Below are 56,454 nucleotides of genomic sequence, written 5' to 3'. Positions count from 1 at the left end.
TATTTTTGAGTGAAGACATTACTCTATAGTCCAGCCCAGCCCACACCCTACCCTGCGCCCGCTCTGCCATACCTGGGTTTTTTGTTGTTGTTTGAATCAGGGTCTTATATAGCCTAGGCCAGTTTTGAACTCCTTACCTTCATGCTCTGTCTCCATTTCCCAAAATCTGGAGTTACAGGCCAGTGACTCCATCCCTACCTATGTTAGTTTTTTTTTCTTCTTCTTCTTCTTCTTCTTCTTCTTCTTCTTCTTCTTCTTCTTCTTCTTCTTCTTCTTCTTCTTCTTCTTCTTCTTCTTCTTCTTCTTCTTCTCTTTTTCTCTTCTCTTCTCTTCTCTTCTCTTCTCTTCTCTTCTCTCTTTCTCTCTTCTTTTCTTTCTTCCTTCCTTTCTTTCTTTTTAAAGATTGGGTCTCACTATGTAACCTTGGCTGTCCTGGAACTTGATATATAGTCCAGACTAGTCTCCAACTCAGTAGAGCCTCCTGCCTCTGCCTCAGGACTGCTGGAGTTAAGTGTCACCACAGCCAGACCTCTGGCTCTGGGTTTTTGTTTGTTTGTTTTGTTTTGTTTTTTGATGTATTCCTCTCTGTTGTCCAGTCTAGCAAAAAACTAAGTAGCCCAAGTTGCCTCAGACTTGTGATCCTTCTGCCTCAGCCTTCCAAGTACTGGGAAAACATTAGCTTCACTCCTAGTCTACCTATGGTTTGTTTTGATATAGGTCTCATGTACCTGAGGCTGGCCTCCAACTCATTACATAGCTAAGAGAATGGTGTCTGATGAGTTTCTAATATTCCTGCTCCAAACCCTCTGGTACTGGGATTAATAGGCATATACCACAAGGCCCAATTTCAGAAAATATGCTTGTTCCTGATTTGTTCTTGTTCTTTTGTTTTTTAAAAGATTTATTTATGTTATATGAGTACACAGTAGCTGTCTTCAGACATACCAATAGTCCAGAGGTCCTGAGTTCAATTCCCAGCAACCACATGGTGGCTCACAACCATCTGTAATGGGATTGGATGCCCTCTTCTGGTGTGTCTGAAGATAGCAACAGTATACTTACATACATTAAACAAACAAATATTTTTAAAAAGGAAAAAAAGAAGAAAAAAGGGAAGAAGTATTTATACCCAAAGCTGAATGGTTTCTGGGCAAAAAAAAATATATATATAAAAATATAAAAATAATAAAAAATAAAAATAAAAGGTCCCAAGATAGAGTTTGGCTTAGTCCTTAGCAAGGAGAAGGCTAGTATGGATGGAGCCCAGGAAGGAGGAGAGAGAGACATACCAGGACCTACAGAAATGGCTCAGTGGCTAAGAGCACTTGCTGCTCTTCCAGAGGACCCGAGTTTAACTCCCAGCATCCATATTAGGTACCTAACTCCATAAAGATCCCACACCTTTGGACTTTTGGGTCTCATGCACACACATTGCACATACGTGATTACACTTAAAAATAAGCCAAACAGTGGCGGCTCACGCCTTTAATCCCAGCACTTTGGAGACAGAGGCAGGCAGATCTCTGACCTCGAGGCCAGCCTAGTCCACAGAGTGAGTTCCAGGACAGCCATACACAGAGAAACCCTGTCTCGAAAAACCAATAATTAAATACCTAATCAGCTAAATATAAATTTAATAAAAACTTTAAAAACAATTATAGCAAAACATAATGGAATGTGACTGTCGTGTGCTAAGGAATACGGTTCCAATCCTGGCCTCCTTGTTGTGGGGGAAGCTAGAAAGTCGAGGGCATAGAGAATGGAGCAAGGCACATAATTGAGGCTGGTGGGTTATGGCAGAGAGAGGGAGATGACATACATAGATGTCACACTCAGTCCTCGACCTGAAACGGCTAACCCAGCGCAGGACCGGACTCAAATAGGACCCACGGGAGCCACAAGCTATGTGACTTTGGCTTTTCTCAGGACAAATGGCTTGAGGTGGGCACCCACTTCCCAGAAGAGGAGAGCAGTTTGGATGGGCGTTTGGGTGTGAAGTGTTCCCTGTTCTGGCTCTGGGTACAGCTAATGGAGTTTGTTCTCTTCTGAGTGCTTTCGCAGGAAGATGTCAAGGACCTTGAAGACAGGCATGGGAGGGGTCGCTGAGCTGGAGGAGGGAGTAGGGTAGATAGAATTCCCCCCCCCCTTTCTTTTCTCCCTTCTCCAGGTGAGCAAGCCTTTTCCACAGTCTGGAAATCACATTTTGAAACTCGCCATAAAGGGTGCTTTGAACATGAGCTATGTTTCCTGGGGCAAGTTGAGGGAATTCTCTGGGCCTCAACTTCATCTAGAATATGGGGGTTATATATCTTCACTACAAATCCTCCTGCCTGAACTTCCCTGAGGCTCGATCTGGGCTACACCCTCAGCCCAGCCTTTCACGTTCCTTGCTTAGTAAGGACCACCCAAACCAATCTACAACCACCAGGGGGCAGTCGGGGACCCCCGTAGTTGCACTCGGCCGCTGGCGTGGGGTGAAGGGAAGTTTGCAGAGGATTTGGAGGTGGAGGAAGGCTGGCGCTGTCTGCAGAGCCTCAGCCGAGAGTCGCTCTTCTGCCCTCCATCCTGGCCTCTAGAGCCCCCACCCCACCCAGTGCGACATTATGTCAACACAACCCTACGGTTGCTTCTGGCCTGAACAATATTTGCCTTGGGGATCTGGATCGGTCGCTATGGATACCGGCACCCCCCCAGGACCGGAAGAGGCTAAAGAGAGCCAACTGCATCTGCCTGATCTCCCTCGGATTTTGTCTTGGAGGCAGTTTGATACAGTCTTTTCATTCTGGACTCTGTCTCTCTCTGTCTTCCTCTCTGGGAAGAGTCATTAAGTTAGGTATCCTATCGCTCATCTCTTTCTCTGTTCTTCACTCACTGTGCGTGCTGTCTTTCTCTGTTTCTGTCTTGCCTGATCCCCATTTCCCTGGGTTTCCTGTCTCATTGAAACTCACTCAAACCTTCAATTTTTTTTCCATGAGGCTGGGTCTCAACTAGGCCAGGCTGTCTTCAAACTCTCTGTGTAGCCAAAGGTGACCTTGAACTTCCCACCCTCTTGTCTCCACCCTCCTGGTGTTGGGACTACAGGCATGTATACCACATCTGGTTTATGGGGAGGCAGAGGACCGGCCCCAGAGCTTCGTCCATGCTAGGCAAGTTCCCGCTCTTCACTGAACCACATCCCGCAGCTCTCTATATTGTTTGTGTTTGTCTTGCCAGGCCTCTTCCTTCTGACTTCCACCTTTTCCTTGTTGTGGATTCCTCCCGTGGATCCCATGTGTGCTGCTGTGTGTGCAGGCTGCCTCCTGTTTCTTTGACTCCCAGAATCTCTGTTTCTGTGAGCCTGCTTTTCTGGCTCTGACTTCCTCTCTTGGAGGCATTGCCTCTCGGGTCTCCTCAGGTTAGGGGGTCATGCTTCCCTGAGGCCCTCTCTGTGCACCTATTACTAACGAGCTCTGTTTGCCACTAGGTCTCTGTCCTTCAAGCCTCTTATCTTTGTAGCTTGACACTTAAGGGCCGTCTCTCCCTCCCATCTCTGGCCTCAGGCCCCGTGGGGCGTCTCCTTCCCCATCTCTCTCTGCCTCATTTCTTCTGTACCATCTGCTAGCGCCCCAGGCTTCTGCCCGCTCCCCTCCAGCCTTGCTTGGCTGGGCAGCCCCGTGGGAGGAGACGCAGATTTTCCAGCTCTCCTTTTCTGTGACTTCTAAAGTTGGGGCATTGTCTGACTCTGCCCTGGGCCAGAGGGTAGGAGATAAGAGCTAGGAAAAGCCAGGACCAGGAACAATGGAGAGAAGCCGACAGCCAGCCAGAGACAAGCAAGGAAAGGAGGGAGAGAAAGAAGGAAGTTAGAAGATGGGAATAGGACTGGGGTAGAGCTCAGTAGTAGAGAGCTTGCCTAGCATGTGTGGGACCCTGGGCTCCATTCCCAGGATGCAAAATTAAATAAAGCAAATTTAAAAACAGACAAATGAGTTGTGCTCATGCCAGTAATCAATCTTGTACTAGGAGAGGGGGCTGAGGAATGAGGTGATTTTGAAGTCAGTTTGGGCTAGATGTGTGTGAGGGGAGAAGGTAAGAGTTGTAGCTTATCTGAACAGTCCTTACCTAGAGTCCCCCAGTGAGGGACTGGGGGCGTGGCTCAGTGGTAGAGCCCCTGCCTAGAATCCCTCAGTGAGGGGCTGGGGGCGTGGCTCAGTGGTAGAGCCCCTGCCTAGAATCCCCCAGTGAGGGGCTGGGGGCGTGGCTCAGGGGTAGAGCCCCTGCCTAGAATCCCCCAGTGAGGGGCTGGGGGCGTGGCTCAGTGGTAGAGCCCCTGCCTAGAATCCCTCAGGGAGGGGCTGGGGGCGTGGCTCAGGGGTAGAACCCCTGCCTAGAATCCCTCAGTGAGGGGCTGGGGGCATGGCTCAGGGGTAGAGCCCCTGCCTAGAATCCCCCAGTGAGGGGCTGGGGGCGTGGCTCAGTGGTAGAATCCCTGCCTAGAATCCCCCAGTGAGGGGCTGGGGGCGTGGCTCAGGGGTAGAGCCCCTGCCTAGAATCCCTCAGTGAGGGGCTGGGGGCGTGGCTCAGTGGTAGAGCCCCTGCCTAGAATCCCCCAGTGAGGGGCTGGAAATTTAAATCAGTGGTAGAGCCCCTGCCTAGAATCCCCCAGTGAGGGGCTGGGGCGTGGCTCAGTGGTAGAGCCCTGTCTAGAACCCCCCAGTGAGGGGCTGGGGGCTTGGTCACTGTTAAGAGTGCTTGCCTACCGTGCACAAGAACCAGGGTTCCCATTCCAGCACCAAAATATTAACAAGAGCAACAATAATAGTAGTAATAAATACAATAAGAAGACAAGCAAAAAGAGACTGGCTCAAAAGAAGAGGAAGTCAGATAGGAAAGACCTGAGAAGCTGAATGAGACAGAGGAAAAGAAAAGGACCGAAGACAGAAAGACAGAAACACTGAGTGTAGGGTTAGAGAAAAGGAGTAAAGGAGAGATTTGATGGTTTTGTTGGCTTGGTCCTCCTGACAGGATCTCACTATGTCTCCCTGGCCGACCTGGAACCTGCTACGCAATCCAGGCTGGCCTTGAACTCACGGGGCTCCACTAGTCTCTGCCTCCAAGTGCTGGGATTAACACTCTGTCATGTTCTGCTAGACGGGAGAGCTTTGGAGGAGAGGGGGAAAAGAAGAGAGAGGGAGGGGAGAGAGCACGTACAAGGAGTGGGGAGACTCCACAGAGAGAAGATAGGCTGGCGGCCGGGAGAGACACGCTATATTTAGAGACCGGATGAGCCAAGTATGCTGGAAAAGCAGCCAGAGTGCTGTCAGGAGCTGAGTCTCCTGGGGTGGGTGAGGGGTGGGCTGCAGCATGGTGCAGCCTGGGAGTAGCTCAGTAGCCAGGGAGGCTCCAGTCTGCTGCTTCAGTGCCTGTCTCCAGAGACTACCAAGGACCCTAGACAGAGGGCGGGAGCCAGTCAGAGACCTAGACCGTGACCTCTCTTCTTCTGTCTTCATGTCTGTCCTACACTCCTGCCCTGTGTTCACCTAGAGTGGACTACGGCAGGGAAGGGACAAGGGTGCCTCTCTGTCTTCAGGAGCATCTTTTAAACTTTAATATACATTATATATCTATGTATTTATTGGTCCGTGTGTGCCTGTGTGCCGCTGCTGTGTACGAGTGGCGATCAGAGAGCTTCGCTGGCAAGCACCTTCACCAACTGAGCCACCTTGCAGGCCTCCTTTGAAGATTTTAATTAGCATATATGAATTATACACACCGTGTTTCACCGAGACATTTTCACATATAAATGCGTACATATATGCATGTATGCATTCTGTGTCTGGATTGTATCCACGCCCTCTTGCTCTCCGCCATCCTGTTCTTTCTCAATGCATCCTCCCTCTGCTTGCGTGTTCCTGTGGGTTTCTTTCTTGTGATTCAGTGCGTTTCCTTTGTGTTGCTCAGAGGATCATGGGTAAGGGCTGACTGGAAGGAGCATGGTTTTCACCACGGAGGAAAAGGGCTCTGCTGCCCCCAGAAACCTTTAGCTAGCCTATAGATTCCAAGGACAGGGCGGAGCCTTGTCTCCCCTTCCCCTCAAGATCATCCTTCAGGCTCACCCTCTCTCACCGTCCCCTCTCTCTCCCATCCTCTTTCCCTTCCTTCCCCTCCCCCTTCTCCATCCTTTCTCTCTTCCCCTCTCTCTGAAATTGTGTTTCACCATGGAGTGGAGGCTGCCCTCAAGCTCAGTATCTTCCTGCCTTAACCTTCCCCAACATTGGGATGACAGGCCTGAGTCTGTTCTAACTCTTCCCTTTCTGTCCCCCATCTATTCCTCTTCCTCCTCCCCCTCCCCTTCCTCTCCCTCCTCCTTCTCATCTTCTTTGTGTGTGTGTGATTTATTTTGTTTTTCTTTTTTTTTTTTAAGTTTTATTTACTTAATTTATGAGTACACGGTTGTTGTCTTCAGAATGTCTCCAAAGAGGGCATCAGATCCCATTACAGATGGTTGTGAGCCACCATGTGGTTGTTGGGAATTGAACTCAGGACCTCTGGAAGAGCAGCCAGTGCTCTTAACTGCTGAGCCATCTCTCCAGCTCCCTTATTTTGTTTTTCGAAACAGAGTTTCTGTGTAGTTCTGGCTGTTCTGGAATTCTCTCTGAAGACCAGGCTGGCCTCGAACTCACAGAGATCCATCTGCCTCTGCCTCTGCCTCTTTAGTGCTGGGATCAAAGGCACTACCATCGCCTGACCTCTCTCTGCTTCTTATCTTTCTGGGTCTCAAGTTCTTTTCCTACCCTCTTACCACCCCAGTCCCATCCCCTTCCTCCCTCTCCAGTCCAGTGACCTTCATGCCCTCTTGAAGCCCGGCAGGATCCAGCCCCAGCTGTCCACGAGGTGCTCTTCAATTTCAGACCCTCTTCAAGCTCCACTTCAGGGACAGATACTTTCCCAGGATCCACAGGACGCCAGGAATGTGGAGCAGAGAGCAGAGAGGTCCCCAGGGGCCAGGCGGTAAGGACCCTCACCCCGCCCCCCCCATTCTCTCTGCTCCCTGCTTCTGATGTGGACCTCAGGCCATTCCCTGCCCTTCCTGGGGCCTCTGGGCCTCAGCTTGTCCTCTGCAAAATGGGCAGGCTTGCCTCTGGCCCACTTATCACACAGGTCCCATGGGAGCAAGCAAGCAGCTTGAACTGGCTATGTGTATTGAGCAGGAGACACTGCTGGGCTCCAAATTTCCCCATCCTACATTCCACGGGCAGATGTTCCCTATATCTGGGGTGATGGAAGATCCTGAAAGTAGAGGTTGTAAAGATGTGGGTGATATATAGGTTCCTGTAACTATGGGACCATTTCAAGACTGGATGTTAATGTGTGACAGTAGGGTTCACAATGTGTGGACATGTGACCGTGTGACTGGCTGTGGGGCCGGGAAGGGTCATACTTAAGATGAGAGTGGTGGCCCCCAAATGTAAGTTAAACTTCTGGGAAGTGAGGCAAGAGACTCCCCCAAGTGAGCTGCTGCTGGGGGTGTGGCTCAGTGGTAGAGCCCCTGCCTAGAATCCCCCAGTGAGGGGCTGGGAGCACAGTGAACCGTTAGAGTGCTTGCCTACCATGCACAAGAACCAGGGTTTCATTCCAGCATCAAAACAGGATGATGAGTTCAAAGCTAGCTTGGGACAAATGGAGACATTAGCCGACAAGGTAGTTCAGTGGTTAAAGGTGACCGCCATCAAGTCTGAAGACCTAAATTCCATCCCTGGAATCCCTCTAGAAAGTCTGTGGCTTGTGAGTGTAGATGGAACAATGGTATGGTTGTCTGCTCATACAAAACTGGGTGTGACAATGAGAGAATGGGCATCTTGGTGTTCCCTGAGGAGTTTATGCTGTTACACACAGTATAGTCTCTGGGGGATTGTGATGTATGTCACAAGGGACAGTGTTTTCAGATGTGGCCACTCAGCACAGTGTGTGTGTGTGCGTGTGTGTTTCAGCTTGGGTTGTGAGAGGATTGAATGGGTGTGTGCATCACCACACAGCCAGGCACATTTATGTCCTGGACACTCATTGCTTGAGGCTCTGCTCTGGATGTCCAGTCCTCCTGAGGGACACAGACCAGTTGCGGCTATCGAGTGATTGATAGTGCTGCTGCCAAATGTGGAGCCAGATGTGGTCATTGCATGAGCCTGTGCCATTGAAATCTGAATCTCAGTACTTGAAAAGCTGAGGCAGGAGATCCAAGGTTGGAGATCACCTCGGTTATAGAATGAGACTCTGTTTTCTTAAAACACACACACACACACACACACACACACACCAAAACCACAAACGAAACAGGACTGGAGAAATGGCAGTTAAGAACACTTCAGGAGGATCCAGAATTCAGTTCTCAGCACCCATGGGGAGACTCACAACCATGGGTAACTCCAGTTCTAGGGGATCCAGTGCCCTCTACTGGCCTCCTCAGGCACTGCATGAATATGGTACACATGCCTCCATGCATGCACATAAAATTAAAACAAAGAAAGACAAATCAGGGATTGGAGCAATGGTTCACTTGGTAAAGTCCTTGTTATGCATGCAGCAAGATAAATTAAGCTGGGTAGTGTATGCTTGTAATCCCAGTACCAGGGAGTCGGAGGCAGGCAGATCTCTGCATTCAAGGGCAGCCAGGTTTATGTAATGAGTTCAAGGACAGCCAGGGCTACACAGAGAAATCTTGTCTTGAAAGACCAAATCAAAGGAAGTAGACAACACTTAAGAATCACATCAGAGGGGCTGGAGAGATGGCTCAGTGGGTAAGAGCATCCGACTGCCCTTTCGAAGGTCCGAAGTTCAAATCCCAGCAACCACATGGTGGCTCACAACCATCCGTAACAAGATCTGACTCCCTCTTCTGGAGTGTCTGAAGACAGCTACAGTGTACTTACATATAATAATAAAAAAAATTTTAAAAAAAGAATCACATCAGAGGTTGTCCTCTGGTCCTTCACGCATACACATGTACACGTACACACATATACAATGACATACATATACACCAAACAATGACAACAGAAAGGCAGTGGTAATTAAGATTATAGGCTGTGTTTACACATATGTGAAGTGTCCACGTCCCAGGGCACACAGCCGCTTGTCCCTGCAAGTGATTGGGAAGCTGTGGGTGAAAGACTGGCTCTCTCAGCATAGTCCTAGTTGTAGAGCTATGAATGAACTTGTTACTCACGGAGTCTCACTCTGTGAGTCTCTGTCGCTCTCCTGCTCAGCATTTGGGATCCTGTGTGAGGCAGCGTGAGAGGCTGTGTAAGTGGCTGGCTGGCATAGTGTGTTCTGTGGCCTGGGGGAGGGGGGAACCATAACTGTGTGACTGTTCCCTCTACGTGACACAATGGCTGTGATAAACGTGCCTGCTCCACGGTTCCCACTCTTCCCCAGAGCTCCCCCTCCTGTTCTCTGGTCCGCCCTGGCCCCGCCCCCTCCCAACACCCCAGGCTGCCAGCGCCTGTCACCTCTTCCAGAGCTCTCTGGCAGGCGAGGCAGGGCAGCTGTGTCAGTGGAGATTGCGAACAGGACTCCGTGCAGGTAAGGGGTCTCCATCAAGCCCTTGCCCTGGGCCCATCTCTCCCTTGACTGTCCCCCTATCTCAATCTTTGTCTCTTTCTGCCTCTCTGACCTGTCATCTCTTCACCTCTTTTAATCTCTAAATGGGCTTTTTCTACTCTTTCCCCTTCTCTGTCTCTTCCCTAGTCACTTCCTCTGTCTCTGAGCCACAGTTTTGTCTTTATCTCCTTTTTTGCCCTTTAGGCTCTGATCTCTCGCTTGTGTCTCATTGTCCCCAAGTCTTTCTGTTCTTATACCTTATAACTGAGTCCGTGATTTTTTGTTTGTTTGTTTTGGTTTTTTGGTTTTTGGTGTTTTTGTTTGTTTGTTTGTCTTATATTTTTTCTTTTCTGTAGCTCTGAGATTCCCTTTTGAAACTCTGCATTCACATTGTCTGGGCGGGGGTGATAGTTGGGTTAGAAGGATTTTCAGAGCATCTAACGTCCAAAAGTCAGAAACCCAGGGTCTAATATCTCTCTGTTCCCTAAATATTTAGATGCTGGGAGAGCGCTGTCCCTCTGACTTCTTGAAGCCAGGGAAGTTTTAGAAGATTGGGCTTTTATCTTCTATATAAATTGATGCGAACTCAAATGATCGGTTCAAATTCCCTTCAGGGCTTGACTGACAGTTTCTAGTCTCTCCTCTCTAAGGAGGTCTCAGGTTCCCAAGAGTCCCTCCGGTCTAGCCTCTCGGTGACACTGACGCTTCTGCCTGTCACAGCTCTAGGGCAACAGGCCCCTCAGCAAACACCCCTCCCTTCCACCTTGGCTGCCTCAGCAACACTTAGGAGGACCTGGGAATCGCTTAGCTGATCCCAGCCTCACTTATCTACTGGAGGCCGCGCCTAGTCCTGCTCCGCCCCAAATCCTCACGTGCGGAAATGGGGGGCGTGGCCTCAGACGCCATGTGCTTCTGGCAGGTGAGCACTGACTTGGACTGAAGCCCAAGAGTTGGTTCTGCCTTGGGACCCTCCAGCCCAACTGCCTCCGAGTGGCCAGAGTTTCCATCACCTTTCAAGGATGCCCCTGCGGTTGCTGCTTCTGCTGCTGTGGTTGTGGGGACTCCAGTGGGCGGAGGTGAGGACCTCGAGAGATAATAGGCGCTCTGGGGTGGTTTTAAGCCTTTCCCTACATTAGGGAGAGTTTTAAGGCTGCTCGCCCCCCTCCCTGTATAAACTGGTAGTTTCTCTTCACACAGTTTCCCTCACAAGTCCTCCAGGTGGGGACAAGCTACCCCTTCCTTTGGGCGATTTTCTAGGCACCCCAATTCCATCTAAGAGGTTTCTGAGCCACCCAGAACTCCTGCGTAAAAAAATGGACAGCTCCTCCATATCTCTAAGGGTTCTTCTGGCCTTTCCCAGCTGAGCTTGCTGCCTGGGAGGAGGTTACCCTGCGGGGCTCCTCCCTTCTTTCTTCTCTTAGACAGACTCTGAGGGGCAGACCACCACGGGGGAGCTGTACCAGCGCTGGGAGCACTACGGCCAGGAGTGCCAAAAGATGTTGGAGACCACAGAACCTCCCTCAGGTGTGATTGGAGGGCTTGGGAGATGTGGGTGGGGCTTGGTTCGGGTAGGCTGTGAGGACCAGGGTTGGAGTCTGAAGACAGAAGAATCCTGGAAGGTAGCAGAGGAGGTGGGAGGAGTTCTGGGCGGGACCTGACCTGCAGTGGGCGGGTTTGGGGAGGTGGAGCTTGATAATTGAACTTTCTAGAGAGTAATAAGGATTTGGGATTTACTTGGTGGGAGGGACCTGCAGTGGGGCTAGGACGATGAATGGGTGGGATCTTGAGGTTTGATGGGAGAAGCTTGTGGCCAATAAGGAGCTAGTGCAACTTGGAGGTGTGAAAGAATGAAAAGCCAGACCGCCCCTCTCCTTCAGCTCTGTTTCCCTCTCCCTTAGGCCTGGCCTGTAACGGTTCCTTCGATATGTATGCCTGCTGGAACTACACGGCCGCCAACACCACTGCTCGGGTGTCTTGCCCCTGGTATCTGCCCTGGTTCCGTCAGGGTGAGGTGCTCCCCGCACCCCTCATCCGGGACTCCATCCTCACTTAGCCCCTCCTGCTCAGCTGACCCTGTCTGTCAAGCTAGGTGTCTCCCAATGCCTGTGTCCCCTGGGCTCTGTCACATGATTTACTTATTCTTGTCTTTATTTATTGCGTGTATGTGTGGATGAATGAGCTATGGCAGGGGTGTGGCGATCAGAGGTCAACTTACAGGAATCCTTTCACCATGTGGGTCTCGGGGGATCTCTTTGGCTTGGCTGCCAGCGTCTCTGCCTGTTGAGCCACATGGGGGCCCAGACTGGCCTTGAGCTCATGGCAATCCTTTTGCCTCGGCCCCCCAAATGTGTACAACAGTTTACAGTGGTGAACTGCTACACCTCTGACACCCTCTCCCCCACCCCCACCCCATCCCTTATGCTCTCATAGTGTCTGCAGGCTTTGTCTTCCGCCAGTGTGGCAGTGATGGCCAGTGGGGATCTTGGAGAGACCACACTCAGTGTGAGAATCCAGAGAAGAATGGGGCTTTTCAGGTGAGGGGGGGGTGAAGGATTCAGGCTAGGGTATCTGGGGAGAGTTTCAAAAAAAGACCTCACGAGTTTCAGGCCCAACTGACACCCATTGTACAGGGAGTAGAACTCTGGGTTGTAGGTAATTAAAATCCAACTCAGGCAACGTGATGGTGGCTGCAGTGGTGGCACACGTCTTAATCCCAGCACTTGGGAGGCAGAGGCAGGCAGATCTCTTGAGTTTGAGGTCAGCCTGGTCTCCAGAATGAGTTCCAGGAGAGCCAGGACTGTACAATGAAATCCTGTCTTGAAAAAACAAAGCATATATATATTCATATGAATATATGAATGTGCCCACACAGCTTGGAGGTGAAGGGCACTTAAAGAAGTACAAGTGGAGCTTCAAGGAGAAAACAGGCAATTTTTAGCGCCTGTTTGGAGAGAAGGAACATTTTTCCCAGAAGAGACCGGGGTGTGAGGGGAGGGGTGGTGGACAGCCCCGCCCCTCCTCCGGACCAGCTAAAAGAGTCATGTCTTCTCTTGCTTTCCTTGTCTCCACCAGGACCAGACGCTGATCCTGGAGCGCCTGCAGATCATGTATACCGTGGGCTACTCCCTGTCCCTGACGACTCTGCTGCTAGCCCTACTCATCTTAAGTTTGTTCAGGTGCGACCCACCAGTTCTGTGTGGTGTGGTGGAGACTGGGCCTGGGTTTATACACTAAGATGGGAGATGGTGTGGCTCTAGGGGAAAGGATGGGGGGCTGTTTCAAGGGACGTTGGATGCCTGAGGACAGCTTTTCAGTGGTTCCCAGCCCTTTTCGTCTCTCAAATCCCCCAGGCGGCTGCACTGCACTCGTAATTACATTCACATGAACCTGTTCACGTCTTTCATGCTGCGGGCAGCAGCCATCCTCACCCGAGATCAGCTGCTGCCTCCACTGGGTCCCTACACTGGAGACCAGGCCCCTACCCCGTGGAACCAGGTACTCCACCGCCTCCTTCCCGGTGGGACCAAGACGTTTCCCATCTATTTCCGTACCTTTCCTCATCACTGACAGTGAAAGCGTGGGGACAGGATGGGAGGAAGAAACCAATAGGGATTTGGAAGGAACCAGTTCGTTCCTTGAGGCAGGGAGATGAAACTCAGGACTGTGAACAGAGGACTTTATATAATAATTGTGTGTGTGAGGTGATGGTCTTGGGGTGAAGTTCACTAATAGAGTACCTGATTCAGTACTGGGGAAATGAAAAGAAAGATTAAGAAGCCACCCAGGCTGAAGAGATGGCTCAGTGGTTAAGAGCACTGGCTGCTCTTGCAGAGGACCCTGGATTGATTCCCAGCATGCACACAGCAGCTCACAGCCATCTGTGACTCCAGTTCTGGGGGTCTGGTGCTCTCCTCTGACCTGCATGCGATGCACAGACATGCAGGCAGGCAAAATGTCTCTACACAAAATAGAGGGGGAAAAGATGGCTCAGTACTTAGAGGCATTGGTTTACAATCCTGATGATTTGCATTCAACCCCAGAACCCGCATGGTGGCACACTCCTGAAAGGTCTCTGACCTTCACACTGCTGGGCGCGTAGCTTGGCATTTACTTTTTATAAATTTGTATTTCATGTGTGAGTATTTGCCTGTATGTATGTATGTATGTATGTATGTATGTATGTATGATGTATTCCATGTCCATGCCTGGTGCCCTCAGAGGTCAGAAGAGGGTATCAGATCCCCTGGAGCCAGAGTTACAATTGTGAGCTGCAATATGCATGCTGGGAATTGAACTCAGGACCTCTGGAAGAGCAGCCAGTGCTCTTAACCTCTGAGCCATCTCTCCGGCCCAGTACATGCATTTAATCCTAGCACTCAAGAGGCAGAGGCAGGCTGGGCATGGTGGCGCATGCCTTTAATCCCAGCACTTGGGAGGCAGAGGCAGGCAGATTTCTGAGTTCTAGGCCAGCCTGGTCTACAGAGTGAGTTCCAGGACAGCCAGGGATACACAGCAAAGCAAAACAAAACAAGAACAACCCCTACAAAATATAAGATTTAAAAAAAAAAAGAGGGGCTGGTGAGATGGCTCAGTGGGTAAGAGCACCCGACTGCTCTTCCGAAGGTCAGGAGTTCAAATCCCAGCAACCACATGGTGGCTCACAACCATCCGATCACGAGATCTGACTCCCTCTTCTGGAGTGTCTGAGGACAGCTACAGTGTACTTACATATAATAAATAAATAAATAAATCTAAAAAAAAAAAAAAAAAAAAGAGCTAGTGTGGCAAAGGCTACATAGTGGGATTCTAAGGGTACTTCACTGTGGTAACAGAATAGAAAATGCCAAGGTTGTTAAGGGTGTCAATGTGGAAGAGTCCTCAAGTGAAGGTGGGTAAGTTGAGATAAGATAAGCCATTTACTGGAAACCCAGAGTAAAACAGGGCAAGAGATGGAGATGAGCCCTGTTTGGCCAGGAAGTCCCATAGTCCCAGTTAGGTGGTAAGTTGAGCACAACTGATATATTAAAACCGGCTTGGGCTGCAGAGCAAGTTCAAGGACAGCCTGTACAATTTATTGAGACCCTGACTCAAAGAGAAGAGAAATGGAATGTAACTCAATGGTAGAGCCCCTGCCTAGACTCCCCAGTGAGGGGCTGGGGGCGTGGCTCAGTGGTAGAGCACCTGCCTCACAAGCAGGAAGTCCTGGGTTCAAGACTTACTACCACATACACAAAGGAATACATACAAATAATAAAACAAAGAGACTACCCTTGTCTGATGGCTTCATAGGCCCTAGCTGCCTGCCGCACGGCCCAGATCATGACCCAATATTGTGTGGGAGCCAATTACACCTGGCTACTGGTGGAGGGTGTTTATCTGCACCATCTGCTGGTGATCGTGGGACGCTCAGAAAAGGGCCACTTCCGCTGCTACCTGCTTCTTGGCTGGGGTGAGCCCTGACTCTGTGACCCCCACTCCCCACCCCTCCGCCCAGCCCAGCGCATCTTGGCTCCCACCACCACCCAGCCGATCCGCCTTTCCTCCCCTCCCACTCCCTTGCTGAAGAATTCCGCGGGTCTTGGGCCTGGAAGGGGCTCGTGTGCACACTGACAGCTGCGGCGTGGTGGGGGGCGGGGATCGGGGTCTGCACAGGGGCCCCCGCGCTTTTCGTCATTCCCTGGGTGATCGTCAGGTACCTGCGCGAGAACACACAGTGAGTTGCAGGGTCTGGGGGGCGGGGCCGGGCTGGGGGCGGGGCTACATGGCACAGGAGGCGGGGAAGGGTGGAAAAGAGGTGGTGCGCAGAGGGTGGGCGGGGTATAAAGGAATTATGGGCTGGGAAAGGTGGAGGAGTAGGAGACTTTCTGAAAAGCAGGATGGGATGGGTCTTAAATGAATGTAGGTGGGCTTTAAAGAGGGTGGGCAGGCCCTGGTGAGAGAACGTGCCTGATTAGGGGGTAACTGGAGGTTTGCCGGGGCATTTCGCGTCTCAGTTCTACTTTGCCTCCTCTAGGTGCTGGGAGCGCAACGAAGTCAAAGCCATTTGGTGGATCATTCGCACTCCCATCCTAATAACCATCTTGGTAGGGCCAGTCTCGCCTCCTCCAGGCTGTACTCAGGGATTTCTCATTCTGGGGAAGAGGAGCGCCAACCCCCTGTCCCACCCCAGAAACCGAATGGCTTCTGGCTCAGTCTCTCTCTCCTCACAGATCAATTTCCTCATCTTCATCCGCATCCTTGGCATCCTTGTTTCAAAGCTGAGGACACGGCAGATGCGCTGCCCCGACTACCGACTAAGGTGAGGGCAGGCTCAGGACCCAATGTGGGAAGCAGATGGAGCCGGAATCAGGGGCGAGGACATGCGGGCCACTGACATCCGTCTCTTCCCAGGCTGGCTCGCTCCACGCTGACACTGGTGCCCCTGCTGGGTGTCCACGAGGTGGTGTTTGCGCCTGTGACGGAGGAACAGGTTGAAGGCTCCCTGCGCTTCGCCAAACTGGCCTTTGAAATCTTCCTAAGTTCCTTCCAGGTGCTCAGACTGGGTGCAGGGGCTCCGCCCTCCTACCTTAGACCTTTCTCTCCATTGGTACACAGCGATATCGTCATTCCCCAGAGTAGCCACTATTGACTGGAGTGTACCCAGGGATTTCATTCATTCGTTCATCATGCATGCACAAGGAAAATACCTAACTGAGGCTATCCTGAGCTGTGGGCGTGGGGGTGGGGATAGATGTAGAGGACCACACAGTCTTTCCTAGCATTGCCCCCGGACGAGGAGGAAGGGCTGTGGGGTGGACTGAGTTAGGGCTTAGTTTCTGGTTTCCTTTACCCTCAAGGTACAGATTTTTTCTTTTAAATATTTATTTATTTATTTATTGTATATGAGTACACTGTAGCTATCTTCACACACACCAGAAGAGGATCCCATTACAGATGGTTGTGAGCCACTATATGGTTGCTGGGAATTGAACTCAGGACCTCTGGAAGAGCAGTCTGAGCTCTTAAGCGCTGAGCCATCTCTCTAGCCCAAGGTGCAGAATTGAAGGACGTAGAAAGTTCCAAAACGTGAGGCCAACGCTGATGTGCTTGCCTTCCCTAGTCCCTACCCTGCTGGACCCAACTGAGCCTCAGTCTTCTCCCTAAAGTGGGGATAGCACCAGTCTCCCCGGTGAGACTGTGCATTCGTTAAAGGAAGCAAGAACAGATGGAGCACATATGCACCTAGCAACAGCCAGGAGCCAAATGGTCGGCCCCCTATTCTGTGAGAGACGGAGGGAACACTCTATGTAAACAGCCAGTCACACAACTAGGGGAACGTCCCAGAATGAAGATCCCTGAGGCAAGAGGGTAGCTAGTGTGCTGGAGGGTGGTGAGGGTGCCTGCAACTCCAGAGCAATTGGGGCGAGCGAGAGGCAAGAGCTAAACAACAGGGGCAGAAAAGCGAGAGAGGGGCCAGGACTCCAAGCGCAACTTCAATTTTGTCTTTTTTCCTCTTCTGGAAAGGGAGATGTGTGATCTGAATTCGATATTAATGGGATTGTAGAAGATCCTAGGAATATCTTGATAATAGCCCATGTTCATATCTGACTTCATGAATCAATTTAAGCCAGGTATTGGGGCTCACACCTGTATTCTGTCTCTAGCTCGCTAAGCATGTGCTCCAATACTGAGAAGACCTCAAGCTCCATAATTAATTAATAATTATTATTTTAAAAGATTTATTTATTTAATATAAGTACACTGTCATTGTCTTCAGACACACCAGCAGAGGGCATCAGATCCCATTACAGATGGTTGTGAGCCACCATGTGGTTGCTGAGAATTGAACTCAAGACCTCTGGAAGAGCAGCCAGTGCTCTTAACTCCTGAGGTACCTCTCCAGCCCTAATTATTATTTTTGAGGTTGAGTCTCACCATGCAGTTCTGGTTGGACATAGAAGTCTGTGTGGACAAGGATATACTCCAACTCATAGAGAACTGTCTCCCTCTGCCACCAGAGTGCTGGAATTAAAGGCATGTGCCACCACACACAGCTAAGTACTACGTCGTTTTACACATTAATTCTGCACCTCTTCCAACCACCGCCTTCATTTTTCCAGGCGAGGAAAGGGAGGCACAGAGTGGTTTGACTGCTTGCCTCAAATGTGGAAAGCAGGGAATAGCGTTCTACACTCAGGACGTTCAACTTCCAACACTTGTTCTCGGCCTTTGGGGGTCCGAGGAGCATTACAGAGAGTTGGTAGCCAGTGAGCAGGTGCCCTCAGTACCTAGGACTAGGCCTGTAACAGCCACAGTACTTTGAGGCTGGAAACAATGAGTCCACAGCAGCGATCTGATCTCGCTCCTCCTCTGACAGGGTTTCCTGGTGAGCGTGCTCTACTGCTTCATCAACAAAGAGGTAGGAGAGGCTGGCCCGCCCGTGCCCCCTGGCGGCCACCCTGGGAACAGCGTCACCCTGAGCGCCCGGCGTTGCAGGTGCAGTCGGAGATCCGCCAGGGTTGGCGCCACCGCCGCCTGCGTCTCAGTCTTCAAGAGCAGCGTCCACGTCCGCACCAGGAACTCGCCCCCCGGGCTGTGCCTTTGAGCTCTGCGTGCCGAGAAGCTGCCGTTGGCAACGCCTTGCCCTCTGGGATGCTGCATGTGCCTGGGGATGAGGTCTTGGAAAGTTACTGCTAGGTAAAGGGACCCCCGTGTCTGTACAGTTAGCATGTATTCAGAGCCTACTGTGTACCAGCCCCAAGTGGAGCAATGCTGGGGAAATGGAGGCGAAGGAACCGGAAAACAAGGTCCCCACGTGTATATATTTGTGGAGGAATCGTTTATGAAAAGAATTGAGGTGTCTAGGACAATCAACTGGAAGGCAATTGGGATAGACATGATGCTTAGGTCATGGGTCATGTTTGAAAGAAGTGACTGGAGACCTCTTGAAGAGTTGGAGGACAAGATTGCTGGCAGATGGAACAGCATTCAAAAAGGTCTTGGGAACAGGAAGAATGGAGAAAGGCTTCCGTGGCTCCACTGGAAAAAGCGAGGGCCTCCAGATGGGAAGAAGTGGGCAGGGGGTGCAGAAACTGGAATTTCATCCCAGGCTCACTGAAGATTTGATTATTTTTACTTTACGTGTACGATTGTTTTGTCTGTGTGTACGGATGTACACCGCAGGCATGCAGCCCCTGCATATGCTTGAAGGGCAGAAGACCCCTGGGACTGGATGGTTGTCAGCCTCCATGTAGGTTAACAGAACTCCATCTCTCCAGCCCTCCACCCCCAAGATTCTTAGCAGCAGTGTCTCCTGGGCTGTTTTCCATGGTTCTCTGTTCGTTATTAGGGGCAGTGAGTTGGGAGCCCAGTGAGAGGAATGTAGGTGGCTGGACCAGAACGGAGGCCACAGAGAGGTGGGAAGGATTTGTTGAGGGATCCCAGGATCAAAGGAGACTGCCATGACCAAAGGAGAGAGGTTCAAAGGCTCTGGGGTGGGAGGCTCTTTGCCTGTGTTAGGCTGTGGGAGAAGCCGAGCAGCAGGACACAGAGCTATATGAGTGAGAGCTGGCAGCCAAGCAAGAGGGCCTGGGGTCAGTGAGGTAGACAGATCCTTCCGCCTCCCAGACACACCCACCCCCACCCCACAGCCATTCACACCACACCCCTCCTTTATTAGTAGCGGCTGCTGGATTTTTCCCCAAGGTTCCCAGAAAGATGTGTCTCATAGCTGACTCACACTCCACGATTTAAGACTTTGGCTTCTGGTGGAGTGGAGACTGTAGTAAATCAAGCTTCTTTACGGAGTGGGAGGAGGCCAGGCTAGAAAGGGAGATGACTAGGGTGTGTGTGAGGTCGTCTGCTGTAGATGAGTGAGGCTCAACTGGAGCAATGTGTTGGCGCAAAAACCCCACGAACACCACACTGCTACTGTACCCTGCCCTGAGCTAATCTCTATTGAAATCTAAGACATATGTACAATTAAAGTCGTGCATGTGAGCATGCTGCTTGTTTGGAAGGCAACACAGAAATATCAGACCCAGACAAGGGGTGGCGCTGTAACCCCAGCATCTGGGAGGCTTAGCTGAAAGAACACAGGTTGGCTATCTGAACCTCGGAGATCGTCTCAAACAGCAAAAGCAGCGGGAACCAGCCTTGCTCAGTTCTTAATTGGGCTACTGCATTAGCTGTCACTAAACTCCGTCTGAGGACCTCCACTTTGGCTTTTATCTCTGGAAAGGATTATCTGAAGGCAATCAAAGGCGGAGGCTGAACTGTTGCATGTTCAAAACCAGCCTTATTTACTTGCCTAGTCTCAGACCAGTTAGAGCTAGCCTTTTCCCCAATCCCATCATCCAAGAAGCTGAGGCAGAAGTGTTGCTCCAATCTGAGGCCAGCCTAGGCTATATAACAAGACCCTGTCAAAACAGAAAGGGCCAGGGGAGATGGCTCACTCAGTGGGCAAAGTGCTGGCCACAACAGTCTTGGGACCAGAACTCTGGCCCATAGTGCCCACATACGGGGAAGAGTGAAGATTTCCCATGTGACCCCAGGTCTCCATAACATACAAATGTGTGCACATGTACCCATTTACATGTGAACACACATATGCACACATACAAACTACCCCTGTCACATGCAATTAAGAAAAAAAAAAAAGGTAGATAAAAGCACCGTTTGGACAGCCAGGTATCCTGGACTGTAACCCTGACATTCAGAGAGGCAAGCGAAGTTTCCATGTCTGGTGAGGAGTGTTCAGGGTGACAGACAGGGCAGGAACTACAGCTTTGAGCCTGTGACCTGAAGACTCAGTCCAGTCCTGCTCCTGGGTGAAATAAGTGGGCTTCACTGGACTGACATTGCCCACCAGCTTGGCTGCAAAGCTTACAATTTTACTTTTATTATTTACTTGGGCTTTTTGAGACAGGGTGTCTCAGTGTAGTCCTGGCCATCCAGAATACATAGCTCTAAAGGCCCAGCAGCCACACTGGCACTCTGTAGGTCACCACACGGAGTGGCCGGCTGTCTTCCTCCATGGCAGTCGCCAACTTCCCTGGCAAGAGACCAACTCCCTTTCTTTTCCTTCCCAGAATGCAGAGGGAGGTTGCAGGTTTTGTGAGCCAGGAGGCTCCGATCCTAGGTTCTCAGTGCAAACTGACGAAGCCCAGTGGGGAGCAGAGGCCTCCCTGCCTGGCCCTGCTTCTCCTCAGCACTCGAGAGCCTCAGGAGCAGGGGAGGGCAGGTGCCCAACTTTACCGGCTTGGCATCGTGGGAGACCATTAAGTGGGAGGAGATGGAGGGGGCGCCCAGACCCCAGCCTGTACTTTTCCAAATGTATTTTCAATGGAGTCTTTTCTTTTTGAAAGGAACTCACTATGCCTGGCTCACCAGGAATTTACCATGTAGACCCAGGCTAGCCTTGAACTTGCAGCCAATTCTGCCTCAGCCTCTTAAGCTGTAGGGATGGATCACGGGTACACTCATGTTTGCTTTCATTTTACTTGTTTTTTTTGTTTTGTTTTTGTTTTTGGAGTCAGGGTTTCTCTGTGTAGCCCTGGCTGTCCTGGAACTCACTCTGTAGACCAGCCTGGCCTCGAACTCAGAAATCCACCTGCCTCTGCCTCCTGAGTGCTGGGATTTTACTTGTTTTTGAGGCGGGGTTTCTCTGTGTGGCTCTGGCTGTACTGGAACTTGCTCTGTAGATCAGACTGGCCTCACAAAGATTTCCCTGCCTCTGACCAGGCTATCCTGGAACTCAGAAATCTGCCTATCTGCCTGCTTCTGCCTCCTAAGTGCTAGGATTAAAGGCATATGCCACCACTGTCTGGCCTGTTTTTGTATCTAATTTTAATCCATGTGTATTTGTGTGCAGGTGCCCAAGGAAGGTAGAATGTTGGATCCCTCAGGTTCTGTTACAGGTGGTTTGGAGTTGCCACATATGGGTGCTAGGCATTAAACTTGGTAGCCACTGAGCCATTTCACCAGCCCTGGCTGCCTATCAGGATGTAGCTTCATTATCTCTTACATGGGTGACTTTGGGACATGTCAATGCTTTTCCTGAATCTCAGTGGTTTCAACTGAATGAGCTTAGGATAGCTGTGGTGACGTAGGTCTGTTATCCTAGTTGCTTGGAAGATTATGGCTGGGGGATTACAAGCTCAAGGCCAGCCTGGGAAACTTCCTAAGAAGTTTCCTGTCTTAATGGAAGGACTGGGGAGATGGTTCAGTGGTTAGAAGCATTTGCGATATAAGCATGAGACCCTCAATTAGAATCTGTAGCATGGGGTGGAGACAGAATTGCTGGAGTTTGCTGGGCATCAGCCTGGTTCTGTTCAATGAGAGACTCTGTCTCAAGGGAATTAAGGGCAGTGTTAGAGGACACCTAATATTGTACTTGGGCACATATATATATATGTAAGTGAATGGAGGGCTGGGGATTTAGCTCATGGGGGAGAGCTTGCTAAGCATATGAGACCCTAGGTCCAATTCTCAGGACCACAAAAGAACAAAAGAGAGAGCTCTAAAGTACACAACAAAGCTGTTCTTTCTGGCAGCAGCTCAGGGAACACATGCAAGTTTTCTTGGCTGCAGGCTTCGAAGTTCTGTACAGGGACGCACAGGATAACGTTAGCTGTGACTTCCACAGTTCAGGAGGACAGCTAGGCTGAATGGTGGTAGCTCATACCTTTAATCCCAGGACTCATGAGGCAGAAGCAGGGGGAATCTGAGTTTGAGGACAGCCTGGTCTACAAAGTGAGTTCCAAGACTGCCAGGACTATAGAGAGAAATTCTGTCTTGAAAAGAAAAAAGAAAGAGGACAGCTAAAGGGCCAGAGAGATGGCTTAACAGTTAAGAGCACTTGTTGCTCTTGTAGAAGACCCAGGTTTTTTTCCCAGCACCCACATGGCTGCCTCACCACCACATGTAACTACCTCTAGGGGCATCCAACTCTCCTTTTCTGGCTCCTATGGGTACCAAGAACAGACACATCCAGGCAAAACACCCATACATGTTTTATATACATGTAAAGAGGGCAGAGACTCCTGACCTCCAGCCCATGATCGCCTGGGAGGACACAGACAGAGATACCAGATAGACAGAGTTGTGGGTAGAGCAGAAGGCCCTGGGTCCTCCACGAGCCTCTTAAATAGGCTTCCCTTTCCCACTTGCACATTGTCAGAGAATCCCTCTGTCCACAATACACAAAAGTCCAATTAAACTGTCTCCTTTGCAGACAGGGCTGTTATATACCGCAGCACCCACAGGCCCTGTCCTAGTGCTCAGCCCAACACACTCTTTTAAGACCCAAGAGCAGAGAAGACCACTGGAAAACATAAAAACCAAAAAGCACAGGGTTTTATTTCTCGCCCACTGGGCAGGGTTCTGCAGGCCTTCGCAGGGCAGGGAGCAGGCTCTACTTGCCAGCGATGAGTGGGTTCCGCAGCACCACGATGACCGAGTCCCCGCGCAGGAACATCTTGGAGATGTAGCGGTCCTTGTTGACAGGCTTGGATTTCTTCTTGCCCTTGCCGCTCTTGGGAACCTCAGTCCACATCTCCTTCACATTTTCCAGCACCATGTTGCAGTGCCTGATGGGGTAGGGGTGGGGGGGGAAGCTGGAGTAAGGGGGGGCATTCCGAGTGCCCACCTTTGCCTGGCACTGTGTGAACTCTCCAGCAGCAGGCATAAGGAAAGCCCAGGCTCCACAGTGGGGATGGGCAGGCTGCAAAGTGATTTCACTTTATAGTGTCCCTTCTGTGCCTCAGTTTCCCCCTTCATGAAATGGAGACAGTCTATTTCATAGGGCTGGTGTGAAGATTGGATGAATAAAGAACTCAGGACCCAGCAGAGTAAAGCCCACCAAAATGGCCCTGGCTCTGGCGTTAACTCTAACTCTGAGAGAAACAGCAGGAGAGAAGCACTTGCTCCCTCCAGAGGGTCTTAGGGTGCTGGGGTTAGACACGGCTCCCAACACGCGCACTCCAGTGCTGCACAGTCCTGTCCTCATGGGGCCGGGTGGCCATTGTTCACACTTGGATCAGTTCTTTCCACAAATGCTTGCTTGAGGACAGTGAATAAGAGCAAAGTACAGTGCCAGATGTGTATGGCTAAGTCACAAGGCAAGTCCCATGCTAACTAAAACAATAAAGCAGGACGGCATGCTTCATGCAATCCTGTAATCCCAGCGCTCGGGAGATGGGAGCAGGAGGATTAGAAGTGTAAGGTTAGCCTCTGCCACATCTGTAGCCAGTTCGAGCTACATAGTAAAGACCCTGTCTCAAAACAAACTACAAAGCAATACAAGATATTTGACACTGATGTCTGGTCTACAGATAAACAAATCAAATATCGAAATTCCAGTCCAATTTCCTGCCAGGGGATTCTGATAACTACTAGACATGTCCATAGCATACAGACTCATATGCAGACAAAACACCTAAACACGTAAGATATGTATTATAAAAAGGTTAAGCATCGCCACTTTCTACATTTTTGAGCTAGGTCGTGCCATGAGACACTGGCTGGCCTCCAACTCATAGTGATTCCCCGAGTGCTGAGATTAAAGGTGCTTTGTCACCGTGTGTGCCCACCTTATTATCCTTCTGGAATGACCTTTCCTTCAGGCCCCTCGGACCCAGACCCAGCCCTCCCCAAGACAGCACTCACCTGTCAAAGGCCTTCACCCGGCCCAGCAGCTTCTTGTTGTTGCGACAGTTAATGAGCACTTGCGTGTTGTTCTTGACCGACTGCGTGAGCACTGAGAGGGGACCTGTGTTGAATTCCTCCTCCTCCCGCTTCTGCAGCTCCTCTGGGGTCATCTCACTCTTGGGTTTATTGAGGAGACTCCTGGATAGAGAACCCAGGGGTGAGATGGGTTCAAGTTGGAAATGTACGTGATCAAAGCCACACTGTCCAGTGTCTCCCCAGCCCCCTTTCTGGTGCAGTCTTTTCTGGAGGCAGGAGAGACATTTCCATGGTAGCCTGCCCCGGCTCATCTACCTAACCTCTTCCACCCACCGCTGACCTTGAATTCTCAATTCTCCTGACTCCACTGCCTAAGGTCTGAGATGACAGAGGCTCACCATCATGCCTGGCAGTTGATTCTTCTTTCAAACCTTACTCTATCCTTATATCTTGTCATCTGCCACCATGGTACATCCAAACCTTGGCCCTTTCTATCCGCAACCTAAACTTCAATCATCTCTCTCCATGAACCTCCGCCCCACCCCACAACATCTCACTGTAGAAGCCTGGCTGCCCCAGAACTCAGACTTGTCTCTGCCTCCTGAGTATTGGGAGTACAGGCACGTGCCACTATGTCTAGTTTGTGTGTGGTTAAGGACCAAACCCAGTACCCACAGTAGGTAAGTACTCTGTCCACTGAGCTAAATCTGCATCCCAAGAACTGGGCTTTCAATGCATCCTACTGTGCTACCTACTGGCATTATATCTTTCCTGCTCAATTCTCCATCCAAACCTGATTATCTAAGGTGTATGTACCTATTTATTACTCTATGGCTTTCCTACTCCACTCTTTTTACAAGCACCAGGGAGATTCCCCCACCCCCTTGGAGGCAAGGACCTTTTATTTACCATGTGTCTTAACTTACAAGCAGTCTACATAGTATATGCTCAATGAATAAACACGCACCAAACCACTGTAGTACCCTGCTACTCTGACAGTCTCTAGTTAGGTTCTCTAATTTATCCTGGTTACGTCCCATACTTTTCACTATTTCTAACAGTTCTTCCTTCCCCGCCAAGCTCTTTATTCATAAGACCACTTCCATTTAAAATTACTATTACTTTTGGAAGCGGTCTCGCTATGAAGCTGGCCAAGGCCAACTAGCGAACCTCCTGCATCAGCCTCTCGAGGCCTGGGATTCCAGGCATGTGCCATCAGACTCAGCTTTCCCTTTATGGTTCCTTTCCACAAGACTCAGGACCTCGGAGAGTCTCATGCCCGTTATGGAATAAAGCTGTCCCCTCTCCGGAACTCAAGATCCGAGCGAGGCCCCAAGCCCGATCTCAAATACCCCAGAAGGAAAAACATTACTTTTGCCCGAGGAACTCTACCCTCAGCTATAAAAACACCCCATTTCGACCGTTATTCAGCTAAACTGTCCACCTCCATCTCCACGGCCCCGCCAAAGCCCAGCCCGGCCTCACATGGTGTAGGTTTCGCTCGCAGATCACTCCCGCCTCCAAGCGCGTTGCTCCAGCCTTTGGCGTACAGGGCGAGAAGGGCGGGACTTCCGTCTCCTGCGGCTCACTTCCGTCGGCGCCTGCGCAACCAAATACCAGCGGCTGTGGGCGTGGCCTGTTACCATAGCGACCCTTCAGGCTGCACTCTCCTGTAGAAAATGCCTATAAGGAGGATTTGAAGCTTCTGAGGATCACAATAGGGTGTCTGCTCATGAGGAAAATAATACGGGGTCTGACTAGAATTATTTTCCCGTCAAACCGTCCAGTTGGAAGATGGAAAACACAACCCCATTTCCAAATACCCTCGGACACTTTTCTTGAGGGCATGGCTTCAGGTAAACCAATCGGCTCCTTGTTTTAGGGATGGATGCCGCCCCTTTTTTCCTTGAACGACAGTTTCTTGATCGACTTCCGTGAGGGGCGTGACCCCGCGCCTTGGAAGGTTTCGCACATTCGGACGCAGCCCATTGACTGGTCCTCTTCCGTGGAGGCGGGCCTTAAGGTTTCCGCCCTCCTTTTTGGGTGGGGCGGCGCTTAGGACAGCCAATCGCAATCGTCTCAGGGAAGGACGCAGTTACTCTGCTTCTTTATTGGGTTTTGTAACCTCAGCGAGGCGGATCTTGGCCTAAAACTCAAACCACCATACCGGGATTGGTTTCAGAGCAAAGCTACCATGAGTCCCGGGAGCCGCGGGCGGCCCCGGCAGCGGCTCGAGGATCGTGGCCTCATGAAACCACCCTCACTTTCCAAGCGCCGTCTTCTGCCGCGAGTGCAGTTCCTGCCCCTGCTGCTGCTGGCGCTGGCTATGGGCTTGGCTTTCTATATCGTCTGGAACAGCTGGCACCCTGGGGTTGAGGAGATGTCACGGAGCCGGGATCTGCGGGTGAGCCCTGGCTGGTGCCCAGCCAGCGTCATTTCCCTCTTTCCCTTCGTATTGAGTCTCAGGTTACCGTGGTCTTATCATTTGGCTTTTGCCGCCTGTGCCATTTATCCATGACTTGAGCGCGTGCCCCTACCCAACAAAATAAGGCTTCAGGCTTGTTTTGTGATAGACCCCACTGAAGATGACGAGTCCTCATAGCAACACTGGTAGAACTGAGTTCTATGCCCAAGCCATCTATTTAGAAATTTCCATCACCCGATTGCAATTTCCTCGTTAGGACTGCGGTAGGCTGGACCAGATTTGCTTTGAAGATTTCTCCCAGTCTAGGAAATCTTTGATGCTGGAGATTTGCATTACCAGGAAGAGCCAGGACTCCTAGTAGGCAACGGCGCCCAGGATAAGGTGGGAATGGGGTTGTTTTCATTTTTCTTTTTCCCATCCCATTTCCCAACCAAGGTCCCGCTGATCGGAAGCCTTTCAGAAGCCAAGCTGCGGCTGGTGGTAGGGCAGCTGGATCCGCAGCGTCTCTGGGGAACTTTCCTGCGTCCCTTATTGATTGTGCGACCCCCGGGTAGTTCTGGCAATCTCCAAGTGAGAAAGGTAAAGGGTTTTATTGTCAACCCCCAACTTCCTTTCCCCAGTTTGTCAGGAAATGGAACTCAGGCTCCGAAGATCCCAAAACAGCCAGGAGGCAGAAGTGATCTGATGGGGGTCGGGGGACAGAGATGGGGAGTAGGCGGGTAGGGGAGTGGTGGTGGTGGTGGCTGCAGCGGCAGGTGAACCTGACTAGATTCTCTTGGTGGTACACAAATCCCGCACTATACGACCCCCACTAAATATTATCCTATATTAGGCAGAAGCAGTGTACTCTCTGGTGAGGTCTGAACTAATATAATCTCCACTATACAGATGAGGAAACTGAAGTTTTTACATTTTGTCCAAGTCCCACAGCTAATTAGAATTAAAATCCAAGAAGGTTGGCTTCAGAATTAGTGGTGTGGTGCCATTCAGATACTGTGTTTAGGATCCACTTTAGTTGGACTAACTTCTTAACCTCTTTGGGACTCAGCTTCCTCATCTTCAAAATGGGGACAGTCACTGATATCGTTGATTTCATAGGGATCCTAAAACAGGCTTGGCAGATAGTGAGAACGTTTTAAGAGGAACTTAGAGCATGTCCCCACATGCTTAGAATCATGCAATGTGAGGATGGGGGTGTGGCTCAATGGTAGAAAGTTTGCCGAGTATTCACCAGTGGGGGCTGTGGCTGTGGCTGTAAAAGCATCATTCAGGAAACCCGGGACCGACCCTCAGCACCATGGAGAGAGACAGGAAGAGGGAAAGGGTGGATGTGAGTTCCTTGAAAGCTGGCCTACATGTGATTTTGGAAGCATCAACATGAGGGGAGAGAGGGAGAGAGAAGCGGGGGAAGAGAGAGGGAGAGGGGGAGAAAAAGAGAAGGTGGGGAGAGAAACTCACTCCCCACACCTGGGTGTAGTGGTGGTCTGGGTCTATAATCCTATCATTCTGGAAGCAGAAGCATTATCTGGAGTTCCAGCCTAGGCTACACAGCAAGCTGGAGGCTAGCCTGGACTACACAGTGAGATTCTGTCTCAAAATAAGCCATGGCAAGTTTTGTTGCTACCGAGAAGTATGGTGGTTCTACATCTGGCTCCCAGCAGAAGTCAGTGTCGAGGGAACAACATAAACCAGAGTGGGACTTTCTAGTCACCCCGACTGCTCTGCGTGGCTCCAGTCACAAGGCCCTTCTCCCCACCTCCTCCCCAGTCCCTGTCCACCCTCCTACCTCTCTCTTGCCACTAGTTCCTGGAGGCTACGTTGCAGTCCCTGTCGGCAGGCTGGCATGTTGAACTGGACCCATTCACGGCCTCAACCCCCTTGGGGCCACTGGACTTCGGGAACGTGGTGGCCACACTTGACCCAGGAGCTGCCCGTCACCTCACCCTCGCCTGCCATTATGACTCTAAGTTCTTCCCTCCGGGGTTGCCCCCCTTTGTGGGGGCCACAGATTCAGCTGTGCCCTGTGCCCTGCTTCTGGAGTTGGTCCAGGCCCTTGATGCCATGCTGAGCAGAATCAAGCAGCAGGTGAGGAGAAGGGGCGGGTAGTCTATCTCTGGCCCACATCCTCGTTTCTGTCTGCTATGCTTTCCCTTTTTGATAGAGGGTTTCACTAGTATGTAGCCCAAGCTAGCCTTGAACTCAGTCATTCTGCACCACCCTTCCAAGCCGTGACACGGCAGGTCTGGGCCACCAGACCTACTGTCATCCTTGCTTTCTTCAAGTCCCAGCTGTGTCTCAGGTGGGCCGTACTAACATCAAACTCAAGAATGCATTTGAACTAGTGACCCTCTTGCTTCCATCTCCCAAGTGCTATCATCACAGTCGTACATGTACCACCGCGCCTTATTTATGCTGTTCTGGACACCGAGCCCAGGGCGTCACGCATGTCCAGTAAGGTTTTGTCAGCTGCGCTACATCCGCAGTCTTCCACAGGGATCTACATCCTAAATGGCACATCCTGCCTTCCTGTGTCTGGAGACTTCTCCCATGGACCCCCGTCCCATCCTAACCCTAAGCCAGAGTCCTGAGGCTAGACCTGAGGTGCACTCTACTCTAGCCACACCCCTTTCAGTGTCCCTCCAATCCAGAGGCTTCATTTCCACCTCATTAGCATTTACTATTTGCCTTGTAAAGCTCACTTCTCACTATGGGTCATCCGCCCCCCCCTCAACCCCCCTCCTGGCAGGCTCTCCTTCCCCCCCCGCCCCCCACCCCAAGTAACTTTCCGGTCACTGCCCATTCCTTATGGTGCCAATGACTTTTCTCTAAGCTCAGTATGTTCCATGATACAGACCTGGCTTCTCCTTCCTGTTATGTCTCCCTGAGTGAGAGAGAATAAAGTCCGACATTAGTAGAAATCTGTGGAATGAAAACACACATTTCATCAAGTCTCTGTCCTCCTCAGACCCTTCCTCTGGTTCCCCAGTGCTTCTGTTACAAACCAAGCCTGAAAACTTGATATTCCTAACGCCTCTCCTTCCTCGCACAGCCCCCTGGCCCCGGCTCTGGTCCAGGCCGTCCCCTTGCCTGGGAATACTGTTTGCTCTTTGCTAGGTCAAGTCCCATCAACTCACTCTCAGTGCAAACGCTCCTGTCCAGTGACCCAGTGGCCTCTGCTGGCCAGATCAACCTGCAGCCTCCTGGACCCTCAGAAGCTGGTGATCTGGGGAGCATTTGCCCTAATTGTGTTTTGCTGTTTGTGCAGTGGGTCTGTCTGTCAGTCTGTCTGTCCCAGCTAGACTTAAGTAATAATAACTGGAGCTGACTCGTTTTCAGTTCTTACAGACCTGGATTCAAATGTGATCCTGTGAACAGAGCTGTTGCTAACCCCATTCATAGATGAAGAAATTGAGCCAACCCTGGTGGCTAAGGCCTGTAATCCCAGCTCCTCCAGACATGGAGGCCTGAGGAGCAGAGAAGTTCAAGGCCAGCCTGGGCTACAGAGTGAGCTCAAGGGTAGCTTGGGCAATTGGATGAAACCCTGCATGTCTAGCATATGGGCATCCCTAGAGCATTCTCCAGCAGCACAAAAATAGAAACAAGACAAAACAAAATAAAATGGGCATTATGCTGCACACCTGTGATCCCAGGAGGGCTGGAAAGGTGCAGTCCAGCTTGGGCTGTTCTAACTTTATCTCAAGACAAAACAACAACAACAAAAAGGTAGCTACTTTGTCTAACAACCACCTACAGCGTGGACTTGAACCCAGGCCTCTGGCTCAACCTGTGACTTCTGTCACCACACTGCATGAATGAGGACACTTGGTTTGTCCCACCCCAGATGTGCAAATAAATAGGCAAGGCCACGGGTGGGCCGATGCCAAGGGTTGGTGCTGATTTGGTAGCTTGCTCCTATAGGCAGCACCGGTGACCCTGCAGCTGCTTTTCTTGGATGGGGAGGAGGCACTGAAGGAGTGGGGACCAAAGGACTCCCTCTATGGCTCCCGGCACCTAGCTCAGATCATGGAGTCTATACCACACAGCCCTGGCCCCACCAGGATCCAGGCTATTGTAAGATTCATTCCTCTGGGCTCTGGAGCAGGAGGGGGGCGGGGGAAGGTGGGGTGGGTCAGTAGCAGGAGGCGGGGGCGGGGGAAGGTGGGGTGGGTCAGTAGCACTGGACTCCTTCCCCCAGGAGCTCTTTGTCCTCCTCGACCTTCTGGGAGCATCCAGTCCGATCTTCTTCAGTCACTTCCCTCGCACAGCCCGCTGGTTCCAGCGACTGAGGAGCATTGGTAAGGAGGGCAGGCCAAGGCTGGGGTGGACAGGCACCTGACCCCTGTGTATCCTCTAGCCTTCCCTCCCATCCCTGGGCTAAGAAACTAGGACAGAAACAAGCTGACCCTATGAAGGTCAAGTGTAGTGATTCTGAGAATTCTTTTTTTTTAAAATTATTTATTTATTATATGTAAATACAATGTAGCTGTCTTCAGGCACACCAGAAGAGGGCATCTGACCTTATTACAGATGGTTGTGAGCCACCATGTGGTTGCTGGAACTCGCTCTATAGACCCGGCTGGACTTAAACTCAGAGATCCACCTGCCTCTGCTTTCTAAGTGCTAGGATTAAAGGTGTGCGCTGCCACAGCTGGGCAACAGTAGAATTCTTATGTGAGACTGACCTGATTTCAAACCCTGGGTCTGCCTGGACAAGACACTGGTCTCTCAAACCTCTATTTCTTTTATGGAAAACAAGCATGGTGACGATGCTAAGGGGCCATTGCTGTGAACTAGTCATCATGGTGTGCATGCCTGTAATACCAACACTCAGGAAGCTGAGGCACAGAGATTGCAGGTTCAAGGCTATTCTGGGCTACATAATGAGTTTCAGTCTAGGATAAGCTGCCTGGTAGTGTTCACCTATATCCCAGAACTTTCGAGGCTGAGGCAAGAGGAGTGTGAATTCTAGGCAAGTCTGGGCTATGAAGCAAGGTCTTATCTCAAATAATAACTGATATTGGTGGTGCACTCCTGTAACACAGCACTTGGGAGGTAGTTGTAGGGCAGGAGGATTAAGGAGGGCTCGTGGTCATCCTCAGCCACATATAGAGTATGAGGCTGGCTGCAGCACCTGAAGATCCTGTCGCTGAAAATGTCTAAATAAATAGATAGACTAGAAGAGGGACATGGGGGTCAGCGGCATGGCTTAGTGAGTAAAGGTGCTTGCCTCAAAAGCCTGGCAGCCTGTCAATTCCCAGAACCCTTGTAAAGTTGGAGGGAGAAAACTGAGTCCACTCCCCCAACCACACAAGGACGAGTAGGAAAAAGAAATGGAGGCATCCACCTCCTCCTACACAGAGAAGGAGTACATGGGACCAGGAGTAGGCAACATGCAAAAAAAAAAAAAAAAAAAAAAAGAAACACATGGAGCTGGAGAGCTGTCTCAGTGGGGAAGAGCATTGGCTGCCCTTTCAGAGGATCTGGGTTCGAGTCCCAGCACCCATGTATAACTCCAGTTCTGGAGGACCTGATGCACTCTCCTTTGGCCCCGCGGCACTGTATGCACATGGAGCACATATACATGCACTGGTATTGGGGTGGCATATCTGACTGCTGACTATAATCTTGCTCTCTAATCCCACTCCTCTCCAGAGAAGCGCCTTCACCGGCTGAACCTACTGCAGTCTCACCCCCAGGAAGTGATGTACTTCCAACCCGGGGAGCCCCCCGGCCCTGTGGAAGATGACCACATCCCCTTCCTTCGCAGAGGTACTTGCTGGGGTGAGGGGTACAAGGAAGCCTCCTTCCCAAGGCTAGGGACTGCTGGCAAGTGGCTCAGTCCTGATCTCTTCATCTGTAAAATGGGGAGCATGGAGGGCATTAAATATGCAAATATGGGTCAAGATTTGACTTGGAGCTGAGCCCAGTATACAGAAAGCGCACAGTGCCGCCTCTTGCATGCCAGGAGAGCATCCTTTTCCTCACTGCTTCCTTCAGTGAGTGCCTCTCCAGGTGGGTGAGGAATGAGGTGTCAGAGCTACTCTAACGGTTCCCAGGCCAGCTGCCTCTGTGAACACACAAGGAAGGGAGGACTTTGGGTTCAAATCTTACTGTATTGTTTACTAGGGCTAGGACTCAGGCAAATCAGTGTGTCTGTTTCTCTGCTTCAATTTCCATAGCTGTAACATGGGAGTAGAAGACAGTAGTACTGGACAGGACTAGTCTTAGCAGGAGAATTATATAAGCCTATAAAATTTGAGAGTATAGTTCAATGGTAGGGCCTCTGCCTAGAATCCCCTAGTGAGGGGTCAGGGCGAGGCTCAGTGGTAGAGCCTCTGCCTAAATTATCTTAGCACCACCCAACCAACACCATCCCATCCCCATCCCCACATCTGTTAAACCCCATCCCCCTGGCCAACAACAGAAAGCCATCCTAAAACCTGCAAAGAAAATGAGACCAGCCTGGACATCTTACTATAGTGAGGCCCTGTTTCTAACCAAATAGTTAAGCATGATTAATTAAATAAGGGTAATGGCAGTAGATGCCTACCTTAGATGAACCTAGGAGATGTGGCTCCTTTGGTAAAGCTCTTGCTTCTTGTGCATGAATCCTGGGCTGCATCCTCAGCAGTCAGTAGCCTGGTTTTGGTGGTGTAGATCTGTAGTCCCAGCATTGGGGAGGTGGAGCCAAGTAGGTGAGATGGTCATGGTCACTGCAGCCCCATAGCATCAGATATGTCCAGTGAGGAACAAGGGCCTCCTTCTCTGCCTCTACAGGTCCTTCAGTTTCGAGGTTCTTGGATTTGTTATGTAAACAACAGTCCTTATTTATTTATTTATTTATTTTTAAGACTGGGCTTTATTATGTAGTATGGGCTGTTCTGGAACTCACTTATGTAGACCAGGCTAGCCTCTTTAAACTCACCCCGACCTACATGTTCTGCCTCCCAACTACTGGGATTAAAGGAAGGCATGCACCACCACCATCCAGCAATTAAAACATTATTGTGAGCATGCAGGTGCATGGATGTGCCAGTGGAGGTCAGAGGTTAGAGGTCAGCTCTTGGGAACCAGTTGTTTTCTTTTACAGTGTGCCAGATTGAACTCTGGTCAACAGGCTCGGTGGTAGCCTGCTGCATCACTAACTTTTCTTTTTATTTATTTATTTATTTATTTATTTAATTTATTTATTGTATGCAAGTACACTGTAGCTGTACAGATGGTTGTAAGCCTTCATGTAGTTGTTGGGAATGGACTTTTTAGGACCTCTGCTCGCTCTGACCCAAAGATTTATTTATTATTATACATAAGTACACTGTATTGTAGCTGACTTCAGACACACCAGAAGAGGGAGTCAGATCTCATTACGGGTGGTTGTGAGCCACCATGTAGTTGCTGGGATTTGAACTCAGGACCTTCGGAAGAGCAGTCAGAGCTCTTACTTGCTGAGCCATCTCACCAGGCCCATCACTAACTTTTCTTAAACAGCATGTACCTTCTTATATTTAAAATCTTTCCTCAGGGTTTGGGGATGTAACTCAGAGGTAGCATGTTTGCTTAGCATACCCAAGGTCTTGGGTTGAGAGGTTAGAAAGCACTCGTTTCTTGACTGTCTTCGGGTTGCATCTGATGGATGAAATATTCTGTCCCCTCAGGGGTCCCGGTGCTCCACCTCATTGCCACGCCCTTCCCTGCTGTGTGGCACACACCTGCTGACACCGAGGCCAACCTCCACCCACCCACTGTGCATAACCTGAGCCGCATCCTTGCTGTGTTCCTGGCCGAGTACCTGGGACTCTAGCCTGCAGCCTGATACCTTGAAGGAATCTTATACACTTAGCTGTGGACTGGACAGGGGCACCTTGAGCCAGTGCAGGGTGGCCAGTCTCACCTCAGATGTATGCTACAACCATGTGAAGTCACCGTGTTTCAAGGATGCAAGGAACACTGAGGCACGAAAGAGCCAAAGGAAATAAGGAATCCTTTGGCTTCTGTCCTGAAGTAAATAACTGGAAGGTTCCAGGGACCAAATGATGTGTCACGGGCTGGCACGTGGACCAGCACCACCAACCAAATGAATCCATTGCGGCTAATGTTTGATGTCAGTTCATTTGCTACCGTACTCCACATGGGCATGGGCTCATAACTTAGGACAGAGACGAAGCCTAGTTCGATGGTCTACGGTCTGCTTGGCTCAGGGGTGCCAACCTCGAGGGTAAAGGGGAACGGAAGGCCACAGCGCTCATGAAAAGTGTCACTAAATGAACTTCCTCACTGCAAAGGTGAGATCTTCCAGAGTAAGAGGATGAAATGGTTCTCAAAGTACTCCACAGTGGGACCTCTTTGCAGGAAGGTATTTCAAGTGAAGCTGCCTCCAGGATTCTTTGGGAAATACTGCCTTTGGCAGGTTGAGAGTGGGAATGGACTGAATAGACAGAGGTCCACCTGGATGGAGTTAACCCGAACCTACCCTTTCCTTTTGTTGTGTGTGCAACTCTAGTCAAGTTTCTTTTTTCTTGAGACTTTGTTTCTCTGTGTAGCCCTGCCTGATTTGAAACTCAATCTATAGACCAGCTGGCCTCAAATTTAGAGATTCACCTTCCTCTACCTCCAGACTTGCTGGGATTAAAGGCGTGTGCCCCCACTGCCTGGCTGGCCTGGAACTTTCTATGTAGATCTTGAACACAAGAGCCGTGACTCCACCGTCACTGGAATTGAAAGGAAAAGCCACCACACCCAGCCCTACTGCTTTCTTTTTTTTTTTTTTTTTATAATTTTATTTCATGTGCAGTTGTGTTTTGTGAGAGTGTTAGATCCTCTAGAACTGGCATTAAAGCCACGTGTGTACTGCCATATACAGACACTGGGAATTGAACCTGGATCCTCTGGAAGGGTAGCCATTGCTCTTAACCACTGAGCCATCTCTCCAAATGAGGTCTATATAGCCCTGACTTCTCTGGAGTTATGGTGTCCAGATTAGCCACAAGCTCAGAATCTTCCTACTCAGTCCTGAGTGCTGGGATAACAGGTTTATACCTTGCCATAGCCAGCCAGAGGTTCTCAAGCCCAACAAACAAACAAAAACAAGCCAGGCTCCCTAGCTGGGTGGTGGTGGCGCACGCTTTTAATCCCAGCACTCAGGCAGTAGAGGCAGGTGGATCTCTGAGTTCCATGCCAGCCTGGTCTACAGAGTAAGTTTCAGGACAGCCAGGGCCAACACAGAAACCCTGCTTCAAAAAGCTAAAACAAAACCAAAAAATTAAAAACCAAAAATATCCCTTCTAACCAACCAAAAATAAAAAAATAAAATGAAAATAAAACAGGCTTCCAAGATTCACCCCAAACCTACTACAGTACCAACAGGGCATCATCACATCATAGTGGGTCATGACTGCACCTTCAATCTCAGTACCCGAGAGACAGAAGCAAGTAGATTTCGGGGACAGCCAGGGTTACACAATGAATCCTGTCTCAATTAGACCAACTTACTCTTAAGGCCAGTTTGGTGAATGCACAGTTGCTTAGGAAACACACTCCAGGAAAACCACAGGTGGTGGGAACCAGGATGAGCCCAGTCGGTCACCTAGGATTTGCTTAGTGTGTGCAAAACCATCCATCTAAGTAAGATGAAGTGCTAATAATGAGGGAGTCCACTAGTTCTAGTCAACTTCAGCACAGTTCCTGGGAACCTGAGCCATAACTCACAGAAGAGCCAGGAATGATGACACAGGTCTGTTCATCTTTGCTCATTAAGTTCAAGGCCTGCCTGGGATAGAATGAATTCCAAACCTGCTTGGCAATTTAGTGAGGCCCTATCTAAAGTGGGCTGAAAATGTAGCTCAGTGCCTAGAATCCCTCAGTGAGGGGCTGGGGGCATGGCTCAGTGGTAGAGCGGTTGCCTAGCACGTGTGGCTCTGGGTTCCATTCTCAGCGACACACACACACACACACACACACACACACACACTCACCATCTGGTTATTTGTATATGGGATAGGAAACGAATTTTTTGGGTCTGTGAAAAAGTTTCAGTGGATAGAAATGCTGTTGCCTAAGCCTGATGATTTTAGTTTGATTCCTGGAACCTACTGTGGGAAGAGACCTATACACACGTGCAGTCCCACATGTGCACCTGTGCTACTCATACATCACACGCACAAAAGGATATGAACTCAGAGATCTGCCTGCCTCTGCCTTCCAAATGCTGGGACGAAAGTCGTGGGCCACCACTGCCTGGCACCTGCCCCCAGCGTGTCTCATGTATATAAAAATGAGAGGCTGTGGAGACAGTTCAGTAGTGGAGTGGCTGCATGCAAGCATGAAGATCTGAAATCCAAACCTCACCCTCCACATAAGCTGAGCATGACAGCGCACATCTGAGTTCTGATGGATGAGAGGTATTCACAGTGTGTGGAGCTCCTCTGCCACCAAGGGACTTCCCTTTCTGTCACAGGAGGACTCCCTTGCAGTCACAGACCACAGAGATGAGGGCCCCCAGGGATGGGTTCTTGAGAGAAATAAAAAATGACCCTGTTGAAGCTACCACTGTTGTGAGACATTTAAAACAACTAAGTCTTTCTGAGGCTTAGGGATTCGGCTAGGGATGGGTGCCTTCTCCCTTTCCAGTCCACTCTGCTAAGCAGACCTATGGGTCTCTCCGTTACCTCCCTTCTTAACATCACACACGCCAGGCTGGGCACAGCGTTATAAATATTGATTTTATAGAAACGACCAATTCAAAATTGGTCAGACGCCACACACGAGACGCTCCCGGAGCCACAATGAAGGAGAAAAGAAAATGAAACCCCCAAACGAGGAAAAACCCCAAACAAAAATATTTTGGACCAAACTGCCTCAAAATTAAGGTCCCAGTTAACCAAGAGATTCTAAAGAAACTTGTGGCTGGGGTGGGGTAGTTGCAGAGACCCTAATGCCTCAGAGAGGACCCCAAAGTGGAAGAAGAATCCTGGCGAAATTCAGACCCACTGGCCTGTCCCTCTGGCTTGCTTGTCATCCAGGAGTGAGGCAAGGGGCTTCACAGCTTTACTGAGGAAAGAGTCAGTGACAAGAGCCTAAGGGGTTCTCCTACGCTTGAGGGGACTTCAACCCTCCTTTCCCTAGAGACTCTGGTAGTTTGAGGTTCAGAAGAAAACTTTTTTTTTATTTAATGAGGAAACATCTAGAAATGCTGGGCTGCCTCAAAAAAGTGCCGACTTGAGTTGTGAGCTAAGGGCCTGGATGAGCCACCCTCAGAGCATGCAGCGCCTTGGTAAGCACAGCTCCAAAGACAACTGGGGGAGGCACAGAACGAAGGGCCAGCTTGAGGAAAGCCTCAGGTGGTACCAAAATTAGCTGCCGTCTGCCCCCTGCTGGTGGGTCCCTGGGGTGGAGAGACTCGATGGAGGTGAAATTGAGATGCTGATTTAAAAAAAAAAAAAAAAAAAAAAAGCAAAAAACCACACCCCTCTCTGAGGGTCCATGGCCCTGGCTCTGAAGAATAAAAAACCAACAGAGGTCAAGCAAGGTATTTGCCCTGTTGATCCCCAAACCTGGTCCCAGTTCTGGTGGGAGATGGATGCTGCCGCATGGACTGGTAGGTGTCGGCTGGTGACTCAGTCCTGGTCCCCAGCTCCCGGCAAAGCGGGGAGGGGCTAGGTATCGCAGGTGTCCCCTCATCCACGGGCTTCACCTCCCCTCTTCCCGGCCAGCACGGCCTCCACCCACTCCATTGCACGGCAGTACCCAGTTGTTGTCATGCAAGCCCAGGCGACAGCCTGGTGTCTCACGATCGGCTCTGCGGCAGCACATCCAGTAGGAACGTCCGTAAGGCAGGTCATGGTGGTAGGGTTTGGGGTGCCAGCGGCAGAGTGACACATCACCCTTCTCGTATCTCTTGCGGCACTGCTTACAAGGGTCGTCTCGGTAGAGCGGGTCCCGGCTCCAGCGAGAGTCCGTGGCACGCACACCGAAAGCCTCGATGATCCCCTTGAAGTGGTGGCAGGTGCACTTGAGGGCTGCCAAGGCCCGCGTGGGCAGGAAGCTGAATATCTTGACGAGCACGTGCTCAGGCAGCAGCAGCATGTACTGCCGTGGCTCCAGAAGACGCTGGATTTTAAAGCGAATCTCCAGGAAGTCGTGTGACACATGCCGGTACAGGCGGCAGAGGGAGGTGTCCGTTGTGCCCTCAGAATCATCGGGGCCTGGCACTGTGCTTGGTATATCAGCTGGGGGTGGCTCAGGAGGCCCTTCTGGACCACGGGACTGCAAGAAGAAGAGCTGGCCAGGTGGGGGTGGCTCCTCAGGGCTCACTGTCAGGCACACAGTCTCTTCCTTCACGTTCTTGGTGCCATCTTTGCCAAAGAAGATGCACGCATCCACTACACCTGTTACCACCACATCTACATGGAATCCTGATGCACCACAGTCCCGGGCAGGGGGTGGAGGCGGTGCTGGTGGAGTGTCCTCAGGCCTGGTGGGGGCTGGTGTCTCACCCTCACTGGCTTCATCAGCCCTGGCCAATAGGAACTCCACATTGCTGGGAAGGGCATCCCTGGAGGGGCTGATAAGCTGGTACAAGTCGCAGGTGATTTTGTCTTTGGCTCGAGTCCCAGGTCCAGGACTACCAGGGTAGGCACAACCAGGCCGGCCTCCACCCCCATTGGGTAAGTTGCCATCTGGTGAATGGGGCTCTCGGACATTGGAGATTCGGAAAGCTATACGCACCTCGCCGGGCCCAGGGCCTGGCCGTTCCTCCTTGCGGAGACCCTTGGTAGGAGGGCTGTCCCGCTGGGCCTCAAAGTGGGCCACTGCCTCAGCAACTCGGCTGCAGTCACCACCACCAGACCGCCTTTCCGACCCTAGCCCCTTGGCTGGTCCCCCCTGATCAGCTGACACAAAGACCACGGGAGCTGGGGTACTGGGGCGCGGATAACTCTGCAGGGCCAGGGCAGCTCTCTGTTCAACCAGGGCCACCATTTCTGCTACAGAGACCAGGTCTACATCATCCCCAGATGATGTGGGGGTCACCTCAGTGGCAGGGGTTCCTTCTCGGCCCCCTTGGTCTGGAGGAGCCTTGGTGGGCTCAAGGCAGCGCCTCCTCCTCTTAGCTTTGGAGCTGTCACTGCCCCAGTGCCCTTTGACCTTCATAGAGCTGGCCCGGCTACTTCCACCACACTGGTGGGCCACAAAGAAGGCCACCTTCTCCTTTGTATTTCCAGGCTTGATAACATACCACGTGTCCAGCAGGACCCGACCTTCATCACCGGAAGCTGCTGTAGAGAGGAGTGGAGCAGGCTGGGAGGTGGGGGCTTCTGCAGCCACGGCAGGTGGTGTGCTCTCCAAGTGCGCAGGCCTGTGGTCGGGCTCAGTCCCGCTGCTTGTGTCAGGACAGACTGGCGGCTTGAGGGCTGTGGAAGGTGGGCGCGGCTGGTTCTGGGAATACTTGCTGAAGGGCCGGGGGCACCAGAGTTGGAAGGGCAGGAGGCTGCCCCTGTCCATGCTGGGCAGCAATGACAAGCAGCAGCAGGTAGTCACTCAGCCTCAGGGCCAGGATGGTAGTGGGGAGCTCTCCAGGCCACCTGCAGACACAGAAGGCTGCAACAGTGAGCTCATGGCCTTTCTTACCAACACCACCCACACTTAAACTTCTGCCCAGGGGACAGGCCAACTTAAGGCACTGAGAACTGTGTGTCCCAGAGAGTGGAGGGGTGCAAGCCTAACCACTGCATGTAGGAGGAGGAATGAGACCACACACACATACACACACTTTCTAACTCTCTTTGGCTAGGGACGTGGCTCACTGGTAAGAGCCACTGTCTGGAATCCCCCAGAAAAGAGCTGGGAGTGTGGTTCTGTGGTACAGCAACAGCACTCGCATGACTTTACCCAGTGAGGGACTTGGGCTGTGGCTCAGTGGTAGCCTACTTACTAGGCTGGATTGTGTCTCTAGCATGGCCAAGAGAACAAAACTCTTCTAGCCCCACATCAGGTAAGCAGAGGGATGCCCCCAAATTTCCTGGTCTCCTATAACTGGTTTTTGTTTTTGTTTTTGTTTTTTTTTGAGACAGGGTCTCTCTGTGTGTAGCCCTGGCTGTCCTAAAACTCATTACATAGACCTGGCTGTCCTTCAACTCAGAGACCCACCTGCTTCTGTCTCCCAAGTACCAGAATTAAAGGAGTGAAATACCACACCTGGCTTGACCTTTAAGGGAAAGTACCAGGCTGACCAGGCTCCTCCTTCTTACATGTGCCCTCCAGCAGCCAGGTCCAGCCTTCTCCATAGTCTCGGCTGCTGGAGCACACACAGGGATGAAGTGATTAGACAGGGGAGAAAAATATGAAGCTAGATCTAGACAGGCCCTTAAGAAATTCACTCTTAGGATTGGAGAGATGGCTCTGCGGTTAAGAGCACTGTCTGCTCTTTCAGAGGTCCTAAGTTCAATTCCCAGCATCCACATGGTGGCTCATGACCATCTAAAAGGGATTTGATGCCCTCTTCTGGCATGCAGCTGTACATGCAGCCGAGCACTCATAGACATAAAGTAAATAAAAATAGAAAGAAAAAAAAAAGGACTTCACTCTCCACTTGTTTGTATATGTATATGTATATGTATATGTATATATATATGTATATATATATATGTATATGTATGTATATATACACACATACATACACATACACAGTAGCTGTATTCAGACACACTGGAGGGCATCAGACCTCATTACAGATGGTTGTGAGCCATCATGTGGTTGCTGGGATTAGAACTCAGGACCTCTGGAAGAGAAGTTAGTGCTATTAACTGTAGAGCCATTTCTCCAGCCTGGCCATGGGGTACTTAAATACGATGGCGATGGGTCTTTCTGTCCTTTTGAGGACAGGGCCTCATGGTAGCTCAGGCTAGTCTTGAACTCACAGCAACCCAATCCTCTGGGATTCCTCATTCTGGGGTTACAAAGGTAAAACACTATACTCATGGTTTTTTTGAGATTGTTTATTTTTGGAGACATGATCTCACTCTTTAGCCCCCAGCTGCCTTGAAACTCACTAGGTAAGACAGGCTCTCACCAGGTTCCTAGCAGTCACCTTGCCTCAGCCTCCCAGGTATGTGGGACCACAGGCCCCAGTCACAGCATCTATTGAGGGTATCCTTAATAATGATTCTTTTCTGTTTTTCCATGACTTTGCATGCATCAACTAATCTGGAAGCAGTTTTGTTAACGAGTCCGATGGCAACATTTTCTGTTCCACTTTCTACTTACCAGTGAGTAGCAGACCCCTTGTCTCCATCTTTGGCCCATCCCTTCCAGACATCTCAACATGCAAATAACCCTCCAGCAGGGCATGGTAATTTATGCCTGTAATCTCAGAACTGGAGAGGCTGAGGCAAAAAGATGCAGCGGTCCAGATCAACCTGGGCTACATTGTCAGACCGTGTCTAAAAATAAACCACCAAACAAACAAACAAACAAAAATGAAGAGAATAACCCTTCATACTTTTAAGCCCTGATCATGCCAATGAAACAGAACTAAAGTAAAACTACATGCCGAGAATTAGGTCCAGTCCACTGTGTGTCTTTGTAAATTAAGTTTTATGGAAACAAATTATGGCTGCTTTCATGCAAAAAGAACAGGGCTGCATCAATAACTGTTTGGCTGGAAATAGTTCATTACCTAGTCCGTCACAGAAAAAGTTAGCTGATGCTGTGGGATAGACTGCCCACTCTAAGTCCAGACAATTCTGGTAAACTAGCACTTCACGGTCCTGCAGGTGCCATTCAAAACTCAGCCTCCACACACCATCACCAGTGACAGGACCCCAGTCTTAAGAATTCTCACCCAAACCTCCTACCCTCATTTCCAGTACCTTAATGTCCCACCAAATGTCCAGACTTTTTCAAATTCTCCTTTAAAAACTCAATCTCCTCCCCCACAGCCTGGTGGAACATGCCTGTAGTCCCAGCACTTGGGAGGATATGACATCAGACAGGAGGCTAAGGAGTTCCAGACCCTGTCGAAACAAACCAACCAACCCAAAGTGGTGCACACCTTCAATTCCAGCACTTGGGAGGTAGAAGCTAGTGGATCTCTGTGAGCTTAAGGCCAGCCTGTTCTATATATCTAGTCCTAGGCCAACTAGTGCTACCGAGAGACCTTGTCTCATAAATAAATAAAATAAGACTAGAGGGCTGAAGAGATGGCTCAGCAGTTAAAAGCACTTGTTGCTCTTATAGAGGGCCCAAGTTTGGTTCCCAGCACCCACAGGGAGGCTCTCTATAACTCCAGTTCCAGAAGATCTGGTTTCCAACAGCACCAGGTACGTATGTGATGCATACACATGCATGCAAAACAACCATATACATTAAAATTAAAAAAAAAAATAGCCGGGCGGTGGTGGCGCACACCTTTAATCCCAGCACTCAGGAGGCAGAGGCAGGCGGATTTCTAAATTCGAGGCCAGCCTGGTCTACAAAGTGAGTTCCAGGACAGCCAGGGCTACACAGAGAAACCCTGTCTCGAAAAACAAAACAAAACAAACCAGTATGTTGTCCAGCACAGAAAAGTCCAACCATCAATAACTTTCCATATATCTGAAGACATACAAAATACCTGAATCTCAAGTATTTGAGATCACAAGTGACTCAGTGGGCCTTAGCTCATTCCAGACACCAATCCTGACTCTCTACCCCTTCATTCCCCCGAAGTTCAGGAACCTTGAAAGAACCCAGACATAATAAAACCCTATTTAAAACGAATCCCAAACCAAATACATTTCAATAGCCCCCAGTGCTACCAGGAGAGGTACAATAGCAGACATGTGTCCCGAATCCCGCAGCTGTTTGCAGATGAGCCATGAAAGGAAAGTGTCCTCCTGCCCTTGGTGACAAAGGTAGGAAGTATTCAAGCCCAAGGATTCTGGCCCCGAAATATTCTCATCTTGTGCCCACCATACACCCCCAGCCACAGCCACAAAGGCCACTCATAAAATGCAACCAAGCCTTCCACATTACAAAATAACGTGAACCCAAGGTTTCTTAAGCCCCAGGGAACCCTAAAGTACCCCTTCCACATCCACAACTTCCCCCAATAGCTCAAATATCGCTTAGAAGCAAACGAATCCCCCAGATCTTGGACCCGCCTCCTTTGGAGCCCCTCCGGTGACCCCCGCCAAACACCCGGACACGCCCCCCAGGCGCCCTCACCCGCAGCGCCTCCTCCAGGCGGTAGGGAGAAGGGCGACCTACAAGCATGCGCACTCTAGCCTTGTGGGCCCGCCCCCCTCGCGCGGGCAGGCACGCTGCGCACTCCGATCCGCCCCTTTGTTGACAGACGCGCGCGTGACGGCCCGAGCCAATGAGCGACCGGGGTTCAGAGCCGTGCCCAAATAAGGAAGGCCCTGGCAAAGGGGCCAGGACAGCAAGTAGGCGGGAGGTTACTGGGAGGAGGTGGGCGGGATGGAAACAGTATTACGGGAGTAGGGACAAATTCCCAGAGCCCAACACTGCCGAACCGGAAACCTGGTAACCCGGTCCGGACACAGGCAGATGCACTCAAAGGGAGGTATATTACTCGATGTTCCCTTAAAACCAGAGCCCTGATTGACGTTAAAGATTTAAAGGGACACTGCGCCAGGAGATTGAGGACTGGTGCAGAAAGAAGAGTATGGGAGAGAGGTCAGAGACTCTAGCTTTGTTTACCAGTTGTGGTGGGGATAGAGAAATTTCTCGGTGGGACACCCAGAGCCTTAGTCACCTTGCCTTTAAATCAAATAGGCAAGCAGGAATGGCATCTCATGCCTGTAATTCCAGTAGTCTGGGAGGCTGAAGGAGGAAGAGTTTTAAGCCAATCTGGGTTATATAGTGTGAGACTGTTGTAATATAAAAATTAAAATCATAAAAATGGAATGAGCAAAACTACAACGACCCCCCCCCCCCCACACACACACAAACACACAAACAGGCAAACGAGGGGCTAAAGTGATGGCTCAGCGTTAAAAGTTCTGGCTGCTCTTGCAGAGGACCCAGGTTCAGCTTCAGCACCTATATGGCAGGCAGATCACAATCGACTGTAAATCCAGTTCCAGAGGACTGACACCCTCTTTTGACCACTATGGGCACTGCATGCATGGGGTACACAGACTAAGTGTGGGCAAAATATATTTAAAATATTGAATATAAAGAAGGTGGGAATTAGGAAACAAAGTAGGAGGGTCAGGAGTTCAAGGCCAGCCTAGACTACATCAGATCTCATTTGAACAGCCAAAATCAATTACTAACCCTGTACTGGTCCCCACAGTCATGGCCTTGGCCTTGAAGGACATGTCCATTCTTTTCTGTCTTACGCTCCCTATAGGGGAACAACAGGAAATCACTCAATAATGACTTTTACTTTATCCTAAAATTAAAACACCTTGTGTTGTTTCTGGCCTATGTCAGGCTGATTCAAGTGAAACTCAACGGTGGCTTTCAGTGCAGTGCTGGTGGCTGGAGAGATGGTTTATCAGCTAAAGATGTGTATGGCTTTTCCACAGGAGCCAAGAATTCCACAAACCTACAGTTTTAAGGATTTGTTTTTATTACCGTTCAAGTGTGTGTATGGGCCTCTTGTGTGTCTGAGTGTGGGTAAGTACATGTGAATCTAGGTGCCCATACACACACTTGAAAGGTAATAAAAACAAACGATGAGGGCACCTGATGTGGCGCTGGGAAACCGGCTCCGGCCCTCTGAAAGAGCAGCAAATGCTCTTCACTGCGAAGCCATTTCTCCAGACCTGTCATCCACAGTTTTAATGAGAACCATTAACTCAGCGATCCCAGACTGCTTGAGAGGGAAGCTGATAGGAGCAGGGCTACACGCTCCACACCCTCATCAAGTGCTCCTCGTAATTAGAGGATGCACATTCCCGCACCCTGAGATACACACACTGTGGGCCCCTCCTGAATGCATGCACTGATGACACTGGGCTCCCCAGTAATAGCTCACAGGAAGGGGAAAGACATCCACTCACAGGCAGCGTAAACATGTTAGTCACAATAGCAGTTAGCAGCAAAGCACTTCAAATTAACTCACCTAGGGCAGGAGAGGTGGCTCAGAGGTTAAGAGCACTGACTGCTCTTCCAGAGGTCCTGAGTTCAAATCCCAGCAACCACATGGTGGCTCAGAACCATCTGATACCCTCTTCTGGTGTGTCTGAAGACAGTGATAGTGTACTCATATACACATAATAAATAAATCATAAAAAAATAATCCCTACATCTCTCTCTAGGGTCTCAGTGTGTACTCCAGCCTGGCCTCAAACTCTTGATCCTGCCTCGGAGCACTGGGAGCCCACGCATGCTCCTCAACTGACGTGTTTCATTTTCATGTCTCTATTTCCTGTCTACGTATGGCATACGAATGAGCTTGGATGGGAGTATATAAGAGCCTGTGAATGCACATGAGTGTGTGGTGGCCAGAGGGCAACACCAAGTGTCTTCCTCAATCACTTGGCATGTCTGTTGTTTTTTTCTTTTGAGACAGGTCTCATCTATGTAGCCCTGGCTGGCCTAGAGCTTGCCTTGAATTCATAGATCTGCCAGCCTCTGCCTCCCCAGTGGTGGGATTAAAGTCGAGTGTACCACCATGACAGACTGCACATGGTTTGTCCCCCACCTCTGGTAGTGGCTTGACTAGGTGGCCAATAAGCAGCAGGAATTCAAGTGTCTCTGCCCACTGCCCTCTAGGTTCTGGTTCCAGGCGCACAGCCCTGCCTGGCTTCTGAGGTGGGCGCTGGGGATCTGAGCTCAGGTCGGCATGTTTGCAGAGCAGGCATTTTGCCAACTAAACCAGCAGTTCCCAACCTGCGGGTCACAGCCCCTTGGGGTCTTATAACAGATATCCTGCTTATCAGATATTTACATTATGATTCATAACAGTAACAAAATTAGAGTTATGAAGTAGCAAGGAAATCATTTCATGGTTGGGGGTCACCACAACATGACGAACTGTATTAAAGGGTCTCAGCATTAGGAACCACTGGACTAAGCCATCTTCCTATAGTGTTCTTGTTATTATTATTATTTTTTAAATTTTAAAGTCTGTGTGTCTATGTGTATGTGCAGAGCTAAAGGAGTTGGAGGCTAGGAAAGGGTGTTGGAGGCCAGGAAAGGGTGTCAGATTCCCTGGAGCTACAGTCACAGATGGTTGTGAGTCACTTGACATGGGAGATGGGAACCAAAGTCAGGCCCTTTGCAAGAGCAGCAAGCGCTCTTAATGTTTGAGCCATCCCTCCAGCCGGTCCGAGTCATGTCAAAGACTAGGAAGGAAGCTCAGGCAGGGACGGGCTAGGCAGGGCTAGGCAGCAGCCTTTGCTCACACTGAACTGAGGCAATTCTGTCCAGATTACCCATGCTTGCTGGGCATGGATTACACCACTCAGTTGTCCGAGCCATCACAGTCACTGCTGGCTGCCTAAACTACTGTCCCCCACCTACCTCCAGGACTCACCCTTTATCTCCTTCAGGTTTGGCTCAGAAATTGCCTCTAGGAAGCCTTTGATCCAAGCCCATAGCTTCTACCCAACAGAACACAAACTCTCAACCCTCATTAGTTTTTCTCCTTAGCATGTATCGCACTGCCCACTGTACTAACCATTTTGCTTATTAAGTGTGCCGTCTGCCTCTCCTTATTGACGTGAAAGCTTGAAGGCAGACATTTCCCTGTGTCTCACTGTGTAGTACAAGCTTGCCTCAAACTGGGGAACCTCCTGCCTCAGTCTTCTCAGGACGGCAAATGACAGATGTGCACTACCATGGCTAGCTTGGCTGGCATGCATGTCTGTTCTTTGTCTTGAGTTTGCCTTCTTGAGACACGGTACCCACGCATCAGCCCCTGGGAACAAGCACAGGTTCTAGGTCCCTACCTAAGGGTGGTTGAACCCAAATGTGCATTTCTTTAAATAGCCCAGGTTACTATGCCCACTGAAAGCTGGAGAAGCAGCCCCTAGCATGTGGGAGGTGTGTAATACATGTGGTCTGAACGAGTGAATGAGCAGGTGGCCTGACTGCTGGCCAACTTTTGCACATCTACTGTTGGAGACATCTGCATAGCTGGCCACTGCAGCCAGCTGCCCAAGAAAATCCCAGCACTTCCCTCCTGGGTGGCCCCTACTACCTTCCCGGGCTATCCTTGACCTCTTCCTCACCTCGATTCTGCTTGGAACACCTGTCCTCTGTCACTGCTCAGTGGCAGTAAGTTGGGTAGGTGAGAGGCTCTCTCCCCCCCTGGCTATTTGTTTCAAGGGGTCTCTCCTTGTAGCTACTCTGGATCCTTGAGTGGCTCAGATGCCTCGGGGGTCCACAAGCCCTTGCTCATCCATGGCTCCCCTAAGCCACCCATGGCTATTTAATTTAACCTGGGCATCAGATTATCTCGCTCTCTAAAGTTCAGCTACTATACCATCCTCAATCTTGTTCTACAATGTTAAGAACTAAGGTATGGAGGGTTAAGCAGCTTGTTTGACAGCCTAAGGTGGGAAAACTGGGACACAGGGAAGAAACCTTGCCTGGTTTCTGTCTGCTTTCAGGATCTTTAGATGTCCAAATGTTTAGATGGCTCTGCCCTGAGGATTATAGGTCAGAAACAACTTCAAAGCAAGCCTGATGGCCACATCTGTAATTCTAGCTCTGTGGGAGGCTGAGGATGGAGGATCACAGGTTCAAAGCCAGCCTGAGCAACTTTCAGGGAGCTCTGGCTCCTAAGAGGAGTCTGAGGGCGTGGCTCAGGAGTACAGCGTGTGTCTCGAATCCACCAACGAGGAGCTGCAGGTGCTGCTCAATGCTCAGTGTTTGAGTGCTCACCTGGCGAGCAGAGGGCCCTGAACTCTCTCCCAGATACAGAAGCAAATAATAGGGAGGCTGGAGAGACGGCTCAGCAATTAAGAAGCACTGGCTGCTCTTGAAGAGGAGTCAGGCTGTTTCCAGCACCCACATGATCGTTCACAACTGTCCGTAACTCCAGTTCCAGAGGATCTAATGTCCTCTTCTGGCCTCCGAGGGCACTGTACACATATAGTCCACAGACATGCATGCAGGCAAAATATCCATACACATAAAATTACATGTATTTGGAAAAAAAAAAACCCATCAACAAAAACAAGGCCAAGCATGGCAGTGCTCAACTTTATAATCCCAGCACTTGGGATGCAGAGGCAGACAGACCTCTGTGAGTTCAAGGCCAGCATGGTCTAAAAAATGAGTACCAGGACAGCCAGGGGTATATTATACAGAGTAACCCTATCTTGGAAAAAAACAAACCAAACAAACTATAAAGCCACAAACCTATTCTGTAGCTAGCTGTGGTGGTGTATCCTTTAATCCTGGTACTTTGGGCCAGACTGAGGTGGGCAGATCTCTGCATTCAGGGCCAGCCTGGTCTACATAAATTCAGGGCAGCCAGGGCTACCCAGTGAGACCCTGCCAAAGGCAAAACAAAAGAAAAACCTATACTGTGACAAGTGTAGTTCCAGGCATTGGGGACACACAGGGAACAGGAGACAGAAATCCTTGTCCTCAAGGGGCTGACATACTAATTGGATAAAGGGAAAATAAACTTGCTAGCAGTTTCCAGGCAGAAATAAACAAATACACAGGTGAGAGGCTGGGCTGTATGGAAGTTGACTTTATGATTTCAAATTAAGGAGTCAGTAAGGATACAGAGAGGCCATGCCCTTTTCTGTAAGAAGGCAGGTGCCAGAGGCAAACTCTTCAGAAAAGCTGTGCTTTGAGAAAGGGTCAGGGCTGGAGAACTGGCTCAGGGGTTACAGCACTGGCAGCTCTTGCAGAGGATCCCCATCAATTCCCAGCACCCACGTGGTGGCTCACAACTGTCTGTTCCAGGGGATCGGATGCTCTCTTCTGGCCTTCACAGGCACGGCATGCACATGGTACAGACATAGATACATACAACACTCAAAACATAGGTAACGTCAATCTGCATAAAAAGTGCTAGCCAGGCAAGCATGAGGACCAGGGCTTCATCAGACCACCATGTAAAAAGCAGAGTAAGGTGGCATACAGAAATAGGAAGATCCCTGGAGCTTGCAGACACACATACACACACACACACACACACACACACACACAGACAGACACATACGCACACTATATGATCAAGCCTCAGCTAAGCAGACTGAAATCCAATTTCAGTTTTTTGGGTTTTTTAAAATAAAAGTTAAAAGAGCACGGTACTTGGAGTCTGTGATCCCAGAACTTGGGAAGTGGAAGCAGGAGAGTCAAGGTCATTGTTGGCTACACTGTGAGTTCAACACCAGTCTGTGCTATATGTAAGACTCCTCCTCTTAGAAGAGGAAAGAAAAACAACACTTCCCTGTGGTGGCACAGACTTATACTTCCAGCAGCATATAGTTGGGACAAAATGACCAAAAGTTTGGGGCCAGCCTACACTACATAGTGAAGCAAACATTTGGTGGCTCCTACCTTTTAATTTCAACACTCAGTGGGTAGAGGTAGGCAGATCTCTGTGAGTCCTGGGCTAGCCTGGCATACTTAATACATTGCGTCTCGAGCATTGAAGCTACACAGTTAGAATGTGCAACACACAAAACAGACACAACGGAGACACAAAGGAGAGTGAGTGCAGAATAATCTGGAAATCTGATTCCTCTTTCTTTCTCCCTAAGACAAACAAATGGAGGGGACGGGGGGGTGGGGGGGATGAGGGGGGTGGGGGGGATGGGGGCCGTGTCAGCTCACCCAGCTGTGACACACAGGGACAAGTGAGAGATGTTCCGCTTTACCTTAAACCAATAGGTGTTTAGGTAATTTAAGATAGAGTGAAGAGACAATGTTAAAAGTTCTCAGGGGGTGGGGTGGGAGGACAGGGGCCACATCCCTGTGTTGCCACAACAATGCGGCACAGGCAGGGCAACGTGGGCACGAAGGGAGCCTGAAAACTGAACGCAAAGCTGCTTGTGCCAGAGAACAGTAATCTGGCATCTTGCAAACAGGGAGCCCCAGAGGGCAGAGGCCAGTCTGCCTGCAGTCCAGGCCCTGGCACCTAGCAGAGGCTCTGGTCACTTAGGAAGTGAATCCCAGCCAGTAAGGTGACTTGTGGCGCTTGCTGCCAAGCCTAACCAACCCGAATCCACAGGGTGGAAGGAGAAACTGGCTCCTGCTGACCTCCACAGGCACCCCATACAACATGCTATTCAATAGATAGATGAAGGGTTTTTAAGTGAAACCCCATTTTTCAGATGCCAACCTTTCTTGCCCCTTCCCTCCCCGCCCCCATTCTCTCTCTCTTTCTAGAAAACATGAAGCCCAGGCTAGCCTTGAACTCCAGCTCTTCCTATTTCCACCTCCATTGTGCTGTGATGACAGGCTTGTGTCACCACAAACAGCTTTAGTGTTATTTTCTTGAAAGAATGAAAACCCCAGAAGGCTGTCATCCTTACTGAGAGCATTTTAAATACATGGCCTTATTATCAAGTCCTTAGGAGGACATCATGGGCTAAGTATGGCCCATCTTAAAAATGGTAGAGCATGCCTTCAACCCCCACACTTGGAAGGCAGGTGGATCTTTGTGAGTTCAAGGCCAGCCTGGTCCACATAGAGTTCCAGATTAGACAGGGCTACATAGAGAAACCCTGTTCTGAAAAAGAAACAAAGAAGAAAGACTCCAAGCAAGTGACCTAAAAGACCCATACTGGGTTGCTGAAACGGCTGAGTAGTTAAGAATGCTACTCTCCTTCCTGAGGTTGCAGGATCGGGCCCAGCACACACACACCAGGCTGTCCTCAGCCTCCAGCTCCTGATCTAACTGCCTTCTCCAGGGAAGCATGTGTTCAAACAATCTACACCATACACACAATTACATGTCAGGAGCCATGATGGGACAAGCTAATAACTAGCAGGTGATCATCCTGAGATGGCCTGCTTCGGATTATTATATAATCTGTGATAGGCTCGCCCTTATTAAGCAAGGCTGTAAGGGAATTCATTTTAGGAAAGACTCCTGCTATTAATATGCTTTTCCTGTTATTATTAAACATAACAAGCACTAAGTAGTAACACACCCCTTTGGAGCAGATCTCTGCAGATCCACAAAGATGTACTGTCTTGTAGTGATGCTATATAGACAAATAGACGATTTAAGTCTTAATGATGTGAGAATTCTTAAAGTTTTGGGTTTTTGTTGTTGTTGTTGTTGTTTTTCGAGACAGGGTTTCTCTGTATAGCCCTGGCTGTCCTGGAACTCACTCTGTAGACCAGACTGGCCTTGAACTCAGAAATCTGCCTGCCTCTGCCTCCCGAGTGCTGGGATTAAAGGCATGCACCACCACGCCCGTCGAGAATTCTTAAAGTTAAATCTATGATTATTAAGCTCTTTTGTAGTGGGACTGCTATTAGGTCCTTTTCTGATAGTCAAAACTGCAAGGAGAACTCTGTCAGTCTTCCAGATGTCACCAGTTAATTGTTCTTAGATGGTAACCAGACTTTCTCCTACTCTGAGCACATTCCAAAAGGTTGTAAAACAATTAACCAAAGGTCATAAATAGGAAACTAACAATTTATTACAGGTGTTAGGACAGAAGATAAAATATTGACTGGGTTTATCTATACAAAACTTCACGAATAACTTAGTTATGGTTTTAAACCTTCAGTGAACCTGTGGAACTGAGACAGGTGATAGATGTTTAGCCAGATAACTACTACTAATGTATATGCAATGTAAACTTTCTCTGTTGTAAACTTCTATTTCAGGGCTGACGAGATGGCTCAGCAGGTAAGAGCACCCACTGCTCTTCCGAAAATCCTGAGTTCAAATCCCAGCAACCACCTGGTGGCTCACAACCATCCATAACGAGATCTGAGGCCCTCTTCTGGTGTGTCTGAAGACAGCTACAGTGTACTTATAAAATCTTTGGGCCAGAGAGAGCGGGGCCGACCAGAGTGAGCAAAGGTCCTAAAAATTCAATTCTCAACAACCACATAAAGGCTCACAACCATCTTGTACAGCTACAGTGTACTCATATACATAAAATAAATAAATAAATCTTTAAATAAAATTTTAAAAAATCCAACTTCTATTTCAATTCATGATTTGATTTTTTGTGTGAACTTGTGATGAACTTTGTAACATGTGAGCATGTATTCTGAAAGATGTATAAGTACTGAGGACAAAGTGATGAGAAGGAGAGAGAGAAGAATTTTTTGCCTTTCCCCATTTTGAGTAGAAATTTTTTCCCATTCCCCACTTAGAGAATTTTTCCCCTTCCCCGCTTAGGATCTTTCTGCCTTTCCCCTTAGTTAGCTTTCATAGGTAACTTTTTTGTTTTTGTTTTTGTTTGTTTTGTTTTTTGTTTTTTCGAGACAGGGTTTCTCTGTGTAGCCCTGGCTAGTCCTGGAACTCACTTTGTAGACCAGGCTGGTCTCGAACTCAGAAATTTGCCTGCCTCTGCCTCCCGAGTGCTGGGATTAAAGGCGTGGGCCACCAAGCCCAGCTCATAGGAAACTTTTTACAACTTAGTAACAAATGCTATAATCATTTTTCAAAGCGTCCCTTTTTCTTCCTTTAACTCCCGACTTTGAGCTGAGCAGCTCCTGTTGAGATAGTACAAAGGCTATTCACTTAACCCTTTGCTGTTTGAGGAAGATGTGCTAAGTGCATCACAGAAGGCAGGGCAGCCTCAGTTAGCAGAGTATCTTAGACTTAGATAAGTGAACTTCTGGTTATACAGAGACCCTAAACATCACCAATACCAAGTCTTACCCCGGAATCCTACACAGTCTTACCCTCTGCTGACCCTCTCCCTCCTCCACTGCCTCAAGAAGAACCCACAAGAAGAACCCCATGCCAATTATATACTAAGACCAAATTGTTTCAAAGTGAATTACAAAGTTGCTAAACTTCCCAGAGAAGACGTCCCCTGCCTGCCCTGACCAAAATGTTAGAGGGTACACTTATACACACATACCACAACAACATCAAGAAAACCAAAAGTCAAAATAACCAAACAAAACCCCAACTCACTTGCCAGCGGCAGTATTTCTAACTCACTGGAAGACTTGGGCAATGGGCCAGACTGGGACAAGTGAATTATTAATATTTGGCTGGAGACAGATTAAGTTTCTGAGCACCTTCCTAGGAGTTTTGCTTAGACTTAGGAACTCAGGAATGGGGAGGACAGGAAAGATAGAACTAGAAAACTCAGGAGAAAGGGGGAGGCAACTTGAGAGCAAGGGACAGCACGTCCCGTGCCCCCTCACTGGGTCCTCTCCTACCTCCTTTATCTGGTTTTGCCCATTCACTTCAGAAACAAAAACATGACCCAGTGATGTAGTTTAGCTGGTAGATCGCTTGCCTAGCATGCACAACACCCCGAGTTTGATCCCCAGTACAGCATAAACCAGGCATGGTAGTGCACATCTATAATCCCTGAAATCAGGATATGGAGACAGGAGGATCAGAAGTTCAAGGCCACCCTCAGCTACACAGTTTTTAGTTGAGTCCCTGTCTCAAAACAACAACAAATAATATCTGGGCACCAGTAGTGATAAACCTCAGCACTCTGGCTCCTGAGGCGGGAAGTTCAAGAGTTAAGAGGCCAGCCTGAGCTACACAGCAAGTCCCAAGACAACACATGTGTACTATATGCACTTAGTCTAAGCACTTTCCAAACATTATCTCCCTAAACTCTCTAGCCTACCAAGGTTATGGATCTCATTTAATAGCTGGACAGATTTCCAAGCTCAGGTCACAGAAAAGACTTAAATCCTATCTGACAGTTGTTCTGGCCGGGTGTCTCCACCAAAGCAGATTCTGACCCAAATTGCAATTGTACATTTACCATTTAATGTTGGCTGACATGGAGAAGATTGCTTAAACTCTCCGTGCCTCTACTTGCTTCCTGTGAAATGAAGATCTACACTTAAGGCACCGCCTGAATCCAGTGAGTTAATACACACACAGCTGAAACCGAACCTGGGCATTTCTTAGAAAAAGATGCTAGCAATAAAGGGGTAGGGCTGGGGACGGGGGTGTCCCCTGCATAAACTGTGGTGTACATAGGCTATTGTCAGGTTTTGAGAAAATGTCTGGGGGGCTGGACTGAAGAATAGGAAATCTTTTAACAACTTGAATCCAGTCAACATTCCTGGGACGGGAGCTTTCCACCAACAGCTTTGACGCTGGGACTTAACTTTCCTAACAAAAATATCAATTTTTATGGAACCTCCCTTTAGCTATCTTCAGAATGGCCTGCTTGTTCTCACCATACATATAAGGTCACAAGAGGGTTACAGAGAGACCTGTGCAGGTCACAAAAGAGAATAAGGAACCTGAAAGCTGGACTGCCCACACAAACCACTATATCTAGATACGACCGGGGCTAGAAGGGTGCTAAAGGTTGTCTCTATGGACCCCATCTGGTCATATCAACCCAGAGTTCTGTGGCTGTCCAGTTTATTGGTAGTTTTTGGTTAGATTAAGACACGATATTGACAGCCACGCTCCTAACTCACGCACCCTACAACGCCTCCTGGTCCTAGAAGCTAACCTGGACCATCGATGACTTCTACCTCCCATCTCTTCAACTGGCCTTGCCGCCCCACCTCGCAATCCCGCAACCCAACCCAATGCATCCGTGGTTAGCCTCTCCCTTCACTCATTTATCCCGGACTCCTATGCCTTTCCATATAACCAGGCTAACTAACCTCCCTCGAAATTACCCACTCAGGGTCTCTGATCTATTCAGCCAGGACTCCAACTCCGCGCCTCACTCCTCCAGCTCCCAATCCCCTTGATAGCTGATTCCAAAGCTCGACTCTCTCCACCTCCAAGACCCCTCCCTAGCCCCCATTCTTCTACTTCCTCGGGCTCCCGTTCCTCTCAATCCCCACCCACAGTGATCTCCCCACACCCAGCCCTTTCTTTAGCCTCAGTTTGCTTCCTCTCGAACCCAAGTCCTGAACACCCCGCTCATACTCTCAAGCACCCGCAGGACCCAGCTTGGGGCTCTCACCATCTCCCCGCGCTGCAGCTCTCCCGACTACGCGGGTTTCCCCCACTCGCTCCTCTCCAGCCTCCCCTTCCGGGTTCTGGCCCCGAAGCCCACTGGGAATTAGAGTACGGGCGGCCATGGACTACAGCTCCCAAGATGCAATACGGTAACTTGGAGGTGGAGTAGGAAACAAACTAGGCGGGCTGAGAGACAGAAACTCTAATTACCAGGAGGCTAAGGGCACACTAAAATACGCAGGCGCAGAAAATTCTCCCGCGAGGGTATCTGGGAAATAGAGTCCAGCCGCCTCCATTTTGGCCCGAGGCCCTTGAAAAGAGAATCGAGGCTACTTCAAAGGGACGTTAGCGAGGGATGAAGAGTTTAGGAAGAACAACTTTATTGATTTATCATGTTAGTTGACAAATAATTAATAATATATGAGTTTTCCCAAACTTTCTCTCCCATTTCTCACCTTCATCTCACTCCCCACACTTGCCTACCACCACCTCCTAATTGGCAAATAAAGAAAACAAGATATCGAAGTGAGGAAAAGCCCAGGCACTATGTTCACATCACAGGTAGAACAGAGCCTCCAGAAGGGCAGGAATCTTGGCAGCATTTCCAAAATGTACGGTTTGAATCTGCCGTGGTGGCACACACTTTTAATCGCACCATTTTGGACGCCGAGGTTAGTGTACCTCTGTGAGTTTGAGACTAGCCTGGTCAAGGGTATGAGACGCTGTGTCAAAAAATAAAGATGAAGCTGGAAAGACTACTCAGAGGTTAGGAAGACAT

At 49.8% G+C, this 56,454-nt stretch overlaps 4 protein-coding genes across 14 annotated transcripts; 2 read left to right on the top strand and 2 right to left on the bottom strand.

Annotated features, from left to right (window-relative positions):
* Nucleotides 1–5,368: 5,368 nt before the first annotated feature.
* Gipr (gastric inhibitory polypeptide receptor) lies at nt 5,369–19,554 on the top strand. 7 transcript variants are annotated; one of them, XM_006540143.2, is made up of 14 exons: nt 5,369–6,987; nt 9,492–9,555; nt 10,493–10,649; nt 10,995–11,097; nt 11,472–11,579; nt 12,004–12,107; nt 12,646–12,749; nt 12,924–13,068; nt 14,863–15,022; nt 15,226–15,286; nt 15,587–15,871; nt 15,964–16,102; nt 17,930–17,971; nt 18,049–19,554. In XM_006540143.2, exons 3-14 carry the CDS (start codon nt 10,593–10,595, stop codon nt 18,247–18,249), a joined length of 1,509 nt encoding a protein of 502 aa, XP_006540206.1. In that variant the 5' UTR covers nt 5,369–6,987; nt 9,492–9,555; nt 10,493–10,592; the 3' UTR covers nt 18,250–19,554. The 7 variants fall into 7 exon arrangements, 6 of the variants coding, with proteins under 6 accessions (XP_006540206.1, XP_006540205.1, XP_006540207.1 ...); NM_001080815.1 differs by lacking the exon at nt 5,369–6,987 and having other exon boundaries at nt 9,490–9,555; nt 15,587–15,656; nt 15,783–15,871; nt 18,049–18,492; XM_006540142.2 differs by lacking the exon at nt 9,492–9,555.
* Nucleotides 19,555–22,882: 3,328 nt separating this feature from the next.
* Snrpd2 (small nuclear ribonucleoprotein D2) lies at nt 22,883–26,172 on the bottom strand. Of its 2 annotated transcripts, XM_030241969.1 has the most exons (4): nt 26,061–26,172; nt 25,723–25,920; nt 24,220–24,399; nt 22,883–23,141 (listed from the first exon to the last, which is right to left on the bottom strand). In XM_030241969.1, coding segments are annotated over exons 2-4 (357 nt in total). In that variant the 5' UTR covers nt 25,725–25,920; nt 26,061–26,172; the 3' UTR covers nt 22,883–22,966. The 2 variants fall into 2 exon arrangements, with proteins under 2 accessions (XP_030097829.1, NP_081219.1); NM_026943.1 differs by lacking the exon at nt 26,061–26,172 and having other exon boundaries at nt 22,891–23,141; nt 25,723–25,779.
* Nucleotides 26,173–26,420: 248 nt separating this feature from the next.
* On the top strand, nt 26,421–35,400 carry Qpctl (glutaminyl-peptide cyclotransferase-like). Its single transcript, NM_026111.3, has 7 exons — nt 26,421–26,641; nt 27,098–27,241; nt 28,466–28,747; nt 30,581–30,733; nt 30,858–30,957; nt 32,315–32,431; nt 34,318–35,400. The coding sequence occupies exons 1-7, from the start codon at nt 26,432–26,434 to the stop codon at nt 34,461–34,463; spliced, it is 1,152 nt and encodes a 383-aa protein (NP_080387.2). The 5' UTR covers nt 26,421–26,431; the 3' UTR covers nt 34,464–35,400.
* Nucleotides 35,401–37,355: 1,955 nt separating this feature from the next.
* Fbxo46 (F-box protein 46) lies at nt 37,356–55,758 on the bottom strand. 4 transcript variants are annotated; one of them, XM_006539936.3, is made up of 3 exons: nt 43,862–45,991; nt 41,921–42,039; nt 37,362–40,239 (listed from the first exon to the last, which is right to left on the bottom strand). In XM_006539936.3, exon 3 carries the CDS (start codon nt 40,157–40,159, stop codon nt 38,348–38,350), a length of 1,812 nt encoding a protein of 603 aa, XP_006539999.1. In that variant the 5' UTR covers nt 40,160–40,239; nt 41,921–42,039; nt 43,862–45,991; the 3' UTR covers nt 37,362–38,347. The 4 variants fall into 4 exon arrangements, with proteins under 4 accessions (NP_780739.1, XP_006539999.1, XP_006539998.1 ...); NM_175530.3 differs by lacking the exons at nt 41,921–42,039; nt 43,862–45,991 and adding an exon at nt 55,681–55,758 and having other exon boundaries at nt 37,356–40,239; XM_006539935.3 differs by lacking the exon at nt 41,921–42,039.
* Nucleotides 55,759–56,454: the final 696 nt, after the last annotated feature.

Source organism: Mus musculus, chromosome 7, assembly GCF_000001635.26.
Source record: "Mus musculus strain C57BL/6J chromosome 7, GRCm38.p6 C57BL/6J".
Taxonomy (NCBI): domain Eukaryota; kingdom Metazoa; phylum Chordata; class Mammalia; order Rodentia; family Muridae; genus Mus; species Mus musculus.
This window is presented reverse-complemented; position numbering and strand designations above follow the sequence as displayed.

Coding starts and splice junctions, on each gene's coding strand:
- Snrpd2 (XM_030241969.1), bottom strand. Junction 23,142..24,219: donor CGGGTGAAGGCCTTTGACAG/GTGAGTGCTGTC, acceptor CTACCCCATCAG/GCACTGCAACATGGTGCTGG.
- Fbxo46 (NM_175530.3), bottom strand. CDS start 40,159: ATGGACAGGGGCAGCCTCCTGCCCTTCCAACTCTGGTGCCCCCGGCCC.
- Qpctl (NM_026111.3), top strand. CDS start 26,432: ATGAGTCCCGGGAGCCGCGGGCGGCCCCGGCAGCGGCTCGAGGATCGT. Junction 28,748..30,580: donor TGAGCAGAATCAAGCAGCAG/GTGAGGAGAAGG, acceptor TTGCTCCTATAG/GCAGCACCGGTGACCCTGCA. Junction 30,958..32,314: donor CCAGCGACTGAGGAGCATTG/GTAAGGAGGGCA, acceptor ACTCCTCTCCAG/AGAAGCGCCTTCACCGGCTG.
- Gipr (XM_006540142.2), top strand. CDS start 10,593: ATGCCCCTGCGGTTGCTGCTTCTGCTGCTGTGGTTGTGGGGACTCCAG. Junction 12,750..12,923: donor CTCATCTTAAGTTTGTTCAG/GTGCGACCCACC, acceptor CAAATCCCCCAG/GCGGCTGCACTGCACTCGTA. Junction 15,287..15,586: donor TACCTGCGCGAGAACACACA/GTGAGTTGCAGG, acceptor TGCCTCCTCTAG/GTGCTGGGAGCGCAACGAAG.